The following is a 69,017-nucleotide window of genomic DNA, read 5'->3' as shown; positions in this document are numbered from 1 at the left end:
CTCGCCCGGCGCGCCCGGCTATAAAGGAGGGTTTTATTCTCGGGCTCCGGTCTCACGCCAAACCCTGTCACACCGTCTAGACGAGCTGTCGTGGGGCTCGGCCCAGCTGTCACCATGGCGATGGAGACGAGTCCGCTGTGAATTTTGGGGGGGAGCGAGCGAGAGCGGAGGCGGCAGAGGAGGAGGAGGAGGAGGAAGGCTCGGCCGCCGCTGTGCCCTGCCCTCCCCCGCGGGGGAGGCTCGGACCCCCCGGCGCTGCCGACCGCGGCTGGAGCCGGCCCGGCGGGGAGCCCCGGGAGCCAGCGGCCGCGGGCGCGGGGCGAGCCTCAGATGCGGCTGTCACACAACCCCGGCCGGGCTATTTAAAGTAACGGGCCCCGCCGGACACTGGTGTCTCTGCCTATTTATGAGCCCCCGGGAGCCGGCGGGCGCCGCCGGGCAGCGCTAGGAGCCGAGGCCGCCGGGAGCAGCGCCGGGGCCCGCCCGGAGCATGACGGCGATCCGGGCGCTGCTGCTCTGCCTCTGCCTGGGGCTGCCGGCGGGCGGGCAGCCCTTCCTGCGCCTGCGACCCTCGCCCAGCGACAACCTGCCCGTCAAGGACATCGTGGAGCACCCGGACCCCGAGTACGACCCCAAGGAGCAGGACCTGGACGAGAGGACGCTGAGGAAGAAGCTGGGCAGCCATTTCGACCCCGGCTTCATGGCCGTGGCCGTGCCGGGGCCGGCCAACGCCTCGGGCGCCGCGGCGGCGGCGGGGCGGGGGCGGGCGGCGCTGCCGGCCGAGCTGCGGCGGCTGGAGCTGGGGCCGCCCCGGGGCCCGCGCCTGCGGCTGGGCAAGAAGGCGCGGCGGAAGGTGCTGCAGTGGCTCTGGGCGCACACCCACTGCCCCGTCTTCTACGCCTGGAAGGACCTGGGGGTGCGCTTCTGGCCGCGCTACATCAAGGAGGGCAACTGCCTGGCCGAGAAGTCCTGCTCGCTGCCCGAGGGCATGTTCTGCAAGCCCGTCAAGTCGGTCACCAAGACCTTCCTGCGCTGGCACTGCCAGGGCTGGTCCAGTCAGAAGTACTGCACCTGGATCCCCGTGCAGTACCCGCTCATCTCCGAGTGCAAGTGCTCCTGCTAAGCCGCCCCGGCCCCTTGCACTGCCGCCCTCCTCCTCCGGATGACTTTAGCGGGGGGGGGCTTTTTCGGGTGGATTTTTTTGGGATAGTTTTTTTGGGAGGTGGTTTTTTTTTCCCCACCTGCCAGAGCGAAGTGGGAGAAGATGAACCGCTTTGGAGTTTTGTTTTGTTTTGTTTTATTTTGTTTTTTATTTTTTCTTTTTGTTAATTTTGCGGGGGTTGTTCTTTTTTTAATTTTATTTTATGTTGTTAATTTTTTTTTTCACTTGGACTTCTTTTAATATTATTTTATTCAAAAGGGGGGAAAGCGAACCCAGGAACTGCAGGGCAGGCCAAAGGCACAGTAAAGCACTACAATCAGATGTCTATTTTTATACGTATATAGCCTTCTAACAAAAGGAAAATTAAAAAAAAAACTTAAAAAAAAGGAAAAAAAAACCTACCAGCCGTGTAAATAGAGAGATTTTAAAGGAAAAGGGGGGGAAAATTGCAGCTGTTTTTTTATTATTATTATAATTATTATTGTTATTATTATTATTTTAAAGACATAGGACCACATTTTAAACCCATCCCCACAGAACCCAAGCACTTCCCTGCCGAAGGGAAGGGCAGAAATTTCTTGTAAAGATGTCTTTATCAAAAGGAGAAAAGGGGCGGAGGGTGTAAAAAAAGAAAAACAAGAACCGCAGCATCCCTGAGTGGTTGTTTCTCTGTGCTGTATTTTTTTATCTTCTTCAGACCTTGTCACTGATGTTTGAACTAATTTGCCAAGCTCTCTAGTGTTTTTTTTTAAAAAGTGTATAACAATTAATTAAGAAGGAAATTTTAAAGAAAAGTACAAATCTATGAAAGAGTGGAATTGGTTTTTTTGTGTGGGAATACATATAGTGGTGTAGAGATGTTAAAGGAAATTTTCTGTGTACAGTTTATTTATTTTTAACGTTTGTGTATAGGAAAAAAAAAAAGCTAGAGATTATGCCAGAAACTATTGGAAATGTTTACTTGAATATTCCTTTAAAAACATATCAATGTAAATATGAGCTATCACTGATCAAAACATTTTTAGCAATAAACTCTATCTTTGAAGAAAAACCCCATGCTGCACTCCAGCTCTCTGGGAGACCGGCAGAATTTCGGATTCTTACTCAGAGCAGGTGCTGAGTAAAGGGCTTTGCCTGGGCCACGCTGGTGTAAATCATGAGATGCCCCAAAAGTCGGGACAGCTCCTCCGGTTTCTGTCTCTCCGGGATTCCGCTCTGGGATTTCTTTGCGTGTATAACTCTAACCTGTTGGGGAGAGAGAAAAGCACCGACGAGAAAGAAATGTCTCGTAACGCATAAAAGAGCTGCGATGTCCCGGACTGGAGGTGTCACCTGAAGTCCTTGGGAGATTCCGCGCTCTGCGGCTCTTGGATTCGGCCGTCCTGCTGGCAGAGGAAGCGGTCGAGGTCGCTGCCCCGGCCACCAAAGCGCCTGACACAGCTTGGCAGCCCCGCGTGTGTCGGAACAAATGTTTTTTCTCGGTTGCCGCTACTAGCAGAGGAGGGAAGGATGGAGACGAGCCCTGCGCCCCGACCTGGTGCCGCGACGGAGCCCCGGGCCCGCGTCCCTGCCCGCAGCGCCGCTGGCTGTGCGGGGTCAGCGGAGCCTGCGGTGGCTACAGCGGCGCTCGGTGTGCGGGGTCAGCGGAGCCCGCGTCCCTGCCCGCTGGCTGTGCGGGGTCAGCGGAGCCTGCCGTGGCCGCAGCGCCCGCACTCCCGCCGGAGCTCACGGAGCCGGGGCTAGGCAGGAACGGGACGGCTCCGCACGGGCGGGCTGGGGAGGAGCCCGGCACCGGAGAGCGAGGGCGCTGGCAGTGTGAGCCCGCTGCCGACGGAGATCTGTCTGTCTGTCTGTCTGTCGGTCGGTCACAGGGATTGGGGCACGGCCCTGACGGGCTGCCAGGCCATTGCCTTGCATGTTCTGCGTGGGCTGGTGGTGCTGGAGGGGAAGGTCTGACCATTCCCTCTGGTGAATGAAATGTGTCTGAAACGTGCCCAAAACGGGCCCTCATCCCTGAGGAAAAATCCCTGCTGCCAAAGGCCCTGGCCAGTGAAGAGATGTTCTCCCCCAAAGCAGCTGTGGAGCAGCAAGGAGACCCTGCCCCCTCCAGCTTAGCATGCAGCACAGGAGATCAGCATGACACCAAGCCCATGGGAAGGCACCAGGACCCTCCAAGGGGTCTGTCTTGTATCCCTCCATCATCGTCTGAGGGAACTGAGGTCCAGCAAGTCCCATGAAGCAGGCCTGCAGAGCCTGGAGGTCACACATTGAAGCTGAAACAGGGAGAGGGTTGTTGAGATGGGCATGGTGGGGACAAGGCAAGATAGACAGTGTCATCCCATAGCCCACATCCCTGCAGAGCCCTGCTGCCATCCCCTCATCCCCGTTTGAGGAGGCAGGTTGGCCTTTCCACATTTGTCAGTGAGGGATCGGTGAAGGGGAAGATGCAGAGGGCAGGGTGAAAACGAGACTTCGGCAAAGACAATGTGCAAAACATCAGGGGCATTTCAGAGAGAAAGGGGAAAGCTCATTTTGCAAGAGGAACAACATCTGTGGTGTGGAGGCCGAACATCTGCAGGAGGGAGCATGGGGGGAAGGCATTCTGGGAAAATATTTCTGACATAATCCCAACAGTATCTGGTGTGTTGGGATTTGGTTACAAATGGCCCTCTAACGTCTTTGTGCGTTTTGTTCTGCTGGTTCCAGGGGCACACAGAGACCCCTGCTTTGTGCTAACCTGGGAAATAAACCATTCGCTGGGCTCAATGGCTGAGTTCAGTTGTGCGGGGAAGGGGGGCTGGGAAAGGGGAAGGCGAGATTTGTGTGAACTCAGCTAAAACCAGCCTAAAAGCCTCCATGCCATGTGCTGGAGGGAGGAGGGGGGCTGCCTCCGTCTCTGGGGAGAACTCAGTGGTCCCGCTTGAGATGATGGTTTGTCTGGAGGTGAAAGCGTGAGAGCTGAGAGCCAAGGTGCTCAGTGAGGGCCAGAGCTGGGGAGCAGAGGGCAGCCCCATGTGCCAGCCCACCCAGCTCCGCTTTGCCAACCTTCCACAGCACTGGGCCACGGTCACCTGGTGCTGGTGGCACGCTGCCCTCGTGCCGAGGAGCTTGGCTGCCCTGGCAGGCGGTGAGTCGGACGTGTGACGGCCGGGCCGTGGGCGTGATGGCACGCCTCAACTGCCGAGCCTCAAAGGAGAGCAAGACAAAGGGGAACGAGCCTGATTCTTTGGTGTGGTTATTGCATTGTCTCCCCAAGCTGCTTGTGATTAAGGGATGAGCTGCAGGGGGAAAGGGGCAGAACAGGCAGAACTGGCAGGACCCTGAGATGTGGTGGGTGCCAGCTTCTGAAGACATGGGCTTTCCCAGTGCGTTCTGGGGTCATGGCCTGGGAAAAGGGCTGGAACACTGAGGGTGGGCACCATCCTCTCACTCGGGTCCCTCCTGTCATTGCACTGTCCAAAGTTGTGCACGGCCACAGGCACTCACTGCCAGGGCTGTGCACCCCCACTCCTGGGCACCCAGCTGTTCCTCCACTGCCCTGGTGCTGCCAGGGGAACCATCCCCATGCCCTGTGGAGCTGCAGTGAGCCCCACGCTTTGCAGTGTCCCTTCTCCACACTGGGTTTCCATGCTTAACTAGAAGGTGTTCATCTGAAGGATCAGCCCTTTAACCACTCCTTCCTTCAGGCAGGGCAGAGCACAGGCGATGAAGGAGGTTCCACAGGACCCAGTGGATGTTCCATGCCCTGCAGGCACATGTCCCTTGGCACAACAGGAAAGCAAAGGCAGCTTTCCTCTCCACAGCTGGCACTGGCCAGAGCTCACCTGCTCCAACACCACGTGCTGTTTAGGAGCAGCTCCCTTGGCTCAATCACAGCAGGATCTCTTCCTTGTTGTCCCTACAAAGCCTGACTGAAGCAAAGAGCCCCTCTCTCAGGTTTGCAGAGGTCTCTATCTTTTCCTTCTACATGTCAAGGCCCTTCTATCACTTGGTGAATTGCTTTCCCATGCATGAACCCCAGATTTAGATTATCCATATTCTCTTGGGAGAGAAAATGAGTTCAGGATGGCTCCTGACATTTGACCTGATGGGATGAAGTCACCTTTCCATTCTTCTTTCACATCCCAGCTTGGTTTTGACACCAGCAGCAGGTTAACTCTTTGTCTCATTGGCAAAGCTTATTTCATCCCCATTTTCTGCCCTGCCTCTCCCTGTTTAGCTCATGTCCCCTCAACTAAGGCCACTGTCCAGGAATGCAGTTTCTGTCAGCACGCTGGCTCTGCCAGGGTAACTCAGATTCACAGGGCCAGAGCTCACAGATGTTCAGTGCCAGCTCTTGAGATATCTGACTCAGGCCCAGGTGATGACCTAGGCCCATCACTCATCATTCCTAGAAAGGCATTTGAATGGACTGGAGGCAATAATTGCCTTCCTCAACCTTTAAAGCCCAAGCTAAACTTTTTCTCAGGATACAATATTGTGTTCATCTCCTCCTCCAGGCCAAGCATTTGTTGTCAATCTCCTTCACAGCCTGTCAGGGCCACCAGGAGCTATCAGAGAAAGCCAGTCCCTCTGCAGCCCCTGCTTGGTCTAGCAGCAGGTCTCTGGTGAGCTCATCCTGCTGACTGCTGCTGGTCAGGAGCTCCAGCTGAGCTGGACCCACTTCCTCAGGCACCCCCAGCTCCTTGTTCATCACCTCAATGAAAATCAAGCCACACTGCTGAGGTTAATAGTGCCAGGGTGCAGTGTGCTCAGTGATCTCAGAGGTCTTTTCCAACCTCAGTGATCCTGTGCTGACCACGTGTGCCCTGCAGGGTGGGCAGAGTTGGGCTCGTCCCACCATCTCCTCACGGCTGCTGGGTGCAAGTGTGGGGGTTCTGCTTTCTCTGTGCAAGACCCAGGATTCCTTTCCACCCCCGTGCAGTTCTCCTTCTCTGTGTCCATGTATATCAAACCCAACTGTGCCCAGTTGCTGCTCGGCAGAGCAGGACCCTGGCCCCTCTCCATGAGGGAGTGCAGGGCTTTCCTCAGTGACACTCCAGAGGTGTCAGAAGGGCTGCTGGCTCATCTGCAAAAGCCGTGCACCAGCTTCCCCTCCTCCCCAGTGATTAAAACCAAACATTAACAGCAGCAGCATCCCAGGGACATGGCTGCTCTTCGGCGTTAGCTATTTGGTATTCTGCCTAAAAGTGTCAGACACCCTGTCAAGGAGAAGGGACAGTGTCATGTGGCACTGGGAGCCCAATCAGAGAGGCAGAGCCGCGAAGAGCAAATCAGGAGGAGCTGGGAGGCAGCACTTGCGAACCGGCCATTGGCTAAAATCGCCCTTTCAGGAGGACGGTGAATGAATCCATTCACAAAAAAAAAAAAAAAAAAAAAAAAAAAAAAAAAAAAAAAAAGCAAGGCCTGTTTGCAAACAGCAAAACAGTCTTTTTTTTTTCATCTGCATGAGTCTGACCCAAACCCTGAAACAGATGTGTGGGATGTGGCTGTTGCCCATCAGTGAATTTCAGTGGGCTGATTCTGCCCATCTTTTTGTAGCCCCCACCATTCCTTCCAAGGAGTTTCAATGACCTGCGCAAAGAACCTTGGCCTCCTACCGGGCACCCTGGAGTGGGACACAGACCACCAAGGACCCTTGGACCACCGCTGGGATATGGTAGGAGACCCTGCTCTCCAGCATCACACTGATGTCCTAAAAAGGGAGAGGAGTCCTCAGAAAAGCCCATGGTCCCAGCAATATGACAGAGCATGTGATGGGAAAGGCTCCTTCTTGTATTTGGAAGCTGGGAGTGAAGGATATCCAGATATAGGACATGGTTGCTCCTAGACAACCTGACTAGGTCAGCCACATCCAGTGCTTTGTCCCCTGTGAACATGGCCCATGGACACCAGTAATCTCCCCGTGCTGGAGAATGTGAGCAAGGTGCCCAGCCAAGGTCACTGACCCCCCCATTTCAGGTAAGATCTCGACCTTTCCCCAGGGGGAGTCTTGCATGACACTAAGAGAAGCTGAGGCTTTGGAGCCAGTGCTGCCAGAGCTGCTGGGGGTCCACAGCAGGGACTCTGGGGTTTCCAGGATTCCACCCAGTGAGCACAGCATATCCACAGCTCCTTGCAGCTCCTCTACTTCAGCATTGGGTGCTTTGGAGCTGCCTTTGGGGACGTTGCAGCAGGCAGAGTGGAGCAGAGGAAGGCTGAGAAGGGAAGTAAAGGCTGCATCCCTGGATGCTGTGGCAGGACAACCTTTGGAGAGGCAGCTCCAAGGTGGGAAATAGAACAGCTGTGCCAGAGAAAAAAGTTCCTTGTCATGGATGCTGAATCATGTACAGGTATTTGAGTCCATAAGCTTCTTGGAGGATTTTGCAAGAGCCATCAGATTTCCTTAGAAGCTGGCTGTGTCCTCAAGCATTGTCCAGTCTGTTTCCATCACATTTGCTGCCAAAAGACACTTTCTCTCCAGGAGATGGTACTAACAAAGGACTGAGCCTCCAGCCTTGGCTCAGTTTATCTACTTTATTGGGGCAGAGACTGTATTTCATCCTGGAGCTGAGATTAAGCACTGAGCTGTACTTGGTGTTCTGCTCTTCGACCATATTTTAGGAAAGAGCCTACATTTGTCTCCTCCCTTGCCACCCGGGAACTGCAGCCAGCAATCTTCTTGGACACCTCTTTGAGCCAGCAAATGCAGCGTGCAGGTCAACGCGTCGCCCTGAAGCTGGATAAAGAAGGATACTAATAAAGGACATGTGATGGTGTTTGCGATGTTGTGGTACCCAACAGGGCCCTGGGCTGAATTGTACTGGGAGGTGCCCTCTGCCCAGGCTGCTGGACCGGGCTGGGATGCGGCTTCTCAGAGGGAGCACGGGGGCTTTGCCTGCTCTCGGACACTGCTCTGGGGGTCCCAGAGGAGGCTGGTGAAAGGACCACTGGCCAGATACGGCGCGGCAGTGTCCTCACGGAGCCCCACGGGGCTGCTGTCTGTCCGCCCTGCCCCGGCCCCGAGAGCGCGGCCCGGCCCGGCCCCGGCCCCGCGCTGACCCGGGAGGGCGGCGCCACCTGGCGGCCGTGAGGGGCAGGCTGGGCCCGATGGGCCCGGGTTTCTCGGTACCACCGTGGGGCTCGGAGCCCGAGGGGCCGGTACCGCCACACGGCTCGGAGCCCGAGGGCCTGTCCCGCCACACGGCTCGGAGCCCGAGGGCCGGTCCCGCCACACGGCTCGGAGCCTGATGGGCCGGTACCGCCGTGGGGCTCGGAGCCCGAGGGGCCGGTACCGCCACACGGCTCGCAGCCTGAGGGTCCCGGTACTGCCACACGGCTCGAAGCCCGAGGGGCCGGTGCCGCCACACGGCTCGGAGCCCGAGGGGCCGGTACCGCCACACGGCTCGGACCCTGATGGGCCGGTACCGCCGCAGGGCTCGGGGCACTTCGAGGTGCCCCCACAGGGGAATGCACCGCCTCGAGCACCATCCGGCCATGAAAGAGCCTCTGGCAGGGCAGCCGCAGTGAGGTGGTGCCGGGGAGGGTTTCGTCCCTCCGAGCGAGCTGTGCCGTCCTGTGGAGCAGTCCGAGGCTGCAGTGCCGGGGCTTTGTGCCCCGGTGGGATGGCGCGTGTTGGACACGCAGCAGGAATTCCAGGAATTTTCCAGGAATTCCAGCTTCACCCCAGCCACTGCTGACTCTGGGGTCCCGTTCGGGCCACCCCAGGGTGGCAGGAGCCTCTTTTTCCTCTGGAGCCTGCATCAGCAGACACAAGAAGTCCAAAGTCCTCCATGACTCTCCTCTGGGCTGAAGCAAATTTGTTCTTCATGAGGAGTTTTAGCATGCCTGGAATATAAATGCTGCCCACGGGGGCTGACAGAGCATTCCTCCATCCTCCCAAAGGGAGCAGTGGAAGAAGCACAACCAAAGATGTCCTGCATAGAAGAAAGGATATATCCTCCATGAGTGCTCCGAGTGAAGTGGGATTCATCCAGGCCCCTCTATCCGTATTCCACACAGGCCTAGTGTCTGGGCACAGTTGTTGTCCTGGGCCAGGTCCAACCCTGTTGTCCAGCTCAGTTACTTCAATAAGACTTCAAATTGCTTAACAAATACCACACAAATGTTTAAACCCTGAGAATTTGTACTCTGGGTTCAAAATGTGATTTATCTTCATCTGTGCCCACGAGATTTATCAGCCGCAATTAAGGGAATGGCTGTTCTCTTTAAAGTGTGGTTCTAGTCAGAAAAACCAACTGGAGTCTCCTCTCAGTGAGTCAAACACATGGCCAAACCAGAAGGGAAAAACTGAGAAACGTTTTTCTAAAAACATCCTTATGTTTTTTGGTCAGAAATTTTTGAAGCATAGCTGAATTTAGAAACATTCAACTGACTGAAGTGAGACAGGAATTGGGAAAGGAATTGTGAAAATTCAGTCAGGTTTTTTCCCCCTGTTCTTCATCAACATTTTATATATTTATGCCATTTTTTGTTAAAAACTGCTGTCACAGACTATGTGGCCCATCTGCCTAAGAAAGATCATTTGCAAACTTCCCCCCGTGCAGCACAGACAGGAGGTGACTGTGGATGCCTACTCAGGAGAATAAGAGCTCTTGTTCACATGCTCTGGGCAAGCCTGCTGAAACACGGGATGTGAGGACAACGCTGGGCATAGAGGAGTGCACTGGTACATAAAGCACAAATTCCTGCTAACAAAACCTGTGGACTTAAAGTTCCAAACATGGCTTCCCTGCTTCTTCCTTTCCTCTTCTGTGACACTGAGCTCGAGGGGGGAGGATGGCTCTGCTGTGCCCTGAGAGCTGTTGGAGTACAGCCAGGGAATGCCCAGGGCAAGGATTCAGAGAACATGAAGTTCTTTTCCTTCTCTCTTAAAAGCTCTTCAATTTGATCTTCAAGGTGCAAGTCATGATCAGAAGGAAAAGTGCAGAAAAACCCCAACCTCCAACAGGGTAAACCTCAAGCAAGGCAGAGCAGATGGAGAAACACACAAAGATAAGCCATTGAGTAGCTGCCACTAAGATCCAGAGATACCAGCTTTGGCACCGTCTGTCATTAAGCCAGTGCCATACTGTTAAATGCACCTCATCTGGTGGTGGGAAGGCATGAAAGATGGGTGCAGAGACAAATGCTAGAAGGGAACAGCCCCAGGAACTGCATTTGGCATTAGCCAAAAAGGAAACTTTTTTAGACCAAACCTACATTGAAACTATAATATGTTTCTGCCTGTGCAATTCTCCAACAAATTAAATTGTAGGGGGAAAGTAATGATGGGATTTTAGAGGTTTCCCCCAGACAGTACCAGAGCCTTTTGACCCACTTTGGACTCTTAGACTCTGTGCATTCAGATTTGGGTGCCAAAAAAGAACCAGGCCAGATGGTGAATTTTATCCTTTCCCGGTAAATCTGAGGAGAATGTTTTAATTCTCATCAGCTTGCCTGGGTCAGTATGGATTTCTCCCTGTAAAAAAACTAATTTGTATTTAAGCCTTTTCTGTTCAGCACTTCAGGGCACATAATGAAAGGGTTTTCCTGCCTGGAACACTGTGCTTGTTAGACAGTTCTGGCTGTAGCTCTCACCTGGGACGTACAGTCAAGAAATCCGACCTTTTATGCTCACCATCTTTGAAGCTAGGAGGGTCCTGATTTCAATCTCAGCAGCAAAGGGCACATCCAAGTCTTGATTTAAAAGGTCTGAAATGACTCTCATCATCTCGCCTGGCTGCTCATCTCATCCAGCCAGTCTCACCTCATCCCGCCTCACCTGGAGTGAGGCACAGGCAGCTGGATCCCATATGCTGGGTAGCCCTGGGCAGTCCACCAGAGATCATCAGGGCCAGATGTCCTGGGCTGGGGCCTTGAGGGGCACTATTCCCCCTGTAGCACCCATGTCACATGGCATGACCACGGCCATGCTGTGTGGGGTCCCCCTGATCCAGCCTGGTTGTCATTCACCCCAGCTGTGCAGGAAGGTGCACAGGAGGAGCAGGACGAAGCCCCATCACTGCCCTTCCCAAGCCTGAGGCAGACCCACAAGGAGATGTGAACCTCAGGAAACACCTTGGTTTGCCCTGACACCACCAGCAATACATTTTGCAGCCAAAGACCTGAGGGCAACCCAGCCCCACCTCTGTGTCATCAATGCTCGCAGCCCTACCCGTACTTGCTGCACTGCAGAGGATGCTGAGCTACTGGAATCGTGCTGTCCCTGCCCTGCAAAGCACTTGGCATGCAGGCAGGGAAGATGCGCAGGGACCAGTGTGCAGGGTGAGCCCCCAGACACTTCTGAGGAGGAAGAGCTGATCACACGTCGACTGGCAGATGGTTGCCAGTGAGCAGAGCCCCTGAACCATCAATGCTTCTGGCATTTGGAGTGCAATCTGCTGTCCACCAGACAGCATTAGCTGATGGTGTGGGAAGCTTTTTCCCATGTGGGAGGATCGTTTACAAGTGCTAAAATTGCTCCTGGTGCTGCCAGCATCTCTGAAAGACAATGTGAAAAAAAAGCAGGGTCATGGTATCTGTTATCTCAAGATCTCTTCTATGCAGGTTGGCACATCTGTGCACTCACATGGGACAGATGTGAATGATTTCAATCTTACCAAAAAAAGGTATTTCCTCCTACAAGATGCATCAGCTCGGCTACTGCTCAGTGGACTCTGGGAATCAGTTCAGTATCACAGTCCTGTGCCTCCAGCCAGGTGCAGGCACCTCCCCAAGACTCCTGGGGCTTGTCATAGGCCTGTCCCTGGGGTGGCTCTTTGCCCTTGGCTTTGCTTAGAATCTCCTGGCCTTTCCTATAAGAGGAGCTGCTGGAAGTGTGAATTTCCATACCTCTGGACTGCTTATGGGACCACATGCACTTCTAGAACCAGTGGAAATAGGCACAAGGTCCTATCCCTTGTAGGTGCAAACCCTGCCTCATTCTCCTTGTAGTGTTCTCCTGTGAGAATCTGCAGCTCTCCCATGCCTCTGGGTTAGGAGTGAAGCTGTGGGGCCATGAGGCCCTTTGCTTTTGCCTCCATGAACACAGGCAGGTTTTTCTCCTGCCTGCGCTGGTTCTGCCTCTGGAGCAGACTACTGACTGTCTGATGAGCGGTTTGGGTGTTTGGGGCCAACGCCTCATCCTGGACCACAGCTTTCCCAGGTCTGAGCTGCTTTTGAGACATCTGCCTCCCAGGGCTGAGGAGAGGTTCTCAGGCCTGCTCAGAAGAAAAGCGTCGCTGCCTGCTTGGCATCAGAGCTTGGACGGGAATTCTCTTGTTTTTCACAAGCAGGCTGAGCGGTCAGCACATACCATGAGCAACAGTCAGAGGAGCAATAAATAGCCAGAGCAGAAGGAGACAACCTGTTCAGACTGGACCGCTCATCCCCTGTGCTGGCGGGATGACTGCGGCGCCGCGCCAGGGTCCCATGAGAGCCGGCACAGAGAGCCCAGCCTGGCCTGAGGGCATCCTCCGGGAGCAGCCGTGCCTGCTGCTCCAGCCAGCACGTCCCAGGATGGGGTAGGCACCCATCGGTGTTGTCTCTGTGGGGTGTCTCACTCCTGCTCCCAGAACTGTGCCAGGAGGCAGATGCCATCACTGCAGGCTGGCTGTGGGACTGTTCCTCCAGAGCTGGTTCCCATTTTGGATCACACCCAAACTTATTCCTGAGTCCCAGTGAAAGTCCCAGTTTTTGTTGCTCTCCATGAAAAGGAGCACTTTGTAAATATTGAGATTCAGTAACACATCTCAGAAAACTCTGTTTTCCCAAATGATGTTTCTTTGGGGTCTTTACCCCACCATGACTGTGGGGTACAAGAAAGGTCCCAAATAGCCAATGAAAGCCTATTGCTTGGCATTTTCCTTTCTCCGCTTTAAGGTCTGCAAGAGAAGCAGGCATGAAGTTTATTCCTACTGCTCCAGGTCACCTCATGCTGAGCATCCAATATGGAATAGCCAGAGGTTATAAAGTGCTCTGAACCTGAAAAGTGCTAACTAAGAAAATGAAGCCCAACACGAGTGTTATTAATAAATGCCAGCCACTGTTATATAACTCCTAATCATGAGCCGAGTCTTTCGGCCCCCATTGTTCCATTGTCAGGCCCTATTATCTGGGAACTCTTACCCACCGACCACAAGAAATAGCCTGGGCTCTGTGGGTTTGCAAACTTTGTTGTTGGAAAGCTTTTCATGCAATTGTTTTTGCTTTGTGCTGTTGCCTTCCTCATTGTACAGATGTGGGTGTGTATCACAGCCCACACCCTCTGCCTTTTGCCTCAGGATAGCTTCGAACATGAACTGATCCGTCTCAGCGAGTGTTTTTCCTAAGAATTCTCTTTAAAAACAACAACATTCAAAGAAAAAAACCTCCTCATTTTCCTGAAGTGAAGCTTTTGCTGGGGAAAGATGCTGGCCTGCAATCCCAGCAGAATGAGAGTGCTGCATTCTCAGAAGAGGCTTCCCACAGGAACAGCAGTGCCTGAGCCCAGGCCTGAAGGAAGGAGGCAGTGTGTACTACCTAGGTCTCTGGAACTCAGTTGGAGCAGGGCAGACTGGGGCTTGCAGGGCTGGACTGTTGGTCGCCCCCTGCCACACCCCGAGCTTTCAGACACCCCTCTTCAGTGCTTCTCGTCCTCTTCACCACAGCACATCTCAAGATGGGTTTCTGCATGGTGGTTCCACCTGGGAGTCCACATGAAGCTCATCTGGCACTAGTGCAAGCTTGTAAGGAAACCTCAGCTCTCCTTTCGAACTACTCCAGGCCTCTGCAGAGGTTTCCATGCCCCAATAAGTGTGGACCTTCGAGGCACTTTCCCACTGGTCAGTATAAGGTACAGAAGCATGGGAAGTTCTGCAGGCTGGTCACAGCCAGTGTAGAAGCACTATCATTTATAGGGCTCAGGCTAGGACACACTGAAAAATGCCTTTCTGGTCAAAATTTTTCAGGCTGAACTTTGTCTCATTTGGAAGAGACTTTAAATCAAAACCAGAAAATGCCAGTCAAAGAGCATTTGGTGTCCAGTTTTGGGGGCCTGTATTTTCTCTACCAACGTGTTTAAAAATCTGTGAGACTTTTTTCTTTCTTTCACTGGAAAGCCTGAAATGACAGAGAAAGCTAAAAATAGTAACAATACCCAACCAAGTCATTGGGGTTTTTCAGTAAGGTCTAATGCAAACTTTGATGCTGTCTTGGGCAGGTTTTGTTACTTTTCTGACCAGGGCCTATTATTAGGGTTGTAAATATTGCCAACCAAAGTGGTCTAGAAGCCGCTAACTTGTTCCTGAACAGTTTTTCCTGCAGTTCATCTAGTGCCCCCACCTTTGAGCAGTGACAACCTGTAAGTGCAGTGATGGTCTTGGAGTGGGGATGGAGGTGAGGAATACCCAGAGCGGTGCTGCAGTATGATCTCAGCATGGTCCCCAAGCTGGGACTGTGGCTCTGGGGTCACCTTCCCTCACCGTCTGCAGAGATGGGCTCTGGGACACTGGCCATAGGACCATCCTTGGTGACTGGATATGCTCCCCACACAGGTCTGAGTTCTCCCAGCTGTCCATCCTCTGGCCCATCTGGGCTTTGCAGCAAAGAGCAGGCACAGAACATACATGGCCACCACTGGGCATCCTTCTGCCCAGCCATCCCAGTACTTTCCCTTTAAGAAAAGGAGCAAGACACGGGGCACAGAGGTTGTGTGTGCTGTGCAGGGAGCTGGGGCAGCCCAGGAAACCACTCTCCTGGGATCTCTGCATGGCACAGAGACATCTACCTAACAATTGAGGGAATACTTTCCATCCAAAGAATCCATCTCATGGTCCCCTCTTCATTTGTGACACAAGGGAAAATGTGAAGCAGCCAAGATGCATGAATCACTGTCCCAAACAACATATAATGAACTCATAAAATCAAAGGCAGGGTTAGTTTCAACCCGTGCTGCCAGGGCTCCTTGGACATTGTCTGGAATGAATTTAAGTTGTTACAAAACTCTCTGTGTGTTTCTTTTCCCCCCAACCCCCCAAACCATCTTTCTTCTCTCCCTCTTCACACCATGTTTTCCTATGAGCTTCTTTCCCTTCCCTCCCTCCCACCTCTCCTCTCCTGCCTTCCTTCTCTCAGTGTTCACTCTGGTCCCTCTTTCCCAGCCTTTGTCCCAGCCCTTCTCCTCAATATCCCTTCTTCCCCCAACCATCTGGCTGCCAGCCACATACCACCACCACCTTTCAGAAAGACTCATTTTCAGGACAAAAATGAGACAGACAAAAGTCTTTAGTTGATTCAGCAAGGCCTGTGCCATCTGCTCAGTCTGACATGGCTACACCAAGGACCCCCTGGGCTCCTGCCTCACTGGGAGCTCAGCCCCAGATCATCAGCAGAGGCAGTGAAGGGATGACCTCCCCAGACAGTCTGGAGGACTGGAGAAGTGTGGCCGCATGCATTTGACCATGTGCTCACACTTCTGCTGCCTCACAGGAATTCACAGAATCACGGAATCTCCTGGGCTGGAAGTGACCCTCAAACATCAAGCCTAGCTCCTGGCCTTGCACAGGACACCCCAACATTCCCATTGTGTAGCTGAGAGCGTTGTCCAAACACTTCTGGAGCTCTGGCCAGTTTGGGGCTGTGAATTGCCTTCATCCCTAGAGGCCTGCTCATGTACCAGCACTCCCAAGGAGGACAAGGAGGCAGGCACTTCAATTCCATGACCACTTCAAAAAACAGGGATTTGTTTATATCACAGTGGCTGCTGCTGCTTGCAACTGAGCAGGCTCTGGAGCCACAGGAGCTGCTCAAGGCAAGTTTGAGCAGCAGCAGGCCCTGCTGCCTTGGAGACCTGGGCTGGCATCTCTGTGCTGTAGTCATGGTCCCAGCAGCAGGCTGGGGCCCCCAGCCCTTGGGCAGCCAAGGTCCCCTGTGCTGTGCCCAACTGAGCAGCAGAGGCATGGCCCAGGCTGCTGAGGCTCTCTGGAATACCAACCCAAATCTATCCAAACGCTGAACTGGTTTGGAGCAAACAAGACACAAGCCAAACCTCAACCACAGCCACGCCAGAGTCAGGGTAGCAAGCTGCTCCCGGCTCACACAGGACGGCCTCCATCTGCCGGGCAGGTTTGTGACCTCTTCCCTTGGTGTCTCGCTGGGAACGTCCCTGAAGCACCAGGCACACGCTGTGCTCCGATTGCCACATCTCCCTGCCGTCCCGCCTGCTCCTCCAGCGCTGCGGACAAGATGCTATCTGCAGCCGGCAGGGCTCACATTCCTCCGGTGCGAGAGGGCACCGCCCGACTCCTCCCGAGCCCTGCACAAGGCTTGGAGCAGGGAAATGAGAGCAGACGGGAGCGGGGTCCTCAGCACATGAAGATGCTGAGCTAGCTGATGAGGTTTATTTAAAGAGCCCCTTGTGCTAGAGCTAAGCTTTGCTTCTGACTTCAGGCCCGTGAACAGCATTTGGGCCCCTGGAAAACAGCTCTTAAAACTCAGGAGAGATGTTTCCCAGGAGAAACCCTCACTCTGCAGCCACATAATGCGGCTCAGCAGAGATGCCGCTGGTGGGCTGCTGTGCATCCTTGAGAGGCCCCCGTTGCCCCGAGAGCATGCCGAGGCTCCTGCCGCGGCACAAGGCGAGCGAGACACGCGCTGCGTCCTCCCACCTGTGACAAGCACAGCATCCCTCCCCTGATGGCGAGCACGGCATCCCTCCCGCCGATGGGAACGCACACTCAGCTGTCCGTGGGACCGGTGCGTTATCCGGTGTTCCAATCCCCCGCTCGCGGCCGCCGGAGCCTTTCCCCGGCACAGGCCGAGGTCCGCGGCCGCAGCTGCGGGGGAACGGCTCCACCTCGCGGCCGCCGGGCCGAGCCGGGCCGGGCCGGGCTAGGGGCGCACCCGCCGCTCCCGCCGGGACTGGCGGGTGCCGCGGCTGCTGCGGTCGCGCCCTTGGGGACACGCGTGTCCCTTTGCCTGCCCTGGGGAAGGAGCGTATCGGTGTCATAGCAGTCACTGCAGAGCAGGGGGGCACAGACAGGAGCGTAAGGTGTAGGGGTGACATTCTTGAGCGGTCTGCACACACCGCCATGGCAGGGATGAGGGGATAGGATTAGATCAAGATGAACCAAAGCATGTTCAGGAAAAGGGCCAGGGCTAGGTCTTGCAGCTCAGGAAGCTGATGAGAGAGAGGCACAAAATGAATTCCTGACCCCAGCTGCTTGCTGGATAGGGTGACCTGGGACGTGCTCATCACATTCAGCATTGCCCAGGAATGTTTTCACTGTGAGCAACGCCATGCAAATCCCCTTGCCATGAGCTAAACGTTTCCACAGGGGGACAACATAGAGCTGAAGATGGGCTAGAAGAGCAGGACCTGGAGTGCTGGCAGAACTGCCACTTCCTGGGGGCATGGAGTGTGTTTGAGGGCTGTGTTGCACATTGTCCCCATCCTCTGCAGCATCTTTCCAGTCCAAGACTGGGAATGGCAATGACACCAGAACATGGCCTCGGCACACACTGCTGCGGGTTCAGCATCCCTCCAGCCTTGCTAGCAGACTGTGGTCCCTTGTGCTGCCCCACCTTGGCCTGAGGCTGTAGGCTGAAGCTCCAGCACTGTGCAATGTTCATGCTGGGGTGAGCAGGGGCAGGGCAGGGCAAAGTCCACGTAATATCACTGCAGTGGTTATATGTGTTATATGGAATTGTATGCTGGGTTTGCTGGTGATACACTGGGTTCCATTTCCCCAGGCTACACTCACTGCACATCTTTCAACAAACAAACCTTGTCTCCACCAGGGTGAACAGCCCCTACTGACCTTTCTGGGTGGCAGAGAAGAGCTGTTGTGGCCCAGAGCAGGGCTACAGGTTCCCAGGGAGGACCCAAATGGGCTGCCTCCATATCCCCACAGTGCTCAAACCCTGAGTGCTGCCAGCACCTGGACCCCAGGCTGGGCAGGCAGCCCAGGACATCTGTGTTCGCCAGCTGTGCAGAACAAGAGGAAGGACCCAAATGCATCACGGATGCACAGGGGCCTGCGGGAAGGCTGCTGGTGAGCAGGAGAGGAACCCTCCCCAGGTGGAGGGAACAGACTCCCAAGGGCTGCTGAGGCTCAGGTGAGCCCCAAGCCACTGGTGTGACACAGTATGGCAGGAGGCGTCTGTACCTCCCCACAAGGTCACATTTCAGTTCCTGGCAACAGATACTGCAACCTGCACTCCAGAAGAAACCATGTGTGGGGACAAATTCTGAGCACAGGGTGGGAAGGCAGATGTGTCTGTCAGGAGACTGATAGTCCCAAAAGGGAGGCAGATAAGGTGCCCTTGGAAGAGTAAATAGCACAGAAAGAAGAGAAATATGAGAATTACGGATTCATCCTGAGGATGACCCAGTGGCTGAAACGGGATCCTCTTCTCTTAGTGCAATGGGAGAGGGGCCTCTGAGACCCTTTCCAGTCAAAGGAGTGTCCTCCCTTCTAGCAGAAAACCTCTTCCTTCTCTAGTGAGGAGGCTGAAGAAGGATGTGGCGAGGCAGTAGGTAGGGTCTCTTCCTTTCTTGTCTGGAAACATGAGCCTTCGCCTCAAGGAGCCGTTCCAACAAGCCGGGATGGGGCTGGTGCTGCCCGCTGTGACACGTTCTCCTTCCTCAGCGGGCTGTGCACTGGATTACAGCTGGGCTCATCAGTAAGCGAGCCAGCCGCGGGCACCGGGCCCCGGCGTCACTGCGCACCGGCGGGGGGGGGCACCGGGGCCCTGCGCGGCCGCGGCTCCTCGCGGGGCGGGGGGGCCGGCAGGGGGCGCAAGAGCGCCGCGCACCGACCGTGGGGGCGCGGGGAGAGCGGGGCTCGAGAGATCTGCGCTGCCCGCTCTGCGCTGCCCGCTCTGCGCTGCCCGCTCGGCTCTCTGCGCTCTGCGCTGCCCGCTCTGCGCTGCCCGCTCTGCGCTGCCCGTTCTGCGCTGCCCGCTCTGCCCACTCTGCGCTCTGTGCTCTGCGCTGCCCGCTGCTCACTGCCCGCTCTGCGTTCTTTGCTCTGCGCTCTGTGCTCTGCGCTGTCCGCTCTTTGCTCTGCGCTGCCCGCTCTGCTCTGCCCGCTCTGTGCTGCCCACTCTGCGCTCTGCGCCGCTCACTCTGCGCTGCCCACTGCTCGCTGCCCACTCTGCGCTCTGTGCTCTCCGTTCTGCACTGCCCACTCTGCTCTGCGCTGCCCGCTCTGCGCTCTTTGCTCTCCACTCTACACTGTCTGCTCTCCACTGCCCGCTCTCTGCTGCCTACTGTCCACTCTCCGCGGTCCAGTGCTGGGTCCGAGCCGCTCTGTGAGCACAAGGCAATGGCCAGGGGAGTCCTCGGCAGGGCTGGGCTGGCATTGAGTGTGTGCTGCAGGGGAAGGGGGAATGGGGGGGTGAGGTACAGAGGGTAGTAGAGGGCATCAGGCCGGGGGACGGATGGTTCAAGGGGGTCTTCAGAGCCCCTTCCAGTTCCTAAAGGGCTGGAGCGGGTCTTTACAGTGATAGGACACAGGGAATGGCTTTCCACTGGCAGAGGGCAGGGATGGATGGGGTATTGGGAAGAAATTCTACCCTGTGAGAGTGGTGAGGGCCAGGCACAGGGTGCCCAGAGAAGCTGTGTCTGCCCCATGCCTGAAAGTGCTCAAGGATAGGTTGAATGAGCAATTTGGTCTAGTGAAAGATATCCCTGCTGTGCAATTGGACTGGATGATCTTTTAAGGTCCCTCCAACCCATCTGACAATTCTGTATCCGCCCCACTTGACTTGGTGCTGATGCTTTTGCTCCAACAGCTTGTGGATGTCTGTGTCCTTTCAGCAATCCTTTTTTGACTGGGAGGCCTAGCTGGCACCAGATGCTGTGGTTTCATGAGGCACAAGGAACAGGAATGGATGCAGAATGGGAGCTTGCAACAGGCAGAGCTTCCTGCAGACCACAAGGTGACAAACAACACAGCGTGCTTGCCCTCTCGTCCTGCCAGACCTGCCCAGGAAGGCAGCAAACACTCGGCGATGTCAGCATGCTGAGGAACACCAACTGGGTCTCAGTCTGATTCCTACCTCAGTGAGTGTTCCATCCCTGCTGATGTCTGTAGCACTCCCACTTACCAAACCCAGATTCACATCTTTCTCTCAGGCTCGCCATCGTATAAAGAGGGAACAGGGGAAACAGGGATTCAGGAAACAGCTTCTGCCCATCTCAACTGGGTTTTCACTGAAGTAATGCCTGTGGAGAGCAGTCCCAAAACTTTTCCATATGGTGGCCAGCACTTCCAACATCATGTTTGAGTCACGGGAGGCCAGGGGTCCAATGGGTGTGAAAACAGCAGCACTGAGGTTGCGGTGATGCAGCCCCCCAGCTCAGAACCACCCTGGAGCAGCCAGGCCAGGCTGGGTCAGCATCACAGCTCCTGTTCATGGTTGTCCTTGTGTTTCCTGGTGAAGAAAATGCCTTCAGGTCCATCCCTTGGACAATTCCTGCTTTGTGTCATTTCATGATCTTCTAGCCATGCCCCATTTTGCCTTATTGCCTTCATCATCCCAGCCTGTCCCTGGTGCCACACTGTCCTGGCAATGCTGGGCCTTGCTCTGTCCCACAGTGTGATGTGATCCCACACGAAGCAAACATTGGCCCTGCACTAGCATCCTATCTGGGATCTGCACTGGAGCTGCTTTTATGGCCTCTGGCTTGACTGCCCAGCTCTCCAAATGCACAAGTGTCCACGAGAGAGACGGGGGGGCTACAAAACACTCATAGCATTGGACTTAGAGCCGTGATGTTTCCCTGCTCATGGCACAGGTCTCCTCTGTCCTGGTGACTTCACACTTGTTTATCCACATCCCTGCTGCTGGAATAGGAGGGGAATCCTCTTTAGTGCAACAAGGCAGAGAGCAGCAAACAGCAATTCCCCTGGGGCTCGCGGCCAGCTGGGGTCTGCTCCTGCAGCGAGCATCTGCCAGCCGGCTGGGAAGCTGCTCCTGCAACCTGCTGCCCCAGAGCAACAGGATGTGGGAAACCGGGGGTCCCCGGGAGCAGGGAGATGGTGGGTGGGGGCTTTGAACATAACGGGTGGGCACTGTGCTGGCACCTTGCCCTTCTTCCCACCTCCGGTGCTGCAGTCTTCACATCCATTGCAAGGGCAATTGCAAGAGGATGTTCACCAGGCCAGGCTGGCAGATGTGGGGGCCGCAGGGCTGTGAACACGGCCCCAGTGAGAGAGAGAATCTAGGTCCGAGTTTCCTGCTCTCCTCCACCGCCTTGCACAAACTGATTGAATTAGTTTCACCTTTTTCGTGGCCCGCTCGCAGGTGGTCTGGGGATAGTGGAGCAGCCCCCGCGGGCAGCCCGGAGGCAGCTGCGCTGGGTACGTAAGTGCCCCACTTCTCTCCCTCCCTCCCCAAAAATCAGAGACCAAGGGCGACTCTGGTGCAGCAGCGCGTGAAAAGCCCCTGCATCACGGGATGGAGCGGAGACTCCAGCTCTCTCCTTAAGAGGAGCTGCTTCCGCCTGGTAAATGCCTCATTTGCTTTGGGAAGCAGAGGGAGAATAATCGGCCGCCTTGGCTGCGGCAGCGCTGAGCCCTCGGCGCGGTGGGCTACGGCCGGCAGCCACCCGCACTGCGCGGGGATGGACCCGCCGTGGGCTGAGCGAGCTCCCGCCGAGCGGCGGGGCCGGCCGGGCAGCAGGTGGGACCGCGGCCCCCGGGACCCGCGGGGAAGGCTGGCCGGGGGAGGGCTGCCCGCCGCTGGGGCGGCCCCGCTCCCGCCCGGCCCCGGCCCTGCCCGCTGGGCTGCCGGCGGGGCGGAGGGCGGAGGCAGGGCTGGCAGCGGCGGCGGGCGGCGCACACGCACACACCTCCCTGCATGTGATTAAATGGCTCGAAATCTGCTTCTGATTTCCTCGGGGAGGTGACTTTTCCCTTCTTTTCAACCCGGGATTTATTGGAGTCTTTTTACTCCACGTCCAGGCGGCGGTCGGGGCTCAGTTTCTCCAATTCTTGCTTTTCTTTTCGTTTTTATTTTTTTTTTAAGGGGTGTTTTTTCTTTTCCCTTCCTCTCCTTTTTCGCCCTCCCCTGCCGCTTCCCCCTCCCTCCCGCAGCCGAAGCAGCCGCGGGCGGTACGGTGGAGCGGGCGGGAGCGCGGCCGGCTGCGGGCACGGCGCTGGGACCCGCCCGCACCGCCGGGAGCAGCGCTCCCGCTTTCCACTATTTCGCCTTATTTCTTCCCCAACGCACGATTCCCTGGAAATTTGTTATCATTGTTTTTCCCCCCACACACCCTTTTCTTCACTTTTTTTCCTTTCTTCGTGCTGCGGCCAGCACCGGGAAGGAGCTACCCCTGCCCGCCGTCCGCCCCGCCGCGGCCCCGGCTCCTCTCGCCGCCGCTCCAGGACCTGTCGCCCAGACCGGCCCCGCTACCTGCCTGGCCGCGGTAAGCTGCGCTCCCAACTTCCCGGCGCTCCGGGCTCCCGCTCTCCTCCCCACCGCTCCCTCCCTCGTTGCCTTTTATTCCTCCTTCTCCCCCCGCACTCACCCTCCCTTTATTTCCCTTTCCATCCTTTCACCGCCGAAAACGGGACCTCCCCGCAGCGGGGCCGCCTGCCCGCCGCCGAGCCCGCTCCCGTCCCCCGGCAGCTCCGGCCGCCGCCGCTCCGCACTCTGGCCCGGCCCGGCCCGGCCCGGCTCGCTGCCACCGCCGCCCGCAGAGCCGGCCCGGCTGCTCTCGGCGCTGCAGGGAGCCCGCAGTGTCGCAGCCCCGGCCCCGCTCCCTGAGCCGCGGCGCGGGCAGCGGCGGGAGCCCCGCCAGGCCGAGCCCGCGGTGCCAGCCCCGGCTGACCGGGCACGAGGCTCGCACGTGGTCCCCTGCCCGCCGCTCCCACCGCGGGCCCCGCTCCGCCGGCACAAAGCCACCTGGGCGGGCGGCACCGCTCCTGTCACCGGCCCAGGCCGGGTCCATCGCTGCTCCCTTCCGAGCACGGCTGCCCCGAGACTCCCTGCGGGCTGGGTCGGCTCCCTTCGGAAACGGCTCCCGTGGGATGTGCTCTGCTCCACGGCAGTTCTGGAGCCAGACTGGGCGAGACCCTCGGCACTCCGAGCACCTGACCCTTGAACTACAGCTGGGGTGAGAGTTCCGGCCAGTGAATGTGGGAGCGAGAAGCTTCACGGGAAGGGAAGCTGGGCTGCATTTGGTGGGTTTGCTTTTGCTTTCCTCTCTTGGAGCTGCTGAAATCTCATTTCCTCAAAACACTATCCTGCAGTTTCCCTGGCCCACTGGAGAGTGGGTGGGTGGAAATACTTTTCTTGGGATGAGGGCTAACTGGTGTGATGGGGACGTGGTGCTTGGCAGTCTGCTGTGTCACCAAGCAGGGAGGGTGAGGAAGGGCAGGAGTACGAGCTGCTCTGGCAGGGCTGGGTCCTGCTGGCTTGATGCTCATCTAGGCAGCACTTGGGCATGAATACTCCTCTCTCAAGGGAGCTCATCCCATGAGCATATGGGATGTAAGCCAGGCTGAGCATCCCCACCTCCATCCATGCCATTTGTGTTGGACCAGTAGCCAGGCTGACAAAAATCTGAGTGCAGACATGGATGTGCACATCCTGCATGACTGGAAATGCCACAGACCCTTCTTCCCCGGCCAGGTTTGCTGTTGCCTCTCTCTCAGAGCTGGGAGAGGCTGGAGCTCTCTCTAACCCGTGGAGAGGGATGTGGGTTCGGCCGTGTGCTGGAAACAGCCTCCAAGGTGTTTGGATGGATGGATGGATGGATGGATGGATGGATGGATGGAGGGCAACTTTTTTCTGTGTTTCTGCAATATCCCATTTACAAAACAGAGGGAGCTGCTGTGCTGCTCTGACACCTGTTTGGAGAGGGCTGATGAGGGGACAAGAGATCTAGCAGTCCAAGAGCAGGGTGGGCTGAAAGGGTCCCAACACCCCTTCCTCTTCTATCTGTGCGTGGAAGAAAGGTCCCTGCAGAGAGGAGGGCAGGTGTAATGCCAGGCTGGGAAGGAGCTGATGTGTGTCTGCAGGCTGTGGAAGAGAGAAGCCTGGCCTAGGGATGCAGCTGAGCACAAAATGCTCACCAGAAATGCAAGCTGCTAGGCATCCAGGCTGAGGAGCATTTCCACCACTCTCTGAGCACCAGAACAATTGTGTTTTCAGTCTGGGCTGGATGGAATGGAGGGCCCACCTTGGCTGGCTGCCGGCAGAGTGTGACTCTGAGAGGAGCTTTCCCCAGCCCTGAAGAAGGAGGTGAGCACCAGTGCACACCTTGGGGGGTGTGCTGAGATGTCTTCAGCAAGGAAGCAGCCCAGCATCTCGAGGGTGTTGAGCAGCACCTCTGCCTCCTGTTCCCCCACCCTGGTTAGCCAGGCCCTGCCCCATAAGGAAGCAATTATTTTGTGCCCCTTGGAGCCCCTCCCTGAGCCTGCGCAGGACACTTGCACTCGGTATGGAAACGCGACAGATTTTCCATATTCCACTTTGCCCCGTGATGTTTAAAAACGTACACGACAGCTTCTTCCTAATGCTGCAGGCTTGGCTGGCACTCAAGCAATAACAGACTGTGGGACACCAGGGGCATGAAATATCGTACCAATAATCAGAGAGGGGGTAGAAAAAAATGAGATGTCAAAGTGCAGTGTGTTTCCAGCCCGTTGTTGTGAGCCATCCTCTGCCCAATGTGAGAGATCTTTCAAGGCTGGCCAAATGTTGTCATTTCTGAATACCATTTTAAATATTCATCCAGACTATTTTCAACATCTGTGCCCGGCATGTTGTGAAAATGCAATGAGGGATGTTATGGAAACCAGATCACTTTATTCTCATATGGAGTGGAAAGGAGTGGAAGCAATGAGGACTTCTGGACTGGAACTCTGAGTTCCCCAGTTCCACCGGCAACTTGCATCCGCTGGGAAAACCCTCTGCACCTTGAGGGATGTTGCTGAGACCACTCAGTAGAACCAAGCGCTGTGGTAGGAATGTGCAACAGGGTTCGGGAGGCTGCAGTGGGGTTAGAGTTGAGGAAAAAAACACTTAACTGGTCAAGACGTAGTAGAAGTTAATTAATGGGGTAGAAAAAAACATAGAATACCCTGAGTTGGAAGGGACCCACAAGGACTATTGAGTCCAAATGCATCCAGGCAGTGACTGCTTTTCCTGCAAGATCAAGGGCTTCAAATGCCTCCTTAAGCTGCTGTTGCATTGGGAACTTTAGGAGGAGATCTCCAGCTTGCAGTAGCCAGGGGGTGCAAGGAGCGTTGCAGCAAAATGGGTCCAGGCTTGCATCATATGAGTGATACTGAGCTGAAACCTCCTCTGCCCCAGAGCAGGACCACCTCTATCCAGGGGCCAGTGGTGAGCAGAGTGGGCATGGGGGAGCCGGCAGGACACCTATGCTGGGCGTTGGTCCCTCCTTCCTGTGGTCAGCATGGCTTATGAGTCACAGAAACTGGTGAGCGGGGATGTGTCTGAGCATCCTGCATTTGACAGCTCCATGCGCGTAGCAGCCTAGCCTGGGGACTGTTTGTTTACGGCGGATTTCTTTTTTCTTTTATTTTTTGATTGTTTTCGATAACCTTGGAAATCCAGGCTCTGTTGCTGCCTTTTGTAACATCAGGCTGCAACTAATTCAAGCCAGGCCAGATCCTGACCACAGGTATGCCAGTGTAAATTTGAATGGAGCTGCTTACGTCTTGGTTTGGCCCGATGTGAATGGAGTTACTTCGGGCCGATGCCAAAGCACTGAGGTCAGAATCTGGCCCATCCTTTCCTGTGTGCAGTGTAATTTGTCCGCGTCTCCTGGCACCGCCGGGGTATCGTATGGCTTGTGTAATTCTGGCTCTGACCTGCCAAGAGTGCATTGCAGTATCCATCACCTGCAGGGCCTGCTGCAGGAAGATGCTGCTGTGTGATTGCCCCCCTGAGCTGTGCCCGAGGGGCTGTGCGCAGCGGGCAGCCCTGCGGATGTGGGGCCATAAGCACTCAGAAGCTTCTGATACTTAAATATCAGGAGGGATGAGGGAGCTTGTAAAGGAAAGTGAGGCATCTCCTTTGTGCCATTAGCCGTGTCCCAAGTGGGCACCAGTTGCTCCATTAGCGGCTGGGAAGGCGATTAGCACTCCCAGCCACACTGCATCCCTCCAGCTTCTCCCAGCACACACTCCCTCCCTCTGGAAAGCTGAGCTGGACCAGTACCTTGGCTCCATGGAGTTTTTCCTTTCACTTTAAATACTTCTCAGTTGTGTTTTTATATCCCAGAAACACATGGAATGATTTATCCACGGCCGGAGCAGAGTTTGGGCCTGATTCTGTTTGTTGGCTGGAGGAATTAAGCTTCCTAAAGCTGGCATCGGCATGGTGGGAGAGGGACTGGGTATCCAGGGACCCTGGCAGCCCCCCAGGATGGATCTTGTTCATGGGCTGGGGCAGAACTGCACAGGGTGGCTCCCACAGCACATGTGGCAAGGGGGTGCAGATGCCCTCGTTACAAAGGGCCTGTAACAAGGTGGAAATGTGCAGATTGTAGCAGCAGATACACCCTGGTTAAGGGACATGCTCTGGTCATTTGTGCCTGGTTCAGCTTCTCTGAGCACATAATTTCTCTTCTACTTTGGGTCCTGTCCCATCCTCCCAGTGGCTTCCTTCACAGAGGACATCTGAGGTGCTGGTGGGCTTTACTGGGGATGACACAGCTCAGGAACGAGCAGTCCTCTTGAATCAGTCTTACCCAAGAGTCTTAGTTGTTGGACCCCCTCAAGTACTTAGGTCCTTTGGTCCTTGCCCAGGAATCTCTGCCTCCTGATCCATGGATTTTGCTGTGTGTTTGTGCCTCATATGTGTGGGTGGCCCTATCCCTGCCCCATGCTGCACCCAGGACCTGATCTCTGCGCACAGGCCGATGCAGCACCTCACGGGGACCAGTCATTCCCATCTCAACCAGTTCCAAGCGAGGCCACGTCTTTTCCTCAAGTGATGCAATTCCCCCACGCACTGTGCTGTCCTGACCTGGAGGAGAAATGCAGTGGGCTGCAGCATGGCAGCAGCATCAGCGCAGGGGCGTCAACATGGGGAGCAGCAGAGGTCCCTGGCAGGAGCGCAGCACCATTCCCCTGTCATTCCTTGGGGCTCTCCCATCCCTTTCCAGGGCAGTGCTGGCTGCTCAGCTTTAGCCATCACCTGCCCTGTAAGCCCACATTTTTCCAACAGCAGAGCACCACTCGTGCCCTCCCCTCCACCTTAATTAGAGAGGGCTGCTCCTGTGCTGCAAAGGTCCTGGGATCAAATCTGGTTAACCTGCTTCCCTCCCTGCCATGTGTTGTTCTACCTAATCCTGTAATTACTTCAGCAAAGTTGCTGTGGCCCCGGTCTGCCAGGTGGTGATCCTGGGCCTGCTGTAGGCACCAGCATCCACATTGTGGGAAGTTTGCTCTCCTTGCCCTGCCTCACCTGCTACACTTGACTCATCCTTCTGTTTTGGGGACTAAGCACCTACCCCACGGCTCAGCATCGGGAGATCCAGAGCTCCAGGCATGCATCTGCACCCAGGATCACCCTCAGTGGCACTGCCTTCTGCAAAGATGATGGAAAAGAAGCCCACAGTGGCCTGGAGCATTGTCCTGACAAGTCTCCCACAAGGCAGGGAAACACTGCTGATCGCTCTGGGAAGTGTGTGGTTGTAGAGAGAAGGGGTGTGGAGGTGTTGGATGTGGAAGCTCATTTTTTTTTAAAGCACTTCTGAAGCGCTCTGGCAGCATGACTTCCTTCCAAGCCGCACGGCTGTTAGCATTCCCGGGGTGGAGGAGTGAGGAAATCGCCCACCTCAAAAATGCAGCCGCTTCTGGGGAGGAGCTGGAGGACAGCCGCTTCCTCGGGAAGGGTGAGCCCGCATTGCCCCGGGCCATGGCTGCTGCTGGTGGCAGGGACCTGGCAGCCACCCGAGAGCCTCGCTGGGGACACCTTCGGGATGCTGTCCCCGGGAAAGGGGCTCCATTGCCCATGTCCCTCCTCATGCCGGTTCCAGGAATGAGCTGGGCTGGATTCAGCACCCAGGGATCATCTCAATTCTTTCTGCTTAGTCAGCAGTGTCTCCATTTGGTCTGAACCAGGGGCAGCAAAAATGGGAAGTAGAAGGGGGGGGTGGTGCAGATGGGGACCAGGGAGAGAAATACCCACTCCCAGGCCTCTCTGGCAGCTTGCCGGCAGTCCAGGGTCATGTTGAATATGCATGAAAGGGAGCAGATTGCAGCTTGCCCTCCTCTCCAATACGGAGGTGAGGCCCACGGAGACCACTGGCCCCAGCTCTCTTTCAGGGGGATAATGGGGTGAGCTGAGCACGGAGCGTGCGTGCCTGTGTGTGGTCCTGCAGATGATAATGATTTCCACTCCTGCCCTGCCTCCGCAGTGCTGATGTGCTGCTGAGCCACTGCTGGCTCCCCGGTGGCTGCTCCCCGGCAGCAGAGCCACCAAAACTCTGACACTGAACCTCGGGGACTTGTGCTTTGGTAAGACTGGCCGGAGGGACAAAGCTCCCCACTGGGGCAGAGAGGATGAGCAAGAGATGCTCGTGCCCCCGTGCCTGCCTAAACCAGTCGTAACCTAATCCTGGGTCCTAGACCTGCTGCTCTAGTGCTCATAACAGCTTCACCTGTGGCCTCTCCCCTGGCTACCAGAGATGCTGTCACTTTCCCCTGGACAAGGGTTTCCCCATACCTTTGTGTCTCACCGGAGAGGAAATTAAAAGACCTTTTCTTGAGCATGTCCCTACTCCTGTCACCTTGCTGCCGCATAGCAGAGAGGAGGTGGAGGAGACTCTTAGTTGGCAGGGTTTAGTAGATGTCTTGTTCCATACATCCTGATTCTCCCTGGAGTGGATGGATGCGGCTGCTGAGGACCCCTGGGGGTTTCTCCTCTCTCCTCGTGGTGCAGAGGTTTTCCCATAGGGTTGTGTCCCTGCTAGTGCTGCCCTGTGGGTGGTGGCATGGGAGGTGATGGCTGCAGCACCTGACTGTGTGCCCTCTGTGGGACGTGCAGTTGGAGGGGGAGAGGGCTGGCAGGGCTGAAGGTGCTGTGCTGGCTTCTGTGGGTACGTGCACGGCCAGGTCTCGCCAGGCATTGAGGGGGTCCATCAGCAGCCCCTTTACTGGGTGAGAGAATTCAGGAGCTGGGCTCTGCCAAGGGGCTGGCAGGGCTTTGTGCCCACTGTGCTCTGCTCAGCACCAGGCAGGCGCTGGGGATCATCCTGTCAGGATTGTGTTGGGGTTTCACCAGCTGCAGCCTTTGCTCCACAAGCAGATGCAGGGTCTGGCAGCAGCCATAGCTTCATCTCCTGCCCTGGAGGCAGCTGCCTGCAGTGGGGCCAGAAGTCCCAACAGGGCTCTGGAGGCTGCCTGCAGTGGGGGAATGCTCCTCACTGCCTGGTGCTCATGGCATGGCACCTCCTGTGCTGTGGTGGCTGCTACATCTCTGCAGTCTCTAATCTTGCAGCCACACTCCTCAAGCAATGCGTTCTCAATGCTCTGGGTACTCCAGGGACAGTATCCTTTGTCTTGCTGGCAGCCAAGACACCAAGCCATGGGCTGGCAAGTCCCCAAAAACATGTCCTCTGCAGCATTGTGGTAAAGCTGGAACTGTGCTGCTGAGGTGATGCAGGGACCACCAAGGGAGCTGCCAATTTTTCACATCTCTTTTTCCATCAGCAGAGGATTAAGCAATGAGGAAACAGCACGGAAGTGGCAGGGGCAGGTTTTGCCTTGGGGAGGATATCCCAGGATGGGCTGAGACCCCTGTTCCCATTGCTGCCTTGGTAAGCACAGGCAGTGGCTGCTGGGCTGAGCGTGGCTGGGCAGGGAGAAGCTTCCCCTCATCAGTGGTTTGGCAGCCTGGAGAGGCTGTTTTCTTCCACAGCCATGGCCCCTTTTTCTTTGCAAAATGGAATAACAAAACAAAAAAAGGTCCTGCATCATTGAAATGGGCTCTTCCTTGGAGCCTCCTTTGGCCAGAGGGGGCAGCTGGACAGGCAGGAGTGGCCCGGGGGCTGTAGGTGGAGGCTGGAGCTGAGGATACTGAGCTGGGTCATGCAGAGCTTTATTCCCCAGAGAGAACCACAAGTCATCCTGTAAAGATTTACTAGAGGGAGAGGGGACAGTCAAGGGACCTCCTCCTCCTGCCTGGTCATGGCATTGGGCTGGTTGGAGCTGGAGGACTTGGCTTTGGCACAGCACAGCCCACGGGATGGCAGGGCTGATGCCATCCCCCCATCCAGGAGGCTCAGGGGTCTGCCGTGGCAAGAACAGGACATGGCAAATCTGCATTGTGTGGAAGGTCCTTCCTGCATTCAGGGCCAGCAGGAGGGAACGTGACCTCCAGAGCTCTTCCACTCTTCAAGCCAATAACTCAGGAGATGGGCCACATCCCCTGGGAGCCACTAAGCTCCCTGGCCCTGTGCTGCAGCTGCTGAGAGAGGGGCCCAGCCAGGTCCTGCATTTGGTCCTGGCCTTTCTCCCAGTCAACAAACAGACCCAGAGCTGGGTTTCTTGGGGGTGAGGCCAGAATTACTTCCTTTGCTGCTGGGTAGTGTGGCAGAGGAATATGAAGAAGATCCAGCCCCTGGCTTCGAGAAGCCACTGTGCCAATAGGCAGCAAAGAAAGTAGTGGTGTGTTCAGGAGCTCCAGGTCTTCATCCCAAAGAGCTCCTGCCTCTTGCACAATGAGCCTTCAAAGTGTTTTTGCTGCTGTTTGTCCTGCTCTGTCAGGAGCTTTTGTGCCACAGGTGGATAACTTGGCATATGCAGCTCCTGTTGCATCTGAAAGATCTCCCCTAACTCTTCCCCACCACCAGCCCTTGTCAGCCATGCAGTAACAGAGTCTCTGAACTGTGACACCCAGGGCTGCTGGCAGACAGGAACATTCCTGTCACCACAGGACAGTTTCTAAGAGGCCAGGGAAGGGATGTACCCCAATTTCAACCCCTTGCACCCAAAGCTCAGGCCCTTTTCCCATTTCCATGATATTTCAGTCCTGCTGATGAGCAGTGAGGGATTGGTGTGGATGAGACATGAAGTAATTGTCTTCCTGTCCCACTCCCAGGATACTGCATCAGTGGATACAGGGTGGGAAGATGGATACAGGTGACAGACCAGACATGGGGGAGTTTTCCATCCCTTACCAGCCCTCCCAATACGGGTGGTGCTGTGGCCATGACACTGCTCGTACCACACACTCTTGTTCTTCTTCCTTCAGGGAGGAGCCACTTCCCTCTCCCCAGAAGGATGGAGGTCCTGCAGCTCCTGCGTCTGCTCCTCACCACTGCCATGCTGGGCCTGTCCCAGACAGTGAACCCCTTCGTGGCCCAGCAGACCCCCCCAGACCCCTGCTATGATGAGAGCGGTGCTCCTCGACGCTGCATCCCTGAGTTTGTCAACGCTGCCTTCGGGAAGGAGGTTCAAGCTTCCAGCACATGCGGGCGGCCCCCGACACGGCACTGCAACGCCTCGGACCCGCGCCGAGCGCACCCGCCCTCCTACCTGACTGACCTCAACACCGCCTCCAACATGACCTGCTGGCGCTCAGAAACCCTCCACCACTCGCCCCAGAACGTCACCCTCACCCTCTCCCTCGGCAAGAAGTTTGAGGTGGTCTATGTCAGCCTCCAGTTCTGCTCGCCCCGGCCCGAGTCCACCGCCATCCTCAAGTCCATGGACTACGGCAAGACCTGGGTGCCCTACCAGTACTACTCGTCCCAGTGCCGTAAGATCTACGGCAAGCCCAGCAAAGCCACGGTGACCAAGCAGAACGAGCAGGAGGCGCTGTGCACCGACGGCCTCACCGACCTCTACCCGCTCACCGGGGGGCTCATTGCCTTCAGCACCCTCGACGGGCGACCCTCGGCCCAGGACTTCGACAGCAGCCCCGTGCTCCAGGACTGGGTGACGGCCACCGACATCCGCGTGGTCTTCAGCCGCCCGCACCTCTTCCGTGAGCTGGGCGGCAGCCGGGACGCGGGCGAGGAGGAGAGCGCCACGGGCTCCACGCCCTACTACTACGCCGTGGGGGAGCTGCAGGTCGGCGGGCGCTGCAAGTGCAACGGGCACGCGGCACGCTGCGTCAAGGACAAGGAGCAGAAGCTTGTGTGCGACTGCAAGCACAACACAGAGGGGCCCGAGTGCGACCGCTGCAAGCCTTTCCACTACGACCGGCCCTGGCAGCGCGCTACTGCCCGTGAGGCCAACGAGTGTCTGGGTAAGGCATTTTAAATGTTTTTGTTTTCTGGGGCTGAAATGCTAAAACAGATCATCAGGGTAGGAAGTGATAGGTGCTGAGCCAAAGCAATGGAGTGTGCTTGTCCAGAGATGCTGGGGAGCATCCCCTGTGCTGGAGGATTGGGAAAGGCTCAGCCATCTACCTTGTCTCTGCTGCACTTGTCCTGTAAGAAATGCAGTGATTCCACCATGAGCCAAAGCACCAAAACCCTCCCAAAAATCACTGGTGTCTTCCAGCCAGTCAGCAGACCTCAGTGTGGGATGCCCCTCTGGGATTTTTTCCCTTGGGCAGCAAACTAGCTGTCTGTGGGCTGGAGGGGCAATCACAGCAGTTCCCTGTGAGATGTGCTTGAGGACAGGGAGCAGACAGAAAAGCCTGGCAGAGGCTGAGGTTCCCAGTTTGAAATTTCATCCTTCATGTTCAGTCTGTGTGGTGGTTCTAGCTTGTCTGTCCTTGCAAAGGTTTTTCTAAGTTAGAAATACTGTCACAAAATGAAACATTTCCAAAACATCAAATGGGTATTAGTTGGCTCTCCTGCTCCTGAATCTTTATGGGATTTTGGTGGTGAATTTTGCTTTTTGTCCTGCTTTGGGATGGAGCTGGGGAATGCCAGAGCCTCCCTGTGAATGTCTGGGAGAGGGAGGAACAGCCTTTTGCTCCTCCTGGACAGGAGCCCAGGTCTCAGGGGGTGGCGGGAAGATGGAGACAAGGGAGAGCTGTACCATTAATCAGCCTCTGAAAGGCTCAGTGGATGTGCCAGAGGTCAGAAGGACTTGTTAGTATTTGTGATCGATGTCTTGTTGAGAACCCAGCTGTCCGCTTCAATATACACATGTTACAGCAGATTTCTTCTAAGAATGGCTAAAAAGGCAGTGGATTCAAAGCAAGTGCTGGAGCTGATGCTTTAAGCCACCTCATGCCCTGTGGGAACGTGTCAGCCCTTGTGTTATTCCACTTGTTTCAGAAAGATGAGTTTTGGAGCTCAGAAAAAACCCTCCCCTTGTAACCCTGCCCGGGTTGCTGCAGGTCAGGCACGGGAGGCCTTCAGCAGGTGTGTGAGCCCACAGAAACCCCCAGGACACAAGGAGGACCTCACCCCACTGGCTGCTCCCTTGTGTCCCCCACCCTGCAGCTGCGTCACTACCTCATCCTCCAGTAAAGCAGCGCGATAGCAGTGGAGGCGGCTCTGCTGGCACAAAAGGGGTTAAACCAGAAGAGGCTCATTTTTGAGTAGCATCTGCAGGTTTTCTGTCCGTCTCGTCCAGGGCGGGGTGCGGGTCCCTTGCTCTGAGCATCCAGCCCCCAGCTGCGTCACCCTTTTGGCAGATGAAGCTGCAAAGATAAACGAGAGAGGGAAGGGGAGGCGGGGCCGCAGCGCCATCCCTTCACCCCCCCGACAGCCCCGCACACAAAGACCCTTCCCCGAGCCGCGTGTGAAAGTAGTTTTTTCCTGTTGATTCGCTCCCCTTCTTTCTCCTTTCCCTCTCTCGGGCTTTGTGCCCTCTCTGAAGGGACCTGAAAGAGCTTCTCCATCACCCGCCTTCGAAGGGCTTAGCGGCTGAAAGCTGGATTAGCTCCCCGAGCCTTCCCCTCTGTGCCTTTCAACAATGACATCTCCCCAGCCAGCACGAACAGACGCAGCAATTAGCACCAATTAAAAGGAGAGGCTGCCCGGGAAGTTCCCTTTGCTCAGCCTGGGGGCTGTGGGGTTTCGGACTCTGTCCTGTGGTCAGACAGCGCTGATGCTGGCTCGTGGTGGTGGATGTCGGACGTGGCTGGGGAGGGGGGGGGAAGAAGAGGAGAGTGGGTGGATGCAGGGGCTTGGCAGCTCAGTGACAGCCCAGGGGCAGGGTGGGGGATCGCAGCGCCCTGAACGGGGATGCGAATGGATCCATGGGGCTGGTACAGCTTCAGGTCATGTTGGGGTGTGTCAGCTCTTGGCTCTGCGCTCCCCAGCACTCTGCATGGGGGTTTTTCTCAGCCCAGTGCATGGGAGTCTCTGCCTGCTCCAGCACGGGGCCAAGCTGATGTCCTACAGCATGACACGATGCTTGGACATGTGTCCAGTCAGCTGGAGGTGAGGACAAACATTTGTTGTTTCAGCAGAATTTGTGCCTCTGGGAAACGCGCAGGCGACGCAGGCAAGGACTGCCCGAGGTCTGGGCACGGGCACAGGGCAGAGCCCCAGCCCGGCGGCCGTGGGGTGGCTGTGGCTTCGTGGGGACATCGCTGTGCTGCAGTGTTGGGGGTCAGCACGAGTTTGGCAAGCAGGGAGGCTGGGGGCTGTCGCAGCCAGGACAGTGACAGTGGATTTGCCAAGCTGCTGGCTTGGCAAGAGGGCACCGTGCCAGCTTTGTGCCGCAGAGCGCACGGCCCCGTGCCTGCTGGTTGGAGATCATCGCCCGCAGGCACGGGAGGCTCTCCTGACACAGCCCAGGGGCTGCGTGAGCCTCAGGCAGCTTGCCCTGCCAGTAAGGGATGCTCTGTGTGTCCAGGGCAGGGAATAGGGACTTGTCCCCACCAACGCATCCCCCCAGCTTTTGGCCTGGGAGAGGCTGTGTGAAGGATAATCCCGGCAGAGGGGCTGGCAGGAGCAGGATTGCCAGAATCCCGGGGACCCCCCATCTTTATCTGTGCAGACTCACACCTCCACCGCTGCCGGTTTCAGGCGCACCCCCGAGCTGCTGGGGGCAGCCCGGCCCCAAACACCCGGCCCGGGGAAGGAGGGGAAGCGGATTAGCACGAGGCAGTCACTGGAAGTAATTGATGCACTCGCTGGTGATGCGGGAGCCCTTGTTCCCTTTGTGGCCGCCGCGGCAGGAGCACTCTCCGGAGCACCAGGATAATGCCCGGGGCTCGCTTTGATCGGGGCCTCGGCGGGGAAGGGGTGGCGCTCTCCTGGGAAAACCTCGCAGGCTGCTCGGGGGAGGGATGTGGTGTTCCACCCGGGATGTCGGTGTCTGAAAACACCAATCCCGGCAGCGGTGGTGGGATTTGGAGGATCACATGTAATTCCCTTGTGCCCTGTGCCCCTTCATGTACATTTTCCCTTCCATTGGGAGTTCCCCTGACAGGGTTCTCTGCACCTGCTCCCCAGCAGACGTGCTGGAAACGAGCGAGTTCCCGGCAGCACCAGCCACGCTCCTTTCCTGGGGAGCGCAGGGGAGGGCGATTGGCTTTGAGAGGTGGGCAGGAGGGCAGCATGGCCCTGCCACCCCTGTTTGGAGACCCCTGGAGCACAGGGGGAGGGCGATTGGCTTTGAGAGGTGGGCAGGAGGGCAGCATGGCCCTGCCACCACTGCCTGGACACCCCCGCCCCTCCAAGTCACAGCGGATCAGGAGTGCAGGGAAGGCGGCCAGGCCTCAGAGGAGATTTACACTTGTCTGACCATCCTGACTCCTGCTCTGCCCGGGATGGGGCTGCAGTGTCTCGGCCTTGTCCCCGCACCCCTGGGGGCTTCTCCTGCTGCTGCTGCTGCTTCTTGGCAGGAGCAGAGTGAGCGCCTCTCCCGCAGCACCTTCCCCAGGACGGAGGGACAGTGTGGATGAAAGCAAAGGGGCTGTTCTGCTCTCGGCTGCCGTGGAACCGAGAGGTGCGGCCTCATCCTGCCCTGTGTCCCAGCCAGGCTCTCCTCCAGCCAAAGCAGGGGCGTAGCTCAAATCCGCTGCGGGTTGGCAGCAGCAGCAGCGGGTCTAGGGTTTCGCTGATCCGGCTGCCTTCCCTAATTATTCCCAGGGAACTTGTAGGGGCGGTGAGCCCTGCTCCTGCCCTGCGGGCTCCACCGCCTGCCCCACGTGTGCCTCGGTGCATGGTGCTGCCTATCCCCTGCCAGGGTCTCTGTCCCAAAGCCCCTCGTGCTGTCATTCCAGGCTCCTACATCTGCAGTACCCTGGAGGAGGAGGAGAGGTTTTAGGGTGGCCAGGGCCTGGGAAGGGGTTCAAACATCATCAAAAGGGAGACAAAAGATTGCTCCATTGCAAGGTGTCAACGTTTAAATCAGTCTATTATTGCAAATTATTAGATCTTGTGATTGTTTAATTGATCATATGATTGTTTAATTGGGCATACTGTACAAGGGCGGAAGCAAGCTACCAGGTAATTAGCCCCAAACTGTGCAATTAAATTCTTATTAATACCCCAAACAGCAGGGAACATTCAAGCCTTTAATTAGTGATTAACGGGAGACAGACAGAGCTTACAAGTGCCTCAGTACTGAGGAACAGTGAGAGTATTTAGCAGGGTAAGGGGGGACCTGTCTGCCCTGATTAGCTCTGGATGGCTGCGCCAGGGCGTGAGGGGATTGCCATGCGTGCTGTTGTGACCCTGCCCCAGTGGGGACAGCCACCCAAGCCGGGGTGGCCAGGCCCAGCCAGGTTCCCCTGTTGGCTCTGGAATCCCGGCTTGGCAGCTTCTGACACCATGCCTGCAGGAGAGGGAACAATGCTGGGCCACCAGGGCAGGCTTCTTCCCCAAACCAGCTCCTGGCATCAGCAGAGGGCCTGCAGCACGTCCTGAGGGAAATGTTCTGGGGCAGATCAGGATGTGCCAGGGTCAGTGATGCCAGGAGAAGGCCCTGCCAGTACTCTGTCACCAATTAAACTGGCGGCAGAGAGGGACTTGCACCGAGGGCAGCAAATCATTTACCCAAGAGTTCTCCTCCACTGCCCGTCGCCTCCCCTCTGGGCTGCCAGCCTTTCTCCTTCCCCAGAGGGTGCTGGGGGCATTCCAAGAGGGACACAGAACTGCCTTTTGGGATGACCCCACTTGCCTTTCAGTGCTGCAAGGGGAAAACAACGCCTCTCTCCTCCCCAAAACTGCTCCTTTGCCACAGTTCTGTGGCAAAACCCACGTTGTCTTGTCCCTGTCCCATTATCTGGAGCCTGCAAGGGCACCCTGGCTGTCAGGATACTTCACTGTGTCTCTTCCAGCTCTGGCAAAGCCTGTTTGAATGTCAACATCCCCAGTTCAACAGCATCCTCTGCTACCTGGGGCCTTGGGCAGTATTTGCTGCTTTCCCCCCACACACCGCAACCCAGAATTTGCCTTAAAAATCCCTATTTTCCACTGTCACCAGGGAAAAAGAAAATAGCTCAAAAGTAACAAGCACTACAGCCACACGGGGTGTTATTTTGATGCCTGCCATGTGATTTCTCACTAATCTCATAACTCAGGGGAGCTCTGGGGGCAGCTGAGGTTTGAGTGTGCTGGCACTAACCTTCTGCTCAACTCATGCCTCCAAAACCCTCTTTTTTACGGCTGGGGCTTGCTCTTTGTCCCTGCAGCGTGCCCATGGCCGGGGCAGGCCAGGCCGTGTTTGATCTGTGCGGGTGAAGCTCCGCTGGCTGCGGGGAGGCAACTTCACACAGCCAGGCCAGGCAGTTAAATCTGGGCCGACACGTTAATGAATTTCACAGTGCGCCTGGAAAAGCTCTCACCCAACCTCAATTTACCAGCACGGGGAGGGGGCCGCGGCTGGGGGAGCAGGGCGCCACGTTTTGCCAGAGGAAATCTTGTTCCCATTATCTTTTTGCAAGAGTGTTAAGTTGGAATAGGCAGTGCTTTGCCTTTTTATCTCACACACATGGAGCCGGCCGGGAGGGCTGTGTGCTTCCCGGGGCTAATTTCTGCATGCACGTGTAAGGGTGTGCAGATGTTTCTGTGCACATCTGTGTGTGCCTGCCTGTGGGCACGTGTACATCTCTGGGGGGGTTTTGGTGTATGTCTGTATGCACATGTGTTTGTGGGTGCAGTTGTGTGCATGTGTGCTCGTGCATGTTTCTGCATGCACACACGGGGATGTGAGCACACAGGGGCTGCTGTGTGGGTTTCTGTGTGTGTGTGGCTCATGCACACAAGATAGAGCCATAAAGAGTTGGAGGCTCGGTTGCAGGGGAGGGCTGTCACACAGCCTGGCATGAGGTGGGTGGTCCTGCTGGAAGGCCGGGTGGGCTCTGTCACCAGAGTAGCTGCCAGGGAAGGGGCAGAGGGGACCATGGGGCTGCAAGTGCTCAGATGGCACCACCAAACCTCCTAGCTGCAGCCCCCCATCCCACACTTGCTTCCCTTCAGCCAAGTGGTGCCAGTTCCTCCTACACGTGTCCTTTGTCCTCTGCCCTGACCCCACGGCACCGGCCCCACGGGGTGGTGGTGCTGCACATCTGGACAGCACGCTGGGACAAGCTGTGCTGTGCTGTGTCCATCCCAGTCCCAGCACAACCCCCATGCAGTGGAGGACACCAGGGCAGCTCCAGCCCCCCCAGAGGTCCTGAATCTCACCTTCAGCTCTCACCATCTCCCCTTCCCTCACAGCCTGCAACTGCAACCTGCACGCGCGGCGCTGCCGCTTCAACATGGAGCTGTTCAAGCTGTCGGGGCGCAAGAGCGGCGGCGTGTGCCTCAACTGCCGGCACAACACGGCGGGCAGGCACTGCCACTACTGCAAGGAGGGCTTCTACCGCGACCTCAGCAAGGCCATCACCGACCGCAAGGCCTGCAAGGGTAAGCTGGGGCTCCTGGGGGCACAGGAGGGACAGGATCTCTCTCTCGGTCTCCTTGCTCTCCCTTCCCGTCCTTGGGATCTCCTTCTGCTCACTTTGGCAGCTGCAGGTCAGCTCCAGCCACCACCACCACCCTGATCTCCTCTACACCCCAAGGGCACCGGGCAGGGATGGCACTTTGAGCTCAGCATCAACTCGAGGTGGAGGAGGATCACTGGAAGGGAGAGAGCAGGTTGCCAGGAGCCTGGGAGGGCTCTGGTGTGCTTGCAGTTACTATCTCCATTGGTCAGTGTTTGGAGAGATGCTGGGGAGGTACAGAAGCAGACGTGACTAAATGTCCTGGAAACCTGTCTCTGATATGGATGTTGTCGGTATTCTTGGAGCATGGGTTCCCTGCTCTGGAGGGCTGGGGATGCTGGTGAAACTCACATCTCCCAGGTGGGCTGTGGGGCTGGACCCCATGTTGTGATTTTCAGCTGTGGGATGGCTCTTGGGATCTGTTTTTGGGGAGATGCTGGGCACTGTGGCTCCTGGTGACTGGCCTTGAGCTGGCCAGGAGCCACACTGGCTCCAAGCCATCAAACTGCAGCTTGACCTCTCAAGGTGCCTAGCCTGTGCCAAACATCATGGGACCTGTACCTCTCCTCTCCCTCCTCTTAACTCCTGGCCAAGCCTGCCTGGTTCCTCTTCCCTCTCCCTGCTCAGCCTGTCTATGGAGCCTTTTCAAAACAATAGTTTCACCAAAGAATTTGAGATAAATCACCCTGCCTGTCTCTCAGACTGTTGAGATCCAGACTGGAACATCAGATGGGCAGGAAGTCAGCCATGGCTGTTCAGAGGCTGAGAATTCATACCTGATCCCTGTTTTTCTGTCTTTGATTGTGAGTCCCTCCTGGAAGGGAGAACAGGGTCCCTCTCAGATCTCTCTCCAGTGCATTCTGCCCCACATGGGCACCAGGCCCCTTCCCTTCTGCAAGAAAATGCTCGTGTGTTCATGGAGGGCCTTCAGGAATTCGTGGTGCTGGGTTTGGACCACTGACATTGTGGGCATGGACCCGAATTGAAGGATTTGACTTTTGGGGCTCCCCTGTCAGGTGCATTAGTGGTGTTGGAGGCCTGGCTCATTCAGGCTGGGATATAATAAAGGAAAGCCCTCCATTGCCTGGTGTGTGCCAGTGCCTCCTTTTATTCTTGCCACTGCCAGGAATGCTTGAGAGGATGGAGTGAAGGGAGGAACTTCACTCCGTGCAGTGTCACAGCGGGAGTGGGGCTGAGGGGGCACTGCCAGGAGGAGCCCTACCTGCAAACAGCTCATTAGCAAACTGAGCTAATCATTTCCAACAACCCAAGCAGCTGACTTGACATGTCCCCCTCACAGCCGGTGTTCCCAGGGTCCACAAGCTGTTCCACCCCATGGCCTTGGCCAAGCCATGCCACAGCTATGGCTGGGGGCATGGCAGCCCCTGGCACCACACCACTGATGCAAATTGTGCCAGGTGTCAGCCAGCTCCCAAGCTGTGCCAGGGGACAGCATCCTCAGGGTGACACAGGGGAGGCACTGGGAGAGAGGAAGAGGAGGAGGCAGAACAAGGCATGCATCCTAGTGGTCTATGGCACAGCATCCTAGATTGTGTCCTATTCCTAGGAGGTGTCCTGGCTCTGCTGAGGCCAGGGATGGATGGCAGCAGCCCCCAGCTCCTGCTGCAGCACCACCAAACTGGGGCAACTGCAGCAAAATTCTCTTTTCCATGAGGATTCTGTCAGGTGCTGAGGGCTGGCAGGCAGCCCCGGCTCTGCCCCAACACTCGAGAGGCACCGGGGTGGCTGTGCTGCCTCCACCTCACCCTTCATCTCCTGAGGCAGCCCCTCACCTCCCAGCCCTCCCCGAGGAACAGTTCCTGCTTTTCTTTGGGTTAGGGAGGGTTAGGTTGGATCTCAGGAAAGGTTCCTCCCCCAGAGGGTGCTGGCACTGCCCAGGCTCCCCAGGGAATGGGCACAGCCCCGGGGCTGCCAGAGCTCTTGGACAGGCACCAGAGTGCTTGGACAGCGCTGCCAGGGATGGACAGGGTGGGATTGTTGGGGTGTCTGTGCAGGGACAGGAGCTGGATTCAATGATCGTATTTGGTCCCTTCTAGCTTAGGATATTCTGTAATTTTCTGACCAGCTCCTTCTATTTTTGCTCCAAAACTGACACAATACCAAGCAAAGTGGACGCCCTGCAGGCATTCACCTCTCCAGGGCCCCCAGCACCACTTCTCTGGGCATTGAGGGGCTCAGTTTCTGATCCAGATGGGAAAGAGAGCACTTACCAATGAGCAATAATAGAAAAAAATGCCAAAACCTATAAAAGCAGGCTGGATATGGCTGGGGCCAGGGAGGATTACTGAATATAGCATGGTTTGTGGGAGCAGGGCAGCTGCAGGTTGCAGTGTTTCCCACCTGGCTATGGCTTAAGCCCTTCTCCTTGCAGGGAATGGGGGAGGCAGAGGGGGCCTGGCCGCTCCCACCTGCGTGTGCCCACCATTTGTCAGTGCAAGTCTTGCTCCACCACCCTCACAGGGCAGTAATTGTGCAGCATTACAGTGATGGAAAGTATCTCTGATGCAAGGGGACAGGGTGGGCAAAGCATCCCAGGATGCCCAGGATTTGATGGGATGGTGTGAGTGCAGATGCTGCAGCACAGGAGAAATGGCAGCCAGCAGTGCCTGGGCAGCAGAGGAGTGGGACAGGAGCCCCCTCAGACAAACCCCTGTCCCTGTGCCAAGCACGGGCAGGGCTCTGCCAGGCTGGCTGGGGGATGCTGCTCACGGAGGGCTGGCAGGGTTTGCTGTGCTTGGGAAGAGCTGCAAAGCTCAGCTGAGCCAGATGAACACAGGGCCAACCCCTGCCGTGGTGCATATGCTGAGGAGGATCTGGCAGCAAAGGTGGTACCCTGGGTCTGAGGAGCCTGTTCCTGGCTCTCCCTTGAAGAACAGAGTTAATAATGAAATCTCTGATGCTTCTGCTTCTTTGGCTGCCCCTCCTTCAGTAAAGCAGAAAGCATTTCCACCCCTCCCTTATATAGAGGTGGATCTGCTGGGATTGGGAGCTCCTTAGAGGAGGAGCAAGGTCCCAGGTGCTGGCAATGGAGAGCTGCTGCTCCCAGAGAGGCATACAAATACACAGAGGTGTGACAAGACAATTTGGGCTTGTTTTTTCCAAAGCTGTGTCTCATACCTGCAGTTCAGGTATCTACACTCCTGCAGGAAAAGGCAAGGCAAGGATCCATCCTCTCAGTGGGTGTTCAGAGCAGGCAGGGAGCAGGGGGATGGGAACAGTGTGCTGTGGGTTTAAACAAAGGTTTGTGCACCTACCACAGCGTTGGCCCAGGGCAGAGGCTGAGCATCGCAATGAAGGCAGATGCTCACAGAATCACAGACTGGTTTGGCTCGGAAGGGACCTTGAAGATCATCTGGTTCCAATCCTCTGCCATGGGCAGGGACATCTTCCACTAGACCAGGCTGCAGATGGCTCAGTTAATATTCAGGAGGCAAATCACTAACCTGGAAGCCAGGAACTACTACATCTTATTTAAACAAACCCCAGCATGTGTTACTAAATAACTCTTCGGCCATGGTTTGCCTCTGCTGGGATGCAGCATCCTGGAAATAGGCGCAGAAATACCAGGGCAGGTTGTGTCCAACTGAGCAGAGCCCTCGGCCAGTGAGTGAGGAGTGCTTCCCTCCACTGCCAGCATCACTGCTGGACCCTGTGGGATAGAAAAGCTGGGAGGATGGAAAAGGCAGAGCAACCTTCAGGATTAATTCAATGGTGCTAATTGAAAAGTCAAATAAAGGATGGCTGCGCATTAATCCCAGTAATTTAAACAAAGCTGTAAACCGTGAGCCTTTCTCCAATGAAAACTGGTGAAGCAGTAGCAGCTAAGCCTCAAGATGCAAAAATACCCTCAAAATGAGGTGCAAGACATGCTTTCTGGCAAGCACAGCTTGATGAGTTAAGCTCCAAGCTAGTGACTTAATCCACCATTCAAGCTCTGTGGGCCAGATCCTGGCAGCCAGAGGCTGGGAGCTGCAGGGCCTGGTGTGTGGGCAGCAGTGCAGAGCTGCATGTGCCCCCAGTCCTGCCTTCCCTGGGGCTGGGACGGGCTCCCTGAGCCAACCCCTCCACGGTTTTGTTGGGATGAGGAAGAGCAGAGATGCTAAAGCTGCAGATGGACCGTGCTGCAGTGCGGGACCCATCAGGGACAGCGCTCCTGCCTGGGATGCTCATCCCGTGGCAACGGGAGGGAACAGTGTGTTTTTGTGGGACTGTGGGAAATCCCACTGTGGTAGGGCAAGTGGGCAAAGATTGGTCTGGAAGAGACCAAGCTCATACCCCAATGACACTGATTGGTTGTGCACTTAAGATGAGCAAAGCTGCCTTACTGGTCTGGGTAAAACATCCGGCATTGCTGAAATCCACCTTCCACCGCATGCAGAGAGATCAGCTTAGATGAACTGGATCCTGACTGGGCTGAGATTTATGTCTGTCCATAAAATTTACACCAGGAACAGACCACTGGGGCCCAAGAAAGGCCCTGTGTTTCCAACAGCCCTGTGTCATGCCAAGACTCCCTTGCTCGCTGCCATTTGTTATCACAGCTGAGCCCCCAAAATATCCCTGTCAGAAAGATGTCCGCTTCTCGTCCTAGCCAAGATCTGATAAGGATGGAGCATCTGGTCCCCATTAGAGGCTGCTCGCTCTGGTTTCTGGCTGTGCAGGAGGAGGGCTCAAGTGCCATGGTGCTCTCACCAGTCCCATCTGGTGAAAATTAGGGAAACGGTAACATCAGGGGGCTGTGGGGGTGGCTGGGGGAGATGTTTTTGTTTTGCTTTGAAATCACGTTCAACTCTTACACTGATGGAGGCCAAGATAACCTCTCCAGCTCATTGCCAGCCCAGCTCCAGGCAAGCAGATGGGAAGGTCCTCCTCTGAGCAAGCATCTCCTTCCCACATCCCTCCATGCAGACAACCCACAGTGGGTCCATCATCCAGTGTGACATGATGGATCATTCTTCTGAGAGCAAAGACAACTTTCACCCACCTCAGGTGTGGCTTGTCCCTAGAGAGACTGAGGTAGAAAGGTGTGGGGTCATCCTTTGCTCAGGGTCTCCAGGAGTCAGGAGGGGCATCGAGGCTTATGAGCTTGGGAAACATTGAGAAAACCTGCTTCATTCTAAAACCAAAACAAGGTTTGTTGTTTGTGTACAAAGCCAGTGTTGGTTCAGCTCCATGGACTGAAAAGCTCAGAGGAAGGGGAGCAAGTGAAGAAAATGGTTTTTACTTTTGCCATAGGAACTTCTCCCTGGAGTTAAATGAGATCATAAATGAGAGCCGGTGGCTGCAGGCACCTGTGGGAATTGCAGAGGCTCCAGGTGTTCCTCCTGAGCATCCCTGTCAGCAAGGCCATACCCTGGCCAGCCCCTTTGTCCACTCGCCCTCCTGCCTGTGCTGCTCACAGCACATGTGGGGCCGCACTTGGTCCAGACCCATGGGTGCAGCTGGGTCTGTGCTGTGCCAGCCCCAGCAGTGGTGCTCTGGAAGGGTCTCCCTCCTCTTCACTGCTCTGGGACTGCACCTTGGCTCCAGTTTGGGGTTTGTGTTGTGCCTCCCCTCTCACATACCCGTTTCTCTCTCTCCACCCAGCCTGTGACTGCCACCCCGTCGGTGCAGCTGGCAAGACCTGCAACCAGACCACGGGGCAGTGTCCCTGCAAGGACGGCGTCACCGGGCTCACGTGCAACCGCTGCGCCAAGGGCTATCAGCAGAGCCGCTCGCCCGTGGCCCCCTGCATCAGTGAGTGCCCCCCTGGCCTGCACTCAGGGACCTCACGGGCCCGGGGGACGCTCCTTGGTCCCCCACTCCCCGTGGATGGTCTGTGGTGGGTGGGAGGCTCAGCAAGAGGCTGGCTGTCCTTATGGGTGTTCTCCAGGGGGTGCTCATGTGGGACTCTCTGATCACTCTCTGGGGTGACCTGGGCTTCACCTGCCCCAGCACAGGAGGCTCTGGGTGACCCCTTGGGTCAGTGCTTCCAGGTGGTGAAACAGCTCTGCTGGGTCTCTGCTTGCTACAGCACATGTTCTCCCCACCAGCTGAGCCCTGAGTGTGGTCACTTTTGGGGCAAGGCCAGAGCCTGTGGTCATCATAAAACTGTGTTTATTGTCACAGTGGATTTGAATTTGACCCAAGTGGCAGAAGAACAATGTCCAACCCTGCAGCTTTTGCTGGGCTGCTGGAGCAGTGGCAGTGCAGGTGACTGGTAGAGCTGGCTCCTCTCTCTCTGCTCTTCCCCAAATTTGAGTTTAGGAAAGAAATTCCCCCAGGTTTTGCTGCCAAGAGTCCTGAGAAAGTGTTATCTTTTCCCACATTTATCCCTGCCCTGGGCAGCCTGAGGTGTGCTGAGATCAGCCAAGCACCTGTGTGATGTCCAAACTCAGTTCAGGTGAGCTGAGCACTCGGGAAGCTCCATCCCTGGAGCACACATCCCCACACAACCCCTTAGGTCCCTTGGGGAATGCAGAATTGCAGCCTGGCCTGATTTACTGAGCTCAGTTAGTGCACCTCCAGGTCTATTCAATAGTCTGCAATGGTCATGCCATCATTTCTCATTTGTGACCAGCAAAATCTCCTTGTGGCCCATTTTCAGAGGGCTTTTAAGCCCAGCTGTCACCCCCAGAGCTGGGGATCTCATCCTTAAGATACCTCTCCTTTCTTTTCCAGAGATTCCTGCCATCAACCCCACCTCCCTGGTCACCAGCACAGAGGCACCTGCAGGTGAGTGCTCCATGTCCCTGGCTGGGTCCATGGCTGTCCGGTTTATCTCGGCTGTTTGAGGGGCCTGGAAGGCCCGTGGTGGCCTTGGGGCAGCCCGCGTGTCGAAGGACGAGAAGAGGCTTCAGTTCTTCTTTCTGGTTTTATGTTTATTAATTGTTTATCTAAAAGATGTTCTTTCAGCCGAACAGAGATCTGCTCAGCAGTCAGCCATGGGCACACTGTCTCCCTGACCGCCACGTATCTTTATACCCCTTGCTACGTATACAATATTTATCATTTTTCCCCAATACCATCTATTCTTATAGCTCGGTGTACTCTTAGTAATAACCAATAGAAAGGTGCCACCGTGGCCAAAGAAGATGGAGGAGAGGAGGAAGAAGAAGGAGGACAGGACACACCCCAATTCCTCCATCTTACTCCTCTAAATCCCCCTGTACATAAATCTTAAACCTTGTGTCTCACCCTCTAATTAACTAATCCCTTCACCATTCACCCTGTGAAGCCCTCATCCTTGTCATCTCCTGTGCAGGGTTAAAGTCCAGCTACCAGACACTTCTGGCAACATTCCAGGAGTCCCGAGCCCCCCAAGGGTGGTCTCGGAGGCTCAGTATCTCAGGACTGAGATCTTGAGATCTGACACATGGCCTCAGTGCCACCCAGAGACCTGGGGACAGATCCCACCGTCCCTGTCCCTGGCACAGCACGGGGCAGGGCTCAGCTCTAGCAAACCATTTGGCAAAAAATTATTGAGAAAAAATTTTGGTGAAAGATGCGACTGAGATTTAAAATCTTGTGTATTTTTGGAAAGGAACTGACTAAGACTGATGGACTTTTTCAAGAAAGGCTTTCTCCATTGCCTCCAAGGAGGAGAGCAGGGATGCAGCCACTGGGGCCTCACCATCCCTTGGCAGGTTAAGGCAGGGGTTGCGGCACATGGCACCGTGGGTGCCTGGGGATGGCTTTGCTTCACCTCCTTTTATCAGCACCAGTGCAGGATGTTTCTCCTGAGTGTCCCTGGCCCCTCCAAGACCCCAGCTCTCTGGGAGATGCTGGGGCATGGGGGTCTGGTTGGTCTCAGGCAGGCTCCAGTGCCCCTGTGCTGGGGCACAGGCTGCCAGGCCTGCCCTGTACGTGGGTGACATGGTGTTCACATCATCCACGTCTGGAGGAGAGAGAGGTCTGGGTATGAGCAGCTTGTCCTGGCTGTGCAGGGTGATGGGATCAAGGGTAGTTGGACCATGGAGGGACCAGTGTCACTGCTGTGGTCACCCAGAGGGGGGTGGCAGCTGCATTGACAGACTGCAGGCCTTGCACAGGCTAGAGGGCATTGCTGCCATGGTTCTCAGAGCTCCTCAAGAGCTGTGCTGGTTCCCCAGACTGGAGAGGGAAGGTTGGCATCTCAGTACAAGCTGCAGGTTCACTTCTGCTCCTGCAGAGGCTTGGCTGGGGCTGGGCAATGGGTGGGTCCATGGATCTCCCTGTGCTGATGGATTAGGGTCCTTCTTCCAGCCTGGCCCGGGACCAAGGTCCCACCCGAGTGCTCTGAGCTCCCTCTGTGTCACGGCACGTTCCAGTGGCACCAAGCAGGGCTGTGCCACCCCTGGATCCAGTGCCACCACGCTGAGCCCTCCAGAGCTGCAGGATGCACCCAGCAGGGTAACGAGGGCTGGAGCAGGGCTTTCCTCCTTCCCCTCCTCTTCCTTCTGCAGCTCCCTCAGTGCTGCAGTGTGGCTGCTCCCAGCCATCCCAGGGCTATCCCCTGTAGGGATTTCAAGCCAGGGGGAGGGGAAAAAAGCTGGGAAAGAAGCAGCCCCTTCCCTCCTTGGGCCACCTTTCTTCCTGCTGTCCCCAAGAGCCTGCTCTGCCCCTGCACTGGAATAGACATCCCAAACAATCCTCCTCTCCATCCCATGGCACATGCTCCTGTGAGGACAGCAAGGCCCCTCCAGTTCCCCACACTCATATTTAGTGAGCAACTTCCCTGTGCCTTGTTTGGGGTACATCTATCCCAAGGAAGCCTACTCCTTTCTAGGAGAGCCAGTGTTCTGTTTGCATCCATGTCCCCAGCTCTCCTTACCAAGACCACCTTGCCTTGGTAGTGGGAAATGCCAACAGCCTCTTCCAGGCTGCTGTGTGCCTGGGATGTGCTCTCCAGCCCTCTGGGGACATTTTCCAGGATGGCCCCGTGCTGAACTCACTGGCTGCAGGAGAGAGCCAGGGACGAGCTGTGCTGAAGAGATGGAACTTTTGGCCCCTCACAACCAGGCAGACACTGAGGGGCTGGAGCAGGTCTGGAGAAGGGAAAGGAGCTTGGGAAGATTCTGGAGCACAAGTCTGATGAAGAATGGCTGAAGGAGATGAAGTGGCACAGGTTGGAGAAAAGGAGGCTCAGAGGGGACCTCTTCCCCCTCTACAGCTCCCTGAGAGGAGGGGGCAGCCAGGGGCAGGTCAGGCTCTGCTCCCAGGGGACAACTCATAGAACGAGACAAAACAGCCTCAGGCTGTGCCATGGGGGATTCAGGTTGGACATCAAGGAAAATCTCTTCCCTGCAAGGGCTGCCAGGCAGTGAACCAGGCTGCCTAGGGCAGTGGTGGAGTCACAATCCCTGAGAGTGTTCAAAAAGCGAGTAGATGCGTCCCTTTGCAATGTGGTTTAGTGGGCATGGTGAAATTTGGTTCAAGGTCGGACTCGTTGGTCTTGGAGGCCTTTTCCAACCTTAATGATTCTGTGTTCCTCTGGCAGGAGTAAAGTGTGTGGATGGGATAGAGAGGGGAGATGCACTAGGAGGAACCTGCAGCGCCGTGCAGAGCGGTGCTGGCTTAGCACACGTGCACCCCAAGGAGTAGCACAGAGCCTGGCACTCCACCCAGCACCTGTGGGCACTGCTGGGCCCTCACAGCCCTGCCCCTCGAGGCTCTGGAAAGGAGAGGGTGTTCTCAGGGTGTTCTCAGGGCAGTGAGGAGCAGCCCTGCCTGGATCCTCACAGATCTCACTCCTCACTGAGGCAGAGGGGCAGCGATGACACCTGGAGAGCACATCCTGCCCCATGGGAAGGTGCTGAGCTGCAGTGATGATGCTGGGGGAAGCTGCATGGGACAGGGCAAAGCAGCACCACCTCTGCTGCCTGCCCTGCCCAGCCTGCAGGGAGAGACCTGAGAACATCAGGCTTTGGGAAAAGGAAAAACAGGGAGATGGAACGAGAGATTGGACTGGTTTATTGCCAACAGAGAGTGCAGCGTGGAGCAGAGTTAATCAAGGTGACTCCCCTCCAGTGCTTTATAAATAGGAACAGTCTCACAATGCTGTCTGAGCTGCACAATAACAGCACTGGCAGAGAGCTGGGTTGTTTGCTCTGTTTTAGCAGAGCGGGTCTGCCTCAAACTGCCTCCAGTTTATCTGTGGCTTTGTTGGTTTAAGATTTCTGGCTTCTAGCTCAAATATCCTTAATGCAATGTGGCTGCCTCTGCCCAGAGCTGGTGCCCTGGAGGATCAGGGGGTTCCTGCTGCTCCCTTGGCTGGGGGATCAGGGATGGGGGTGATGCTGCCCTGGCTGTGCTGCCAGGGTTACCTGCCCCTCATGTGCTTGCCCTGCAGGCAGAGCTGCCAGTTCTGCCCACGCCCTGCCTGCCCCCTGTACCCCCCTGCCCCAGGAGCCCCAGCTGTCCCTGAGCCCGCACTCCCCACGGGGCCTCAGTGCCTCGGGCAGCCTCCCAGCCCCTTCTCCCCCATTTCCCCCTCCTGCCCTGCCTCTGGAGCAGGTGCTGCTGCAGGAACAGGGGGGCATTGTTCAGGGCTGCCTTGCTCAGGTGCTGGGCTTCCCGCCCTCTCCCCATCCTCCTCCATGCCGGGTTCAGTCCCTGGCTGTGTCCAGGCTTTTCACTGACATTGCCATCTTCTGCCTCACTTTTCCCAGCTTTCTTCTGCCTTCCCAATCTTCCAAAGCCTTTGAGGTCCAGCTTTGATGTCTGTGCCTGAGCAACTAACTGGCTTGGTGATGAAACGTCCTGCATCCACTTCTCATCATTTTTATTATTATTCTCTTAAAATATTTTCCACTTCATAGAAAAAATAAAATCCACGTTCCCCATTAGCAGAATTAACAAAACTCATGGAAGGCAAAACAAGGCTTTAAGGGAATTCAAAGTAAGCAGTAAAAGATTTGCAGCCATAGCACCTGATTAAGTTACATCTCTCTTAAAACAAAATATTCCTTTTTTTTCAAGGAGAGGAGAAGTAAACCAGATGTGCAAACCTGCCACCTCTCCCACATGCACTGCCCACAGGGATGGGCAATGCCCACACCAGGCTCTGGTTCTCAGCTGCCTCCTCCCACCCTGCACCTGCAGCATCTCCCAGGGATGCAGCAGTGTCAGGGACGGGGCTTTGGCAGGTCCCAAACATGTGTTTGTGTTTGGGATGGGGCTGTGGTGGATCCCAGGGATGCAGCAGTGTCGGGGATGGGGCTGTGGTGGGTCCCAGGGATGCAGCAGTGTCGGGGATGGGGCTGTGGTGGATCCCAGAGATGCAGCAGTGTCGGGGATGGGGCTGTAGCATATCCTGGAGATGCAGAAGCATGTCAGGGTGTTCACTTTCATGCCATGGGCTGTGCCAGGTCTGTGCTGACCCCCAGTCCTTCCGTGGGGCTTGGCTGCCCAGTGCAGCTGCACAGACAGCAGCAAGGCAGCCACAGCAGCTCCTCTCCCCACTGCCCTGTGGAGGGTGTGGGGCTCTCAGGGCTCTGTGTGGAGCAGCCCCATGGGACACACAGCATCCCAGCCAGAGGGAACCCTGCTCCATCCCTGCAGTGTGATGGGGCTGGGCAGCTCCTGAGCAGAGCCCCCACAGCAAAACCCTGCAGGAACAGGACAGGAGGCTCAGGGAGAGGCAGTCTGGGGAGGTACAGGCAGAATCCTTCTGCCCTGACGTCCCCTGCCACTTTCCAGCCACAGCAGCCCTGTCTGCCCCACAGCCAGTGATGGAGGAGGCCATGTGCTCAGGGCCAAGGGAAGGAAATGTTTCCAGTTATTTGGACATATTTTTCTTCCCAAGTTTCTTAGATAAGGGGAGCAGGAATTAATTTTACATTTGAGGAATGTTCCTCCACAGCACAAAGCCGTGGTTTTAAAAATCCCTAAACTAATCCTAAATTGTTAATTCCCAACACCATTTTCTAGCTCCTTTGAATCACAGTGTTATGTTGTTAATCGTGAGCAGGAGCCCAGGGCAGTTACAGGATTTCTTTCTGCTTTTCCTTCATCCCCATTGCCAAGGGAAGGGGTGGCAGGTTGGCTGAGGCTGCCCCACAGCCTCCTCCCACCCTCCATCACCCCAGAGCCCCTCAGGCCAGCCCCCATCACCCCAGAGCCCCCCAGGCCAGGCCCCATCAGCCAGCCCAGCCATGCCCCCCCGGTGTCCCTGGGCAGGCTGTGCCAGCTGTGCCAGGGGCAGGGTGGGTTCTGTGCCCGTGGCTGGGGAGGAAGGGGCTCCTGTCCTGACTGGCGTGGGAGGCTGTGCCCCGAGTCCCTGCATGGAGCAGGACAGGGCAGAGCAGTGTGTGGGGCTGGGGCTGCTCAGGGCTGCTGTGGGATGGGGATGGGGCTGTGGGGTGTCCCAGAGAGCACAGCAGGCCGAGGCTGTGGCACACCCCAGGGAGGCAGCAGGGTCCAGGCCGAGGCTGTGGCACACCCCAGGGAGGCAGTGGTGAGTGCACTCACCAAGCACTGCAGCACACTCAGCAGCCTCCCCCCATATGAGGGGCTTGAGCCCCCTCTGCAGCCACCTCGGCTGCTTCAGGGCAGGCAGCAGGGCCAAGGCAGCTCTGCCAGCCCAGGCAGGGAGAAGGGCAGCACCAGGGGGCTGAACTGGGAATCAGAGCTCATCCTCCTCTGCCAAGAACTGGCTTCATGCTGCACTGCTTCTATCACTGACAAATTTGGAACAGGTGGCATGAAGTCCCAGATAAAAAGGAGCTGGACAGAGAGGAGAACAGCAGAGCCCAGGGTGAGTTTGTGCTCCTGGGCTTCTTTCTTTCCTCTTTTCTCCTCCTCCCCTTGGCACAGGGTTCTGTTATTCCCCGTCTTCCCCCAGAGCTTTGCCTCCATCCCCAGTGATCACTGTGGCAACCTGCAAACAAAGCCAACATTGGAGGCTGCTGACTCTGTCCTGGGACATGGGGCCAAACCATAGGGAGAACCTGCAAAAGGTAGAGAAAAGAAGAAAGATGGGCTCAGAAAAAAAACATGCCATTTGGAAAGAGACAAATTGAGATGTTCAAAGGAAGATGGCAGGGTAAAGAAAGAAGGAGAGCAGGGCTGCTTCAGGCAATTGTGGGGATCAAAGGCTTTGGGGAGAAGGAAAGAGGCATTCCCTGCCCTCCCTCTGCTTGAGATGCAAATCTAGGAGCTTTAGAAATGCACAGAAAAAAGCTTCCTGGAGGACAGGAGCCTTGGGGGACAGCAGGGTAGTGGAGGACAGCCTGGTGGCCTCCCCAGCCCCTCTGGAGCAGCCTGAGCAGGGGATGCCTGGCACAGGAGTGATATGGTAGAGCTTCCCTCACCTGCCTCCTTCCCACAGCCCGAGTCCCCTTCCTCACCTGTGGGAGCCTACGGGGCACAGGTCCCTGGAGGGGCTGTCCCCTGAGGGTGCTTCCCCCGCTCTGAGGATCACGACCCCCTTGGTCTGGTGTCACACCTGCCTTTGGATGTGTCCCCTGTGCGGCTGGCGGTGGGACTGGCACCAAATCCTCTGCTCCCACACCCCCAGCACTGCAGGGTCACAGCTGTTCTGTTGACTCCTTGGCATGGCCCCTGCCAGCCCTCCATGGGGGCCACTCTCACCTCACCCACATTCCTCCCATCTATCCCTTTCTGTGTCTGGAAGGAGTCCCCAGGCTTGCTCCACTACCCCGTGCTGACTCATCCTGCAGGACACCATTGCCACAAGTGGCAGGGTCTGCTCAGTGCACGCAGGGTCCCTTGGTTCCTCCCCCCAGCTGATGTGGTATCAGCCATTCGTGCTGGTCCTTGAGCCCCCAGCTCCTGTGAGGTGCCAGGGGAGCAGCTGGGGGCTCGACAGCCCCCTGTCCCCAGCAGTGCTCAGGCCTGGCTCAGGAGCAGTCAAGGACCCACCACCCTCTGCCAGGCTGGGTCTTGCTGCCGTCCCCTCCACCACACTCCCCCTTCCCCTGTCGTGGGATGAGCCCCCCCAGGCCCCTCAGCGCTCAACCCACTCTTCTTCTGCTGCAGACTGTGACTCCTACTGCAAACCAGCCAAGGGCAACTACAAGATTAACATGAAGAAGTACTGCAAGAAGGACTATGGTAAGGAGCTCCAACCTCCCTGAGCCACCCTGGGCTTTGGCCCAGAGGCAGATGAGGGCTGGCCATGGGTGGGGCAGATGAAAGCATCCAGGGGGTGGGAGACACTCCCTATGGAGAGAGGTCCCCTAATCAGCCCTCCCAGAGTTGCAATGCATGGGGCAGGTGGGGCTGTTGGGGAAGGGCAGTTCCTGTCCCCAGCCTTCCTTTGGGGAGCAAGGCAAGGCATCCCCCATCACTGTGCCTCTCCCTTTTCACCCTCAGTGGTCCAGGTGAACATCCTGGAGATGGAGACAGTGGCCAACTGGGCCAAGTTCACCATCAACATCCTCTCTGTCTACAAGTGCCGTGACGAGCGGGTCAAGCGCGGTGACAACTTTTTGTGGATCCACTTGAAGGACCTGTCCTGCAAGTGCCCCAAGATCCAGATCAGCAAGAAGTACCTGGTGATGGGGATCAGCGAGAACTCCACGGACCGGCCCGGACTGATGGCCGACAAGAACAGCCTGGTGATCCAGTGGCGGGATGCCTGGACACGGCGCCTTCGGAAACTGCAGCGGCGCGAGAAGAAGGGCAAGTGTGTGAAGCCCTGAGGGGTTTGCACCCACCCTGTCCCCACTGCCAGCCCCAGCCCAGCTGGGCACTGCCAGACTGCACCACAGACTCTGTACATATCCATAGTGCGAATGGACTCTTTGTCTATAGTGTATATTTTGGCAATGGTTTTCTGTTGTGTGCGTGTGCACGGGTGGGTGTGCGTGTCAGCCCTTTTCTCTAAGTGTGTATTAAAAATAATGCAGTAATGACAAACCTTTAACGAGGAGCAAAGTGGAGCAAGGTCCTGTGGGTGCCTGTCACCTGAAGGGGCTTGAAGGGGATTAGTGCCTTGCTCCAGGCATTCTGGAGCTCATTTTCAAGGCTTTTGTATTCCCTTTAACACAGTTGTCTTCTGCCCAGTGCTGATATCTCAGCTGGCAGTTCTTCCTTCTCCAGCATCCAGGGTATGATTCTTCCTCACTCTGAAAATGGGCTGCTGCCCGGCCTCTCTCTGCCTTTCTCCATGCCCAGGAGGAGCAGGAGGTCAGAGTCCTCTGCCCCTCATTCCAGTGTGCGGGCAGGCTGAGTGGAAGCTGTCCAGTGCTGCAGTGTCCAGCCCCAGGACCTCCATCAGGAAGGACAAATGAACTTTTACAAGGCCTGCTTCCCCTTGGGCTCAAATGGACCTGTGTTGCTGGCTGGGGCAGGACCTGTGCTGTGCTGCAGTGCCATAGGGAGAAGCCAAGCCCTGGCAGTGTGCTGGTGGCCACTACCAGGCAAGACTGTGTCCACCAGGGAGAAAGGGACAGAGCTGGCAACCCCTGGTTGCCACTGTCCTGGTGCCTAGTCCAGACAACCCAGTGAGAAAGACCTGGACACACCATTTTCCCCTCCCATGTCCACCTGCTCCATCTGAACCTGAGCCGGACTGGCCAGCCTGACTGGAGCCATCATGTGCAATCATCCATCCACCCAGGTCTGTGTGCCTGTATTCTCACCTGGTACCAACTGACAAAATTCCACCTGTTCCTGTTGAGACACCAAGTGACCATCTGCCTTGGTGTGCATCTTCAGAGCTGGCCAGACTGCGTGCTCTCCTGGGAAGAACTGGCCAAGGTTGTCCATGGAGATGCACAAGGCAGAGGTGACAGGAAGAAAGAGTTTTCATTGATCCACCTCTAGGCTTTTATATCTTCTTCACCATGTATTAGTCTCTGGTTAAACAGACACCAGTATCTTCCCATGTTGAGATTGTAGCAGTCCTGGCTTAATAAATACAAATAGAAATAATAGGTGCTCTGACAATAGATATTCCTTTCCACACAAACCTTGCCTTGCTTATTGAATGGCTCAGTGAGGGCTTGTAGCCTAATGGTCTTCCATGAAACTTTACCCTTTCCAGCCCAGGGCAGCTTGTGTGACTCCCCATTCCAGGCTGGTGCTTCTGGGCTTCAGCATCCCAGGGCGGTGCTGGAGCTTCCAGCTGAAGAGACTGGTGGGGCACTGTTGGGTTTCTGGACAAGGGAATTTGGGGAGTGAGGATGTAGGCCCTGGGGGTGTCTGTGTGGACATGCAGGTGCACTGGTGAAGCTGCTGGAGATGCTGGAAGTGCCATTTCAGAGCTGTGGAGGGCCTGCAGCACCATTGTTCGGGTGCCATGGGTACTTGGGTGCCCACAAAGGGCACGGGCAGAGGTGTGGGAGGCCAGAAGTTGAGGGGTGATGGGTGGGGTGGGACCACGTGGGCTTGGATGAGCTGAGATTATCCCCCTCCCTACACAGACCCTCTCTCCTCCTCTCTGAGCTGAGGGGACCCTCCCATCCCTGGCTCCTCTTGGTAGATTGTCACAGACTATTGGCCTCTGCCCTGAGATGGCTCTGGTGTAGCTGGGCCACCCAGTTCTCCTCTTCCTCCCATGGCTGCTTTCACCAGACTTGCCCTTGGCTCAGGCTCATTCCAGCCCCATGCAGCCAACAGTCACAGAAGGGTTTGGGTTGGAAAGGACCTCAAAGTCACCTTCTTCCACCCCCTGCCATGGCAGGGACACCTTCCACTGGACCAGGTTGTTCCAAGCCCCATCCAACCTGGCCTTGGACACTTCCACGCATGGGGCAGCCACAGCTGCTCTGGACAAATGCAGGGGTCCTGACACAGAAGCCCGTGGTGGAACGCCCTTTGGAAGTGCAAGGACAGGACTTTCATCAGGATCATCCCTCAGCATCACTCCTTGGGCTGTGGGGGTTCTCTGACCCCTCTTCTAGCAGCCACAGCCCAGAAAGAGCAGGGCAGCACCACAGGCATGGATATTCCTCAGGGCTGGGCTTCAGCAGCATGTGGTTTCTCCAAGCAAGGAGATGCACGTGTCTATGTTCCCCAAAAACACTGGGCACAGCCTTCTCAGGCAGGGAACTCCAGGGTTTCCTTTGGGACCTGATTTCTCCTCCACTGAAGTGGGGCACCTAAAACTCTTTGAAAAATTTGATGATTGGAGTTCTCCATTTATCCTCCCAACAGCTCTTCCCTCTTCTTTCACCTCTGCCATCTGGGACTGTTGAGGAAGGATGGCTCCCAGCTGGCATCTCAGTGTCCTGCTGGGGCAGATCAGAAATGCCAGAGCAGAACCCCACCCTATGGTCTGTGCTGGGGAGAGGAGCTCTCCCTCTCTCCCTCTCTCCCTCTGGCTGGGGAATGTCCTAAAATCCTGGTTGAAGGACTGGAGGAAGCCACTCTGCACTGAGTCTAGACTGAGGAAGATATTCTTCACTGAATCTGATCCCTGAAGGACTTTTCCTGACTTCTCCTGCTTATGTCACCTCCATGTCCAAAGCAAGAATTCACCTTTCTTATTCCTCTCCCTCTGCCTGGCACGATCAGCTGGGAACTGGGGACTGCACATGGGTTTGGCTGTAGCTGGGTCACTGTGGCTGGATCACCCTGAGCTGGTGCCAGGACACCAAGAGCAGTGGAGGAGGCACCATGGATTTGCTAAGAGGTGCTGCTGATCCTGCCCCGTAGATCAGGCAGGGCTTGGAGCACCCACCAGAGCAGACATCGTTTGGTGGAGGGCTGCAGATCCAGGGGCAGTCCCACACCCACCAGCACCCACCCAGCCCTGCCCACCCCTTGGTGGTGGGGGTGCTTTGCACCACTGGGAGAGGCAGAGGCCGTGGGTGACACAGGGCAGGGGCTCAGGTGGCAGCGGGCTGTGTCACACAGTCCTGGGGGCTGCAGCCAACAGCCATGGGCTTTGCAAGGGCAAGAGAGACACTGCAGTGCAAGCTCTGCTTGGCACTACAAAGCCGCGTGTTTTCCAAAATAGCTCTTGAGGAAAAAAGCATTAATTGAGCAGAGCATTGCAGAGCCCGCGGTGCGCTCGCAGCTCCCGCAGCTCGCCCGGCCCGAGCCCCGCGCTGGGAGCGGCTGCTGCGGGCCCGTGTGGGAACGGCCAGAACCACCACGCACATTTCCATCCGTGTGTTTTTATTAACACAGGTCTTTTCCCAGTATTCAGCTGGGGCAAAGCATTTGAGACACAAAGGCAGCGGAAAGAGAGGCTGAGTTTGCAATTTCCCCCCTGCTTTGGGACTGAATTTTGCAGCTGGTTGAAATTTTTCTCATTTCATAACACCAGTGGACATCTTTCATGAAAATACAGAATTTGGCCACGGAAAGACACAAAATGTGAGAATACTACAGCAAACTCAATGCTCTTTTTCTGTGTTGTCCAGCCAGCTCCACTCATGAGAGATGACAGGAGTTTGAACAGCTGAACCCCAGCCGGAGTGGACACACAAATGGATGTATGTGTATTTTCCATCATTTTGCTCTTGGTAACCACATAAATAAAATTGACTGCATCAGACAGGAAAGCACATTCCTTAGGTGAAACAGGATCAAGCAAAGAGCGTTTTGCTTGGCCAACAGGGCACAGCTCAATGCTGGGGTGTGGGAATATTCTTCCTGGTGAGGAGCTGAGCCTCTAAGGGGCAAGACCCACTTAGAGTGATCCCCATCATGGTCTGACTTGCTCTTGCTCTCCTTGTTCTCCAGATGCTGTCTGTTACACAGAGCAGCTTCTGTCCGTGCTGCCCTGCAGATCCAAGTGGATCTTAGCAGTGGCTTCAGCTGTCAGAGAGCGGTGCTGGTGGCTCTGCCAGCCCATGCTCTTCAGGCTTCCATGGTTAATAACATGGACAAGTCGTACTTTGCCACCTGTGGACATGGTGTGAGGCAACTGTGGCCTGCTGCCGCTCCTCAGGTGTGGTGACCTGCCCAGCCAGCCACATCTTGTCCATCCAACCAGTGCCACATCCTCTGTCCCATGCCCTTGGTACTGCAGCACTCTGTCCATCACCCCTTACCCAAGCATGGTGTTTTACTTGGCATTTTACAACCCTCACAAGTCTCATTAACATCCCAAATTTTGCCTCCTAAGCAAAGCACAGCCTCTGCAATTCCCAGCCCTACTCCTGTCCTACCAATCTCAACCACGGCTCTTTCACCCACTCAGACTCCTTCCAGAGGGGCTGCAGGACCAGGGCAGGGCACACTTCTCCCACCCATGACCATGTCAAACAAGTGTTTGGGGAATTTAATTGCTCCAAGGCCCTCTTGTCCTTGCAAAGCTGTGAGAAATGTGCTGTTCTTCAATATGCCCAGTGTCTTTTTTACCAGCCTTGGGGGCACTTATTGCACCAGCGTTAATTACCTGTCATTAATTCATTTGTTCACGTAGTCCTTCATCCATGCCTTTTTCATCTTTACAAGGGCACAATTCACTGATTAAACACGTGCTCCCTGTGTGCACAGGATCTGCAGCACCTGTGTGGGGTCTGGGGGCACAGGGGGCTCAGCTCAGCAGCCTGAGGAGCAGGGAGATCTTCCCCCCTCGGCTGTGGGGGGAACATGAGGAAACCATTAATCGATGGGCTGGCCCGAGCCGTGTTTTCCTAAGGAAGAGCCGAGGACGGGAACAGCTGGGGTCAGCGGGGCACCATCTGGAGAATCCCGTCAGCTCCCTCCTGCCGGGCTTTTCCCACCTCAGCGGCAATGGAGAGGATGAGGAGGGAGGGAAGAGGGGTCCCCAGAGTGCCCTGCCACAGCCCCGGCCCTGCACAGCCCCAGGCTGGCCCGGAGGCATTGCTGCAGCACAAAGAGAGCACCCACCCCGGGCTCTGCTGCCCCAGAGAGCCGTGCTGGCACCCCCATGCCTTGGGCTCAGCATCCTTGGGCAGAAATCAATGATTTCTCTGCATGGGGCAGGATCAGACCCTCAGCACCCATCAAAGCTGATCTCTATTTACACAGCCACTGTGAGACTCAATAAACAGACAATGTTTTCATCTTGGACAAGATGCTCTACCCCAAAATCTTGGAGAATCAGCCTCTCCACTGTCAGACACCACACACTGCTTCCCTCCCACACACCCACACGATGGGAAACCATCAGCTGTGCAGGAGCAGAGAGAGGTGGCACTCCCAGAAGATGGCTGTTCCTGGAGAATTCCCTGAGACAGGCAGTGGCCAGCCCAGGTATCACAGTCACCAGCTGAGCCCTGGGCTGGCCACAGTGGAGATGATGGTCCTGCTCACAGCACAGGGAGTGAAGATGGGCAGAGCAAACCCAGCTCAGCACATTCAAGGAGTCTCAAGGTGCCCGGGTTGGGTCTCTGACATCTGGCACTGGCATCTCCAGAGACACCTGCAGCAGCAGCAGCGGTTGAAGCCAGGTGCTGCATTCCTGTCTGTCCCCTCCTGTCCCCTGCCTGTGTCCTGCCAGACACATGACAGTGGGAGCAAGTAATCTCCAATGTTTAAAGCTTCAGGACTGTGCTATGGGTCACTAACCTGACCTCAGGGCCATTTGTGGCTTTTGGTATGTGGTGACTCTTGAGTGTCCCTTCCCAGCCATGCTGGCCACCCATGCTGTGATCCCTGTGGCCTGGGACAGGGCTGGTGCTGCTCAGGTCACTGTCCTGGGAGCCCTGGGGGCAGCCCATCCATCAGGAAACCCAGCAGGCTCTAGCTGGCCTCTTGAGCCAGAAGTGAGGTGGCTTTGGCCAGCACACACACACAGACTGTCCCTCTCCCACCAAACCAGACGGCACCTGCAGCTGGGAGTGGGGCAGGGTGCCCAAAGCGAGCCCTTGGGGTGCCTGGGCCCCCACAGCAGCGATGCTCAGTCATTCCTGTGCCCTGTCCAAATCTGAGCCCCCAGGATGCTGGTCCTTGCCTACACCTCCATCCCATCCCTGTCCCTTGCCCTCACTTCCCGAGCAATCCCTTCCTGTCAACCTGCTGCCTGCAGGGGGAAATTCCTGGTCCTGTTATGCAAAATGAGGTCTCAGGGAATGCCTGGTGGAATCATGGGGCCTTCGTCTGCCCCGGGTGCTTTCAGACTTTTCCCTGGCATCCAGTGGGACAACCATAAATCTCCGCTACTGCCTCCAAGTCGAACATTTCCTCCGAGCCCCATTATTAATTTTCTGAAAGATCCCATAAACCCCCAGATGGAAAAATATGGAGATATTTGCACATGTGCTGTAAAACACATTGCCCATCTATTTCAAATGGATGTGGCAATATATAAAACATACTTAGGGCATGAGCCAGGTTTCACGGTATTTAAACAAGGCAGCATGATGTAATTGGAATTTACAGTGTAAGAGCAGATTGAAGCTGGGCCATGGGTGCGTACCATATATCTTGGATCTCCTGAAGATTTGGCCTGCTCTAGAATGACAAATACCTTTTGTACTTGTCACCTATATTTTAAGTGGCTGAACAGCTCTTTTCACTAAATATAATGGTTGGAAAATATATAATTTTTTTCCATCTGAATTTCAGAGCCTCTCTGGAGAAGGGAGATCTGCCCTGTTCCCTGTAAAGAGTGTGATTCCTAGGGATGCAGGGGTCTCAGAGCCAGCATTGGCCATTCCCTCGTCCCCCAGGCCAGTGGCTCCTGTCCCTGGGAAGGACACTGCCACCACCTCTCCACTGCATGGCCTCGATGGTGGCAGTGAGGACCTCAGAGACTCCATGGTGTGGGGTGGTGATGAGGATTTACTTCCCATGGCCACCGTCCAAGGCCAGATTGGATCAGTCTCTGACCAATCTAGTCTTGTGGGAAGTATCCTGTCCATGGCAGGGGGTTGGAAAGGGACATCCTTTAAGGTGTCTTCCAACTCAAACCATTCTATGATTCCCTGGAGCTGGAGAGGGTGATCAGCCTCAAACACTGCTCTCCACTGCTGGGAAGAGCACCTGAAGCTCCTGGGGCTGCTGGCAGGGGCACAGGCCAGGAGCTGCTACAGGAGAGAGCAGCCAATGGAAGGGGTGTCGCCATCAGGTCCCCAAAACAAGCTGTGGTGAAGCCTTTTAGGTGCCTCCACCCCCGGCAGCGATGGCAGTATCAGGCAAGAGGTGGGAACCCCTCCAGACCAGGCGGTGGGAGGATGATGGGAGTGTAGGGGATGTTTAGGCACCACCCAAGCTCCCCCCATCCCCAGTGCAAGCCCCCCTCTGCCACCCATCCCAGGACAGGGGGGCAGACGGGCACAGCAAGGCCCTGATCTCTCCCTTCCCAGATCCCCATGGTGCTTGTTGATGTGGGGAATTTTGGGGAGGTGGGGGGTGCTAAGGGGCTGCAGACACACCACTCTGCCTGCTGCTCCTGCATGCTGGGAGAGACCCACTGACACAGACTGGGGTCTGCACCTTGGCACAGGAATGTGGTGCCCTGTGGTCAGGGCAGGGACATGGGACAGGGACAGGGTACCCCACGGCCTGGAAACCCCCCTCAGTTTCTCCAGTCAAAGGGAAAGGCAAAAAAGGGAAAGCCAAAAGACACTAAAGCATAAAAAATTGAGTTTTACTCATAGATGAACTGGTGTCTCCATCCTAGCCAGCGCCACTGGTGAGCTGAGGGCACAGGGTGATGGTGGCCTGAACACCAGTCCAAGCATACCAGGGTGCTGCAGGGCACTGGGGTGGCTGTGGGTACCCAAAAGGGTCCTAGGGAACCCATCTGAGGACAGCAAGGGGGAGCCAGGAGCCTCAGCACAGAGTCCCCTGTGCCTGCCAGCCTCAGGCAGGGCTGGTGCATCTGCTCTGCCCAAACCCATTGTCCTTCTCTCCACCCCCATTTGAGCATTCAGAAAGTTTGGATGAAAAACTTTTGAAAAATTAATAAATCAAGTCCTTCCTTTCCGGCAGGAGGAAACCCCTCCAAAAAATGTCAGTTAGAAATAATCCAAGTGATTTGTTTGGAAAATTTTGAAGTGCAGGTCCTCCTGAGAGCCAGAACGGTCTCTGGGCCTTGCTGTGCAGAGCGAGGAGCCAGGAGCCAAGAGCCTGCTCCAGGGCAGGAAGCCTGGATGCTCTCACAGCCCAGAGGAGCTGCAGGCCACCTGCAGCCCAGACAGGACTGGGACCACACGAGCCCACCTGGAGCCTCCCCAGGGCTTTCCAAAGGCAGGGATTCAGCTGCAGGGAACTGGGCCAGATGCTGAGCACAGTGACAGTCAGCTGGCTCAGCTCAGGCAAACTGGCTTGTTCAGAGTGTTAAACCAGTTGGATTGGGGATTTCCTAACCAGCTCTTGAGAACCAAGCATGGAGCTGGACATGGAGGAAACAGGGGACTGGTGTATGCTACATTCTGGTATGGAAACCAGGCTTCTGCTCCTCGGCAGCCCCTGAGCTGTCATCCCATGGGATCTTTTCCTGCTCCAAAGCTCCAGACAGAATTCCTGCTCATGAATGAGCTGACCTGCTCTGCAGAACCATGTGAGCAGCCATTAGCTGGACAGCACTTGTGGTTTCTCAAGATCTCCTCTATCACACGCTGAAGGGCTCTTACTGCCAGACAGAAGGTCTCTGAGGTTTCCTCGTGAGCTCCAAGTGTGTACAGCACAGCAGAAACTGCTCAGCTAGGTTGTGTTTGTGCACCCCAGAGCTCTCAGAGACCCAGATATCTCAGAGGGTGTTGAGCATGAAGGCTCTATGAAGGCTCTATGGGAGCCTTTCCCTCATTGCCACAGGGGAGGCACCTGGAACTTCCCAGGCTGGGGAGCTTGGACCTCACCAGGCCAAAGCATCAACTTCACCTGCTGGACTTTTGGCTCTGCTAATAATGGGATGTGTCCTGCAAAGGGCGCTGTGCTGAGTGCTGGCAGAGGGGTTTGGCTCCTCGGGTGCTCTGGAGGAGGTCTCTCAAGGAGGTCTGGGCAGGTCTCTCAAGTGGGTTAAATGATGTAGAGCTGCATTCTACCATCCTCACTGCCTCTTAGTAGCACATTTCTCTGAGGGGAGCTCGTTCAGGCCTGTTGTGACCATACACAGGTTGTGATCAGCTCCTTCTCTAGGCTGATGGCACTGGTCATCCAGTACTCTCGCTCTTCAACTCAAAGGGGAACAAGAAGGGAACAAAATGAGCTTTTCTTGGCAGGAAGTGGAGAAAGCAAATGGTTTCAGTCCTGTGGCTTTCCCTAAAGAGTCCACAAATCACCCTTCTACCACAGGAAAGGTGGGATTGCAAAAGGCTGGGAGCATTCAAACCCAGACAAAGCAGCTCTGACAAAAGGATGGAGCTGGAGGTGATGGCTCAGGAGGGGACAGTGTGGATAATGGGAGATAAGCACAACGCTAGCAATTCTGTCTGAAGAGATTGCAGAGGTGGCAGATGTAGGCCATCAGAGGGCCATGAAGCTCTTGCCTGTGTGGCACACTAGCACATCAGCAAGAGTCAAGGAACTTGATGGAGAAACCACATTTCCATTTATCTGGGTCATCCTTTCCCATTCTCACTGCCCTCCTCCTTCTTTCTCTCATTCATCTCTCTCGCCTTTGACCTCTCCCCTCCTCCTGCCAAACTTTCTCTTTTCCCAGGTTTCTTGCTGTTTGGCTGCTCATTCTCCCACTCCTGTCAGGGATGATAAATCACCTCCACAGATGAGCGTCACAAACATACCAGACTCATCCTTCTTTTGACCTCCTCGGCTCTGAGGCACTTCCAGGTGGTAAGAACTGGACCAAGTTACACTGGAGAGGGGATAACCAGTCAACCCATTGAAGCAGGAATGGGTCCATTTCCCTTTATTCCTCCAGTCACAAATCCTGTCCTCGCCAGTCCTACATGTGTAATGAACACTGCACGTCCCTCTGGCCATCAAGCTGTGCATGCAGCTGAGGCACCTCATGATGAAGAGGTGCCCATGTAGCTGTACCCCTCTCTTTCTCTTGATCTCCCTCACCTTGCTCCCCCCTTTCCCTTCCCCCAACACACATCTGCTCACATAGTTCCAGAAAATTTGTTTCATATCACCATTGAGTCGTTTATTTCTTTCCAGAGAGTTAAAAGCCTGTCTCCCTTGATTTAGTGAGTCAAGAGTGCCTAGGAGGGAGCGGAGAGAAGAAAAGAATGAAATAAATAAAATAATGAAAAAAAGGTCTTGGGAACATCTGGAGCTGCTCTTAAGCAAGACGCAATATTCTTGGCCAGATGTTGAATGACTGGCTTCTACTTGAGAAATGTCAATATGTCAGATATTGAAATCCCACTCGACACCCTCTTCCTTAGCTTCCTTCCCCTCTCCTTTGTCCTGCTCTGCTTGTGCTGCCCACATCATCTGGCCGGGGTGGCACCAAGAGGAAGGGGTAGTTTGTCTGGGACCTTGATGGGTGTCACTGTGAGGCACCAACAGGCCAAGCTTGTCACTTTGAAAACCACTGGTTCACCAAGCAGAGGGCTGTGGAGAGGCCAGGTGAGATTATAGTGGTGTTGTAAGCCTGGCCATGGAGGAGGCATCTTCAAGAGGTTCCAAGGAGCTGGGAATGAGGCCTCAGCAGGCAAAGCCATCTGGGACCTCTGACAGCAAAGCTTTGCTGGAGAAGTAAAGAAAGACTTTCAGTCCTTTGGTGAGCACAGCTGAGCAGACAGCTGGTGGGGAGGGCAGTGGCACACTGGAGGCCGTGGAGCCACTTCCCTGGCGAAAGGAGATCCCGCTCACACCAGGCATTCTGACTCACCAGCATCAGTGCAATGCTGCAGGGATTTGTGCCAGGGCTGCCTGGGGGAGCAGAGCGGATCAACAAGAGCCAGTGGAGCCAAGGGGTGACATCCATCCTGAGCCAGACACGCTCCATGTTCCACAACACAGCTGGAGCTCTCACCCCTCCTCTGGACCCGGCACAGCTCCCCAAGAGCACTCAGCTCTGGGGGTGCCCCCCTGCAGGATGTGGGCCATCGCTCCCACCCTGTGGTGCCCATCCATCACTTGAGCTGGCACATCCAGCAGCACCACACAGAAGCATTTGGGAGTTAAATATTCCTTCTGACCACCACTGGTGTATAAATTATGACCCACAATGTGAAAAAGTAGAATGGGGAGCTGGTCAGAGGAAAATCCCCCTTGGCTTCTTAGAAGGAGAACTGGCACCTCAGGACAAGAGCACTGCTGGGTGGCACCTGCCATGCCAGGCCAGTTCTGTCTCCATGCTTGGTGTCCTGCAGAGGCTGAGATCCATCCAGCTGTGCCTGACCCAACCTCTGGCCCCAGCTCCCTGTGCTATTACTTCAGGGCCAGCCCATGTCTTTGTCTAACCTGCTGCTCTTCAGCATCCTACAGGGCTCTGCTGGTCCAGGGCAGTCACCAGGGCCAGGACCACGGGACCATCCTCCTCCCTCATTCATACTGTCATGAGAATTAATAAGGAAAGAGAAGCCGTGGCTGCCCCATCCCTGGAAGTATTCAGCCTGGGCTGGACAAGGCTCTGAGCAATCTGATTCAGTGAAAGGTGTCCCTGCCCATGGCAAGGGGTGGAACTACATGATCTTTAAGGTCCCTTCAACTTAAACCATTCAATGATTCTATGATTCTGCTGTCAGTCCAACCCTGGTGCTGTCTAGGGTCTTGTAGTTGGCTTTCTGCTCCCACATCTCATTACAGTATCAGGAACCCAGGGTTTATGACCAGCTGTATGGAGGTTTTGGGAACTGGAATCTATCCTCATGCCTCAGCATTGTCCAGGTACCAGGAGGAGCCCTCCAGGGCTCATGGAAGGCCTCCCACACATGAGAGATTACACTTGGTGCAGAATGACCACCAATGCCTTCCTACTGAGCTGAACCAGGTTAAGAAGAGACCTGCCTCCCCTTCCAGTGAGAGTGGGGAAAGGAGGATGGAGAAGTTAAGGACAGATGATCCAACCCTCCCATCACCAAACTCTGCCTGCATGTGTCACCTCAGCAGGCATTGCACGGTGATGGTTGGGATCTGCCCACAACAGGCTCCAAGTCCCACCTGCAGGGCCCATGAGCAGGCAAAAACTCCTGTGTGGAGAGGGTGCTGTTCTCCCCAACTTCCTGCTAGCTGGAGGGTACCAAGGCCCACTCAGGCCCTTATTAATGCTTGCAAGAACTGAGTAACCATGGGCAGAAGGAGCATGTCCGGCTCTTCAGAGCAGGGACAGGCACCACCATAGCCAGCAGACCACAGCGCATGTCCAGCTCTGCCTACAGCCTTCCCTGCACTTGTTTCTTTTTCCTGGACCACAAAGTAAGAGCTGGAATGTTGAGAGCACAGTCACAATCCACTCTTGGGACCTGTCCATCTCCCCATGGCCCACAGCCCCCACTGCCCTGCACAGGCACACTGCAGAAAGGCACACAGTGCTCCCACCTCTGCTGGCCCCAGCCTGCAGCCCCTGGCTGGGCTCCCCTCGGCCAGGACAGTGGGGATGTGCTGAGCAGTGTCAGCTCTCCCAGCTGGTCAGGACAGGCCTGCAGCAGAAGGGCTTGGTCCTTGCCATGGCCTGGTGCACCAGCAGGGAAAGTCTGAGGGAGAACAGGCGGCCACTGCTCAGGGGTCACCTTCTCCAGGTGCCCAGAGCCTTCAGCCCCTGTGACAGCAAAGCTTTGTGCTCCCTCCTGCTGGGTGTGGGGACATTTGCGGTCCTAAATCCATGGAAGGGTGGCCAGGATATGATCTGAATGGAAACAGAAGTAACTCTGAGCAGTAAATCAAGCCTGGTCCTCTTTCTGGAAGACCACCCTCCTCAGACTGCCTGGGAAGGTCACTGACTCCTTATCCCTCCACAGGGATGGGGTTAGGGGATCCAGCCCCATGTTCCACGGGGTTCCCTCTCCCTTGGAGCAAGCTGCCCTCCAGAGGTGAAGGCGGTGTGGAGTGGGGTGACAGAGAACCAGACAAGCGAGATCCTCGGTGAAAGCCCCGCGGGATGAGCCCGCTCCACTCCCGGGCAGCCGGGCTCAGGTGGCCGCAGCGGGGGCGTGGGGCCGGGCCCGGGTAATGACAACCAGGTGAGCGGGGGGTGATAAGCCCCCAGGAATGCGGCGGCGGCGGCAGCTGCGGGCCCGCGAGTCGCTCAGCCCTTGGATGGGCCAATTAAGTAAATAGAAAATTTAGAGCGCGGGATCAAAGCCCAAGCGCGCGGGCTTTATTTATATGGAAAAGGTCAGATTATATTGGCAGATGTGTTAAAGGAGAGAGAAGAAAAAAACCTTTCAAAAACATTGGCCCTGATTTGAGGTTTCCTGACGGGTGGGACGGGGTTTTTTCTTTCTTTTTGGGCCACGGGTGCATTGGAGTGCTGGCAGCGCTCTGGGGGCAGCTGGCAAGGGCACGTCTGGTGCTGGGCTCACTGCCCCTGCCCACCCACCTCCTGCACCCTGTGCCAGCAGCACAAACCCCAGCAACAGGGTCCCTCTGGCTCATACCACAACCTTAAACTCGGTGGTGCCCCAGGTGATGCAGAGTTGGTCTCCAAAGTGGAGTTCTGCCCTGTGCTTCCCTCCCTATTGCAGCTCCATCAGTCCTGGACTCTGCACTCCGAGGTGATGTCCCCATGCCCCCAATGTCACCCTGGATGTCCCTGGCAGTCACTGTCTATCCCAGGTCACTGTCCCACCACTGCCCTGCTCCCTTTTTGGTTTTCCCACCTGTGTGATGTTCCCCCAGCGACAGCAGAGTGCCTGGCATCGCCTTGCTCTGCATCTCCTGCTTCTGTGGGCAGGGAGGACTCCAGGATCAGCTGTCAGTGATGAGCATGGGGACATTGCCACTGCCCTCAGCACTGCCAGCGCTGCTTTGGAGCTGATGGTGAGGCTGGGGCTGGAATGTGTCCCCTTGGATCGCACTCCAAATCACCAACTCCCCACTGGTGCTTGGCCAGCCCCCCAACATGGCAAATGGGGGCAACATGACCTCTTTTAGCACTCCAAAACTGTGGAAAGATGCCAACTTCAGCATCCCATGTCCCCAGGCTTTGCTCTGCTTCCCAGAAGGAGCGTGGGGGTCCCAGCTAAGGAAACTGAGGCAGGAGGGTGGGAGGGGAGAGGGTAACGCGGTGTGAGCAGTGGAGAGCGGCAGCATCCAGCAGCAAGGTGGGGAGGTGGCAGGAGGGACCTGTGATGGGGGAATAGAGGAATGCGCTCGCCCGGGCAGGAAATTGTTGGGCTCGGAGAGCGCGGGACCCGCCTGCTAAGAAAACAAGCGGAGGCCGAGAGGCAGCGGGGGCGCAGCGGCGGCGGGGGGGCAGGAAGGGGCTCCGGGGGCAGGAATGCGGCTGTGCTCCCGCTCTGGGCAGGTGTGCTGCTGCATCTGCTGCTGCATCCATTGCTGGATCTGCTGCTGCACCACTGCTGGATCCGCTGCTGCACCACTGCTGCATCACTGCTGCGTCACTGCTGGATCCGCTGCTGCACCACTGCTGCATCTGCTGCTGCATCCACTGCTGCATCTGCTGCTGCATCCACTGCTGCACCACTGCTGCACCCACTGCTGCACCCACTGCTACACCATTGCTGGATCCGCTGCCGGCCGTGCCAAAGCTGCACTGCAGCCGTGGGACCCTCACTTCTTCTGCATGGGCAGGCGTGGAGCAGAGCAGCAGCCCCAGAAGTGCAGTCAGCTCATCCTCTACACTTGGCCCGGCTATGCCTCAGTTTCCCCAACTTTAAAATCGCCCCATGCATCAGTCACAGGGAGTGGCAAAACCCATCCTGGGGTTGCTGGGGTGGGTACAAGGCGTCTGTGGGGTTGAGAGCTGCAGGGTTTTGCTGTGCCAGCCCTGGACCTCACTCAGGGCCATGACCAAGGGAGCTCCTGCTCTCCCATGTTAGGGAAGGAAAGCCTTCTGTCACCTCTGATTGCCCTTCCAGGCCTTCTCCACCTGCACACTGGGTGCCACCAAGGTGAGCAGAGCCCACAGGGGCCAGAGCAGGTCAGACTGGGAGCAGAGGGAAAAGCCGGGGATGGTCCTGCTGAAAAGGGATGGTGCAAGGGGGTAAGGCCAGAGTGGTGTCCAGGGACAAGGGGTCTCATGTTAGCATCTGTCACTTCCCGGTCCCCCACGGCACTGCCACCACCTGCCCCACCTTGTCCACACCAAGGGCTACACAGTGCTGTCCTTGGGAAGGACAGGTCTGAGTGGTCTCTGGTCCCTTCAAGG

General features: G+C 56.1%; 2 protein-coding genes across 6 annotated transcripts in view; both read left to right on the top strand.

Moving 5' to 3' along the window:
- Window positions 1-2,213, top strand: part of LOC135454122 (noggin-2-like) — a 2,691-nt gene extending 478 nt beyond the window's left edge. Inside the window, exon 1 of the mRNA XM_064725959.1 lies at window positions 1-2,213. This exon is cut by the window's left edge and continues 478 nt beyond it. Within this exon, the coding sequence (XP_064582029.1) occupies window positions 491-1,123 (633 nt within the window). The 5' untranslated portion in view covers window positions 1-490 and the 3' untranslated portion in view covers window positions 1,124-2,213.
- Window positions 2,214-21,509: 19,296 nt separating this feature from the next.
- Window positions 21,510-54,857, top strand: NTN3 (netrin 3). 5 transcript variants are annotated; one of them, XM_064726234.1, is made up of 8 exons: window positions 21,510-21,635; window positions 22,445-22,556; window positions 31,364-32,362; window positions 38,694-38,882; window positions 44,567-44,716; window positions 45,641-45,694; window positions 52,940-53,014; window positions 53,276-54,857. In XM_064726234.1, exons 3-8 carry the CDS (start codon window positions 31,393-31,395, stop codon window positions 53,602-53,604), a joined length of 1,767 nt encoding a protein of 588 aa, XP_064582304.1. In that variant the 5' UTR covers window positions 21,510-21,635; window positions 22,445-22,556; window positions 31,364-31,392; the 3' UTR covers window positions 53,605-54,857. The 5 variants fall into 5 exon arrangements, with proteins under 5 accessions (XP_064582304.1, XP_064582301.1, XP_064582300.1 ...); XM_064726231.1 differs by lacking the exon at window positions 21,510-21,635 and adding an exon at window positions 21,686-21,811; XM_064726230.1 differs by lacking the exon at window positions 21,510-21,635 and adding an exon at window positions 21,899-22,033.
- The last annotated feature ends 14,160 nt before the right edge of the window (window positions 54,858-69,017 follow it).

The sequence above is a fragment of the Zonotrichia leucophrys genome, chromosome 14, assembly GCF_028769735.1.
Source record: "Zonotrichia leucophrys gambelii isolate GWCS_2022_RI chromosome 14, RI_Zleu_2.0, whole genome shotgun sequence".
Classification (NCBI taxonomy): domain Eukaryota; kingdom Metazoa; phylum Chordata; class Aves; order Passeriformes; family Passerellidae; genus Zonotrichia; species Zonotrichia leucophrys.
This window is presented reverse-complemented; position numbering and strand designations above follow the sequence as displayed.

Excerpts from the sequence above, each read along its gene's own strand:
- NTN3 (XM_064726234.1), top strand. The coding sequence starts at position 31,393 with ATGGAGGTCCTGCAGCTCCTGCGTCTGCTCCTCACCACTGCCATGCTG. Across the intron at positions 32,363-38,693 it reads TGAGGCCAACGAGTGTCTGG|CCTGCAACTGCAACCTGCAC; the intron begins GTAAGGCATTTT and ends CTTCCCTCACAG. Across the intron at positions 45,695-52,939 it reads CAGCACAGAGGCACCTGCAG|ACTGTGACTCCTACTGCAAA; the intron begins GTGAGTGCTCCA and ends CTTCTGCTGCAG.